At 43.5% G+C, this 72,089-nt stretch overlaps 1 protein-coding gene across 1 annotated transcript; it reads left to right on the top strand.

The window, feature by feature from the left end:
• Positions 1-28,436: 28,436 nt before the first annotated feature.
• On the top strand, positions 28,437-60,091 carry SOST (sclerostin). Its single transcript, XM_073683657.1, has 2 exons — positions 28,437-28,835; positions 54,259-60,091. Exons 1-2 carry the CDS (start codon positions 28,613-28,615, stop codon positions 54,675-54,677), a joined length of 642 nt encoding a protein of 213 aa, XP_073539758.1. The 5' UTR covers positions 28,437-28,612; the 3' UTR covers positions 54,678-60,091.
• The last annotated feature ends 11,998 nt before the right edge of the window (positions 60,092-72,089 follow it).

Below are 72,089 nucleotides of genomic sequence, written 5' to 3'. Positions count from 1 at the left end.
ATGGCAGGAATAATTTCTGCAAATTTACTTTTGTACCGGGGATCTAACAGTGTGGCAACCCAGTAGTCAGGATTATTTCTAATTCTCACAATTCGAGGGTCATGTTGCAGGTAGTGCAGCAAGAAGGCACTCATGTGTGTTGCGCATCCAGGAGCACCAAGTCCCTGTTGTGTTGGTGGCGAGGTAACAATCATGCTTCCTTCCTCTGTCCTCTCCCCCCAACCTCGCACAACAGAAATGTGATCAAGGTCTCCCTCATCTGATGAGTCTTCCATCAGTTCGTCCTCCACTTCTTCCTGGGCTCCTGCACCTTCCTCACTAGTTTGGCTGCTACCATGCGCCCTGGTAAAATCATCTCCCCCACCCTCACATGCCTGCCGCCTTGGTGCTGCCGACCGTCTGGACCTTGCAGATGTTAGCCCTTCCGCATACAACTCCTCCTCCTCTACTTCCTCCACCTCCTCTTGTGCCACCACCTGACTCCGAATTCTGTTTAACATGTGCTCCAGCATGTAAATCACCGGAATAGTCATGCTGATAATGGCATCGTCAGCACTAAACATCTTCGTCGCCATTTCAAAACTGTGCAGAAGGGTGCATAGGTCCCTGATCTGAGACCACTCCTCCAGCGTGATTTGCCCCACCTCTGAATCTCGTTGGCCCAGGCTATACGTCAGAACGTATTGCACCAGGGCTTGTCGGTGCTGCCACAGTCGCTGCAACATGTGCAGAGTTGAATTCCACCGGGTAGGCACATCGCATTTTAGCCGGTGAAGTGGCAGGCCCAACGACTTCTGTAGAGATGTAAGTCGCTGAGCTGCGGGATGCGAACGGCGGAAGTGAGCACACAGCGACCGTGCCCTCTGCAGAAGGCCATCTAGTCTGGGATAGTGGGCTAAAAATTGCTGGACAACCAGGTTCAACACGTGAGCCATACAAGGCACGTGTGTGACATTGCCCCGGCGAAGGGCCGCACCCAGGTTTGCAGCATTGTCGCACACGGCCTTCCCTGGTTTCAGGTCCAGTGGAGACAACCATTCATGAAATTGGTTCTCCAGAGCTGACCACAACTCCTCAGCTGTGTGACTCACATTTCCCAGACATTTCAATGTAAAAACCGCCTGATGACGTTGAGCCCTACTGCCAGCATAGTAAGGAGGTGTGCAGGATCCCTTCTGCGCAGTTAGAAAGCTTGTGGCATGACCAGACAGGCTTTGGGTGCAGGTGGAAGACCGAGAGGAGGTTGAGGAGGCAGAAGCAGTGGAGGAACTTTGACATAAAGAGGATTGACGCACAACTCGTGGGGACGGCAAGACTTGGACAGCAGCCCCTTGTCCTGCTGTCACCATAGTTACCCAGTGCCCAGTCAGCGACATGTAACGCCCCTGTCCATGCCTACTCGTCCAAGTGTCTGTGGTGAAATGCACCCTGTCACACACAGAGTTTCTCAAAGAAGCGGTGATGTTGTGTGCGACATGCTGGTGGAGCGCAGGCACACCTTTCTTTGAGAAGTAGTGCCGACTGGGCATCTGGTACTGGGGCACTGCGACGGACATAAGGTCTCGAAAATCCTCTGTGTCCACCAGGCGGAAAGGCAGCATTTCTGTAGCCAAGAGCTTGCAGATGGTGAAATTCAACCTCTTAGCTTTCTCATGGCTAGGAGGAAATGGTCTTTTACTTGTCCACATCTGAGGGACCGAGGGCTGGCTATTGTGCTTAGACGGGGTTGATAAGGGTGTCCCCGGCAAACTGCCGGTCTGTGAGGAAGATGCAGGCGGACATGTTAGGTTGCCTTGATCCAAAGGTGGTGCTATCGATGTCGGACAGCGCTCAAGACCAGCTGGTGTTACCACCTCCAAAGAAAATGATGACCTGCCAATCACGCTGGCTGTTGCGGGTAAAGAGGTGGCAGGTCTGCGCCCCAAAACAGGTGTGACTGCTGTCCCCCCAGTCACAGAGGATGAAGAGGCCGCGGATGCACAAGATATGGCAGACGGTGGCTGGCCCGGCCGGCTAGGCCGCATTGTAGCACACTGAGCTTCCCACTGCAACTTATGCTTCATGTCCATGTGCTGGTTCATGCATGAAGTACTCAAACTATGTATTTTTTGGCCTCTACTTAGCTTTTGCTGACAAATGTTACAGATAACACGAGTTGGGTCATCTTTATCGATCTGAAAAAATGCCCAGGCTATGCAAGGCTTAGCACCCATGCGACCTGAAGAGCCACCACGACTTGTGGTGAGAGGCAGAGTTGTGTTTGAGGATGCAGTTGTTGACGTGCTTCCAGTACTACGTCTCTGTCCAGGAAGGCGCAACCTGACCTCGTCGTCACTAGCATCTTCCTCCACCTCCTCTGCTGACCTCATCTCTTGGCTGACTGTGGGTTGACAGTAAGTGGGATCTCCGACCTCATCATCATCACCCTGTGCGTTATCACACCCGTCGTCCTCAGAGCCAACCTGTTCCTGCCCTGACAAAAAACTAAAGTTGTTGCTCCAATCAGGTATTTGAGTCTTATCATCGTCTTCCTCATTGTCTCCACCAACAGGAGTTACAGTTTGGGAATGAGGGTCTACATTATGGTCAGAACCTTCTGCGTCTGGTCCTGGATCCGACTCATAAAGATTCTGGGCATCAGTGCAGATCATTTCCTCGTCTGGATTCACAGAAGCGCTGGAGTCGACCTCTGATTCCCAGGCTATAGTATGAGTAAACAGCTCTGCAGACTCAACCATCTGTTCTACCTCATACTCAGACGGGCAGCTGGAGATTTGGGAGCTGTGAGGAAGCAAGTGCGATTTGGGTGACACCTTTGAGGACTGGAGTATTTGTGATGTTGAAGTTGATGTGGAGGAGAGCCCACTTAAAGGAGCACTTGATATCCGTTGAAGCACCTGCTGTTTTTGTGCCTCATCTGGAATTTGTAGCGATTGGCGTGGCCGTAAGAAAGGGATCTTATCACATTGTCCGCTAAAAGAAGTAGACATTTTAGTTTGGCTGGAAGATGGTCTTTCTTCTGCACCTACCCCACGGACACAACCTTTTTTCCCCTTCCCAACACGCCTATTCCCCTTTCCACCAGCAGCAGGCCTTTTTCCACTCATTTTGGTGGTTAACTAATTCACAACTCTGGAGTTGTTTGCACAAAAAAACAATGGATGGTAACCGAGCAGAGCTGAGTGGCCAAACTGTGGTATTAGGCCAAAACTATTGGCTGGGTTAGATGCAGAAAAAAATTATTTTTAATTTGCAACCTGATGGAGGTCAGTATAGATGGACTAATAGACCAAGTCCCACACACCGCTAGAAGCCCAAATATTTTTTCAGAGCTAGATGCAGAAATTTTTTTTATTCAATTTGCAACCTGATGGAGGTCAGTATAGATGGACTAATAGACCAAGTCCCACACACTGCTAGAAGCCCAAATATTTTTTCAGAGCTAGATGCAGAAAAAAATTATTTTTAATTTGCAACCTGATGGAGGTCAGTATAGATGGACTAATAGACCAAGCCCCACACACCGCTAGAAGCCCAAATATTTTTTCAGAGCTAGATGCAGAAAAAAATTATATTCAATTTTCTACCTGCTGGAGGTCAGTATAGAAGGACTAATAGAACAAGTCCCACACACTGCTAGAAGCCCAAATATTTTTTCAGAGCTAAATGAAGAAAAAAATTATTTTTAATTTGCAACCTGATGGAGGTCAGTATAGATGGACTAATAGACCAAGTCCCACACACTGCTAGAAGCCCAAATATTTTTTCAGAGCTAGATGCAGAAAAAAATTATTTTTAATTTGCAACCTGATGGAGGTCAGTATAGATGGACTAATAGAACAAGTCCCACACGCTGCTAGAAGCCCAAATATTTTTTCAGAGATAAATGAAGAAAAAAATTATTTTTAATTTGCAACCTGATGGAGGTCAGTATAGATGGACTAATAGACCAAGTCCCACACACTGCTAGAAGCCCAAATATTTTTTCAGAGCTAGATGCAGAAAAAAATTATTTTTAATTTGCAACCTGATGGAGGTCAGTATAGATGGACTAATAGAACAAGTCCCACACGCTGCTAGAAGCCCAAATATTTTTTCAGAGATAAATGAAGAAAAAAATTATTTTTAATTTGCAACCTGATGGAGGTCAGTATAGATGGACTAATAGACCAAGTCCCACACACTGCTAGAAGCCCAAATATTTTTTCAGAGCTAGATGCAGAAAAAAATTATTTTTAATTTGCAACCTGATGGAGGTCAGTATAGATGGACTAATAGACCAAGTCCCACACACTGCTAGAAGCCCAAATATTTTTTCAGAGCTAGATGCAGAAAAAAATTATTTTTAATTTGCAACCTGATGGAGGTCAGTATAGATGGACTAATAGACCAAGTCCCACACACCGCTAGAAGCCCAAATATTTTTTCAGAGCTAGATGCAGAAAATTTTTTTATTCAATTTGCAACCTGATGGAGGTCAGTATAGATGGACTAATAGACCAAGTCCCACACACTGCTAGAAGCCCAAATATTTTTTCAGAGCTAGATGCAGAAAAAAATTATTTTTAATTTGCAACCTGATGGAGGTCAGTATAGATGGACTAATAGACCAAGTCCCACACACTGCTAGAAGCCCAAATATTTTTTCAGAGCTAGATGCAGAAAAAAATTATTTTTAATTTGCAACCTGATGGAGGTCAGTATAGATGGACTAATAGAACAAGTCCCACACGCTGCTAGAAGCCCAAATATTTTTTCAGAGATAAATGAAGAAAAAAATTATTTTTAATTTGCAACCTGATGGAGGTCAGTATAGATGGACTAATAGACCAAGTCCCACACACTGCTAGAAGCCCAAATATTTTTTCAGAGCTAGATGCAGAAAAAAATTATTTTTAATTTGCAACCTGATGGAGGTCAGTATAGATGGACTAATAGAATGATGCTATGCCCAAAAGATTTTACTTCACTAGGTGCAGTAAAAAAATTGGTATTCTATACACAGGTGGTATATCTTGCAACACAGATAGGCTACTCCACTGACTAACACACTCTGCAATAGGCCAAAAAGGATTAGCTTTGCTAGATTCAGCCAAATGCTGTGAAAAATACTTGCACAGCACTGGCACAGACCTGCCTGGCAAAAACTGATAGGAACTGATGTAACCTAGTCCTGAAAAGGACTCCAATTACAATTAGTCTTTACTCCCACAATCTATCTATTGAAGAGCACAGACCTGCTTGATAAAAGTCGTAGGAAATGCTGTAACCTAGTCCTTAAAAGGACTGCAATCACAACTATTCCCTACTCCCAAGCTATCTGTATATTTGTGCGAAAATTGGCTTGAAATTAACAAGGTATAGCGCACACAGCAACAGCGGTGCCGTCTAACACGCAGCTGCAGCAGTGAGAAAATGGTGGCGACGGGGAAAATGGCTTGGTCTTATAGGGCAAGGACATGTGACATACACTGCCAATCACACATGCCCTTGCTTGTGTGAAAAAAAGCACTTCGCTCCGTGTGTGCGCTGCTGATAGGCTGACAGATTGCACCTCCCCACTGCAAATGCGGGAAAGAGAAAAAAAAATGGAGATCTTCATTGTTCCTGCAAAGATCCATCCCCTGCCCCGCTGTACACTCAAACTGCGTATTAACATTAATTTTCATCATTACTGAGAAAAAATCCAGTTATGATTTTGGTGCACGAACAGTTATCGAACATAACCTCGAACAGCCGAATTTTTCTCAAATTGTTCGTGTTCGCCGACCGGCTCGAACACCGCCCAAAACAGCTCGAATTTGAGATTGGCGAACAGTTCGAGTAGAACAACGCTCATCTCTACTGAAGACTTACTACTAGTATCAGTTGGTTTGGAATGTCTATATATTGCTTGAACCCAGATTTCAACATTCTGTGATCTTAGTGATGTGGAAATCCAGACAGATGTAAAAATTCATTTTGTATTTTTTTTCTATTAACATTATAAATATTTCATAATGGAGAATTCCTTAAATATTTATGGTAGACATGGTGGGTGTTGGGAATATACGGCATGTGATACATAGCTATGCGGTGAATTATCACGTCAATTAGGCTGTCAAGGCAAAAAAAACAAAGATTTCTCCTAGTTTTGGAACCCCAATTAAGAGCTTGATTTGATTAATTGACCATGGACTTATAGCTATTCATATTTTCTCTATCACCACAGTACAGATGACATACACCACACGGATGTCTATAAATTTCCATTATGACTTTCACAGTGCGGTTACATCATTTGGTACATTGAAACCTCATGTAAAGACAACCTTTTTTAAAAGACTGCCCAAGATTTAGACTAGATTTTTATGTGATATATTTTGAATTGGCGTATATTGTGTTGAGAAGACTACAAGGTCGAAGAAACATATATAGTGTAAAATGTAAAGACATTTCTTAGAAATGTATTTTTAACTTACTAGAGAACTTCCCAAGACATTATGAGAGGTCTTTGTTCATGGGCCATAGAAAGACACAGGAATATCCACTATAACTTGTGGAAGTGGAAGATTTTCTTGTACTTCATTTGTAGCATAACACAGCACTGCTGGGCCCCAACACTAACTTCACAACATGGTTCTCCATCTACCTTCCTATATGGCAAATGGTCCATTGTCCTTCTCCAGGCATCAGGGTAGGTTCCTCAGCAGCCTCTATAGTTATGTTCTTATATTGTGACACCCCAGGGGTCTGGTTGCCACAGTGATAGAGATATTACGTCTGAGAGCAGGTGGGAGGTCCCTTGGTCAGGGATCCTATGCATGCCACACCCCCTGCCTAGTCCTGGGAGGGGAAGAACTTCCCCTATATAAACCTAGGGCTGAGGCAGGGTTAGTGAGTAGAGAAGAAGTAGAGACAGAGAAGAGCAGCAGATATAGGAGAAGAACATCAGGAGCTCTGTGGGAGCAGTGCTACAAGGAGTCAGGGGCTGGCAGCTGCAGAGCTCGCCCTGACTGAGAAGTTATCACCGGACCCGGAGTCCGAGGCTGTGGGGACTAACTCCTATCCAGCAGCAGAAACCGACCGGCAGGGGATTGCAGGTCCTCTGGCCCAGAAACCCGAAGGCACGGTCACACGCGTGGGACCAGCACCGCCGTCGTGGAGCGGAAGCTACTAGAAGGCCCCGAGTCACCGGCCATACGGGTGAGCACCACACGGTACACTCAGGGACGTGGGCTACTTATACCCGCCTCTAGCAAGGTAGCCGGAAGAGTATCGTTAGTTTGGGAGGCCTACAACTCCGCCTGGCCAGGGGAGATCCCATCTGCTCAAGGACTGACCAGGCCCCAATCGCTAGCCAGTACTCCGGGAGGGTCTATCTTTGTCACCAGTAAAGACCCTGAACTACACCGTACCGTCTCCGAGTGGTTCCTGCTACCCCCATCATCCACGTCGGTTGCCCTGAGGCCATACCCCTCCCGTTGGGGGTTATACTATCACGCTGCACAATCCTACCACCGGCCTCAGCGGTCTGCCCTGCAGCAGCAGCTCCTTAGCTGTACTCAACGGGTGGCGTAGTCGTCCAACATCTACCGCTAATACAGCGCCACTTAGTCTGACTCCCTGGGCACGGACCGGATCACCGCCACAAGACTACAACCCTCAAGAGATCCGGCTCCGGGTAAGCTCCCGCGTGCGCAATGCAGCGCGACACCGGCCCAGGGGCGCGTCAACTTTTGGCGTAGTCGGCAGGATTTCGTGCCGCAACCACCGGGTACTGCGTGCCTGAAAAAGACTGTTCAAACTTACCTGTGGTGAAGATTCCCACCATCCGGCGCCATCTTCCGCTTCCTTCCCGCCATCGGTGGAGTTTTCCCGCCATCCGGCGCCATCTTCGGCCTTCTTCCCGCCATACGTGGAGTTTTCCCGCCATTGGACGCCATCTTGAGGACGCCGCGCGGGAAGAAGAGGGGCGTGGACTCCGAAAGCGCGCGAGAACTGAAGCCCCGCCTCACGTCCGGACGTTGCGTAAGGTCCTGGAAGGAGCCCAGCAGACGCCGACGTCACAGGAGCGCGACGGAAGGTCCTCAACCCTGACGATCCACTGCGGAGCCGCGGCCTACGGAAGAGGATCATCGCAAGGTAGGCCACGGTCCACTAGGGGGGAGAAGGATGTCGGATACGGAGGACAGCTTCACCGCTTCAACCCCCGCCAGCGCCACCGCTGTTGTGGTCATGCCTTTCACCATGCCCTATATCCCGGGGGCAGCCTGGCTACCCCAGTACTCAGGGGAGTCACATACCCTGCATGACTTTAGAGAAAAGCTGGATAGCCTCTTCCAGGTGTACCCCCTCACAGAGGAGCAAAAAGTGAGCATCCTGGTGGCCCAATTAACCGGGGCAGCCCAAAGGGAGGTAAAGTCCTGGCCACCTGGGGGGAGGACTGTCGCAGGGATACTAACCCGGCTGAGGGACACCTTTGATACCCGCACCTCAGCCGAGATCAAGCTTAGATTCTACGGGTGCAAACAGCGGGCACATGAGAGTATAAGGGACTATGCCCTGAACCTACAAGAGGCCCTGAGAGCCATTAAGCAGACCGACCCTGACGGCGTGGGAGACGAGGACAGGCTGTTGACTGAACAATTTATAGAGGGCTTATATTGCAATGCCCACCGAACCCAGTTGCGGGCAATGGCCTTACAGGACCCTCATCTGGGATTTGCACAGTTCAAGGACAGAGCCATCCGGGTGCTCCGAGAACCGGCACCAGGTGGCGTTGTGACCCACAGACGCCCCACTACCACTTACCACCAGGAGGCGGCACCCTTGTCGGCAGGGCCTGTGGGAGCTGATGCGCAGGCTTTGAACAATGACCCGGCTCCAGACCTGCACCATCAGGTCCAAGAGCTAGCTAAAAGCGTTGCCGCGCTAACCCGAACTGTGCAGTCTTTACAGGTTTCCACTCCAGGGAAGATCCAGCTGGCATCCGGACCGGAGGACATCCCGTGGCGTCGACCAAGGAGGACCCCAACGGCCAGAGGAAGACCCAGCGACCGATACAACGAGGACGGACGACCCATCTGCCGCCGCTGCAATCAACCCGGACATATGGCAAGGTACTGTCCTTTAAATTGGCACAACCTGGGGTAGAGGGCCAACCCCCAGGAAAAAGATCACCAGGCCCATCGAACTGGCGCGACAAATATGTGGGAGGACGTCCAGTCTTACCCGTGGTACTGGATGGCATTCCTATGAGTGCCCTACTGGACACCGGGTCACAGGTCACCACCATCCCGTACGTGCTCTTCAAGCAGTACTGGAATGACTCGGATATCACCCGCTACCCTGACGACGACTTGAGTATCATCGCCAGCAATGGTCAGCCCGTGCCACAGATTGGATTTAAAGAGGTGACCATTAAAATCGGTAGAGTCGAACTGGCAGCACAGGGACTGATCATTGTAGACATTGACAAACACGAGAGTCACCCAAAGATAACTCTAGGAACTAATGTAATTGAAAATTGTCTTGCAGAGGTGATTTTCCTTTTACAGCAGGTTGCCAAGAACGCCAGCTCCGGCCAGCAGCGAGTGCTCCAGAAAGAGATCCGGGCACTGATGCGACGGCAACAGCTAGAACTCTCCGGTGGTGAGATTGGTAGCGTGCGAATGTGTGACCCTTTCCCTATTGCCATGCCCCCGAAAAGTGAAATGATGATTTGGTGCCGGGCAGCTATTGGTCTGAGAGGTAGAGATTACCAGGCAATGGTAGAACCAGTTTACTCAGACAGTAGGCCCACCATTTTGACAGCACGGGGGGTGGTCAATGTACGCCATGGGAGGGTGCCCGTTCGCATAATAAATATCGGGAAGAGGGAAGTGTACCTGCCCCGGTATGCCACGCTAGCCAAATTGTATACCATCAATCAAGATTCCATACAGTCCGTAGAACCCTTGCCTCCATCTTCCCCGGAGGAAGGTAACGGCTCTCAGAAAACAATGGAGGACTGGTGTCAGCAACTACATTTGGGTACTGACTCCACTCCCTCACACCAGAAACAGGGAGTCTATCGGGTGGTTCAAGAGTACGAGAGAGTGTTTAGTAAACACCCGTTAGACTTCGGGCGAGTCAAGGGGGTAGAACACCACATCCCCACGGGAGACCATCCTCCCATAAAAGAGAGGTATCGACCCGTACCCCCTGCACACTACCAACACGCCAAGGGGATGCTTAGAGACATGAAGGAGGCTGGGGTGATCAGGGATAGCTGTAGCCCCTGGGCAGCTCCACTAGTCCTAGTCAAAAAGAAAGACAACACCATGAGGATGTGTGTAGATTACCGGAAAATCAACCGTATCACACACAAGGATGCGTACCCCTTACCAAGGATAGAGGAGTCTTTGGCTGCTTTAAGATCTGCTAACTTCTTCTCTACCTTGGATCTCACTAGTGGGTACTGGCAGGTTCCTGTAGCAGAGGCGGACCGGGAGAAGACCGCATTCACCACCCCGATGGGACTTAGCGAGTTTACCTGCATGCCGTTCGGACTCTGCAACGCACCAGGAACCTTCCAACGATTAATGGAGTGCTGTCTGGGCCACAGAAACTTCGAGACGGTCCTGCTGTACCTGGACGATGTCATCGTATATTCCAAGACGTATGAGGACCACCTGAAACACCTGGCGGAAGTGGTCGAAGCTCTGGCAAGCTACGGCCTAAAGGTGAAACCCTCCAAGTGTCACCTCCTGAAACCAAAGGTGCAGTACCTGGGACACGTGGTGAGCGCTGATGGAGTGGCTCCCGACCCTGATAAGATCACCGCAATTAAGGAATGGCCAAGTCCCTCCTGTGTAAAGGAAGTGCGGCAGTTCCTCAGGTTGGTAGGCTATTACCGCAGATTCATCCCCGGTTTCACCAAAAAGGCAGCTCCTATGCAGGACCTCCTGATAGGCCAGTCCCGGAAGGCCAAGAACCAGAAGCCACCCTTCAGATGGGAGAAGTTAGAAGAAGAGTCCTTCCGCCAGCTGAAGATGGCCCTCACGGGGGATGAAATCCTGGCGTACCCTGATTACAGCCAGCCCTTTATCCTCTACACCGACGCAAGTAACATCGGGCTAGGAGCCGTGCTGTCCCAGATCCAGCAGGGGAAAGAACGAGTAATCGCTTACGCCAGTCGAAAACTGCGACCCACCGAAAGAAACCCTGAGAATTACAGCTCATTTAAGCTAGAGTTCCTGGCAGTGGTGTGGGCAGTCACCGAACGCTTTAAGCACTACCTCGCTTCTTCCCGGTTCACCGTGTACACGGATAACAACCCGTTGACACACCTGGACACGGCAAGACTCGGTGCCCTAGAGCAGAGATGGATGGCCCGTCTGTCCAACTACGAGTTCACAATCAAATACCGGGCAGGACGCTCCAATACCAACGCGGACGCCCTGTCCAGGATGCCAAACCTACCGGACGTAGGAGAAGATCCAGAGGGACTGGAAGAAGTCGAACTCCCCGCGTTCCACCGTCATGGGACTATCCAGTATTCCCATCGGGTAAGGAGTAAGCAAGCCGCTACGTTTAACCCCTTGCCTCACTACAACTGGGAGGAAACGCAAGACAGTGACCCTGCCGTCCGACTGGTGAAGGAGATGCTGACTCGGCCAGAGGCTCGCCTTGACCCGGACGCTCCGGAGGAAGCCAAACAACTGTGGGCTGAGAAGAGTCGACTGTTCCTTTACAAGGGGAAGTTGTGCTGCCGAATGGTTAACTCCCGGACGCATGAACTAATCTGGCAAGTAGTGGTGCCACGAAGAGACGCAGCCGTGGTGATGGAGGCATACCACGACGGGGCTGGACACTTCGGATGGAAGAAGCTGGAGTTCCTGCTGCGCGGGCGGTTCCACTGGGTAGGCATGAGGGGAACCATCGAGAGGTGGTGCAGAGACTGTGGCCCGTGCAACCTAAGAAGGAAGGACCGTACCAGCCAGAAGACTCCCCTGCAGTCCATCGTCACCCGGCAGCCGTTGGAACTGGTAGCCTTGGATCATGTAAAACTGACCCCAAGCAGAAGTGGCTACGTCTACGCACTAACCATCGTGGATCACTACTCCCGGTTCTTGGTTGTCGTCCCCGTCAAGGACTTAACAGCTCGAACAGCAGCTAGAGCCTTCCAGCAGCATTTCTGCCGTCCACACGGGTACCCGGACCAAGTGTTGACAGACCAGGGACCTGCCTTTGAAGCGGAGGTCTTCCAAGAATTCTGCACTCTGTATGGCTGCCGGAAGATAAGGACGACACCCTATCATCCGCAAACTAATGGACTTTGTGAGAAAATGAACCAGGTGGTGATAGATCTTCTGAAAACATTGCCCCTGGAAGAACGCAGTCTGTGGCCTGAGAGGCTGCCCGACCTAGTGGACCTATACAACCACATCCCGGTAGGTTCCACCAACTGTACCCCGGCTTACCTGATGAGGGCAAGACCTGGTAAGCTACCTGTTGACCTGGAGATGGGAGTCCTGACACCCGAGGACACTTCACCAGAAGCAGACTGGGACACAGAGAGGCAGCAGCAGTACCGGAAAGTACAGGAGAGCGTGGAGCGAAGTCTCTGTCAAGCTAGGGAAAGACAAGAGAAAACTTACAACCAGTATGCTCCCGCTGTTCCCCTGGTACCCGGAGAGCAGGTCTTGAAGAGAAAAAGGCGGCTCCACAAATTGGACGACCAGTGGGAGAAGGACCCGTACATCGTACTGCCCTCAAGCCACGACAACCCGAAGGTCTGTACCATCAGTAAAGACAGAGGGGAAACCACAACCATTGTATCCCGGGATCACCTGAAGAAGTGTCCCGAACAGCTACGGAACCCTGAAGAGGACCAAGAAGACCCTCGACCCGTAGAGGAAAGGGAAGATATGGTTAGTACTGTGCTCGGAGACTTCCCTCGGTCTTGGACTCAAGTCAATGGCGCAGTTGTGGTACCCGTACTCACCTTCCTCCAACCAGCATCCCAAGCACCTACGGAGCAACAGGTAGAGCTGGAAGAACAGCCGGTCCAGGAGGCAGAAGACCCCACACCAGCAGACCAGGAGGATCAACCCTCTGCTTATAGTGAACCTGCCATGCCTCTAGTGAGCCAAAGGGCCCGTGGACAGCTGCCCAGTTTACCCTTGACAGCTCCTACACCCTGTAGTTCAGGGCCAGACAGTCAGCTCCGTAGGTCCACTAGGGCCACTAGAGGCCAGTTACCCGCACGTTGGAGGATTTGAAGTGTTTAAATTGTTTTATTTGTGGTCACCTGTCTGTTACTTGTAAATAATTATGTGTTTCTAGTTATTTTTAGGAGTCCTTGGTGGATTTACCGGGAATCCTTGTACAATTAGTTGGAGCGTAACCCAGGATGGACTAAAAGACTGTTAAGGACTCGGGGCAGGACAGACCCCTACCTGGTTACGTCTCCCTGTTTTGGTGAAATGGACACCTTTGTTTTCTTCAAAGACTGCACCCGGTTGCGGACACGCCGTAACCATCTTCATGTGTTTTTCTTATTGTATTATTATTGTTTATACCTTGTTATGTTTTTCTAAAAATATGTTTAGTCCCGGAGTACTAAATTTCACTAGGGGGGAATGTGACACCCCAGGGGTCTGGTTGCCACAGTGATAGAGATATTACGTCTGAGAGCAGGTGGGAGGTCCCTTGGTCAGGGATCCTATGCATGCCACACCTCCTGCCCAGTCCTGGGAGGGGAAGAACTTCCCCTATATAAACCTAGGGCTGAGGCAGGGTTAGTGAGTAGAGAAGAAGTAGAGACAGAGAAGAGCAGCAGATATAGGAGAAGAACATCAGGAGCTCTGTGGGAGCAGTGCTACAAGGAGTCAGGGGCTGGCAGCTGCAGAGCTCGCCCTGACTGAGAAGTTATCACCGGACCCGGAGTCCGAGGCTGTGGGGACTAACTCCTATCCAGCAGCAGAAACCGACCGGCAGGGGATTGCAGGTCCTCTGGCCCAGAAACCCGAAGGCACGGTCACACGCGTGGGACCAGCACCGCCGTCGTGGAGCGGAAGCTACTAGAAGGCCCCGAGTCACCGGCCATACGGGTGAGCACCACACGGTACACTCAGGGACGTGGGCTACTTATACCCGCCTCTAGCAAGGTAGCCGGAAGAGTATCGTTAGTTTGGGAGGCCTACAACTCCGCCTGGCCAGGGGAGATCCCATCTGCTCAAGGACTGACCAGGCCCCAATCGCTAGCCAGTACTCCGGGAGGGTCTATCTTTGTCACCAGTAAAGACCCTGAACTACACCGTACCGTCTCCGAGTGGTTCCTGCTACCCCCATCATCCACGTCGGTTGCCCTGAGGCCATACCCCTCCCGTTGGGGGTTATACTATCACGCTGCACAATCCTACCACCGGCCTCAGCGGTCTGCTCTGCAGCAGCAGCTCCTTAGCTGTACTCAACGGGTGGCGTAGTCGTCCAACATCTACCGCTAATACAGCACCACTTAGTCTGACTCCCTGGGCACGGACCGGATCACCGCCACAAGACTACAACCCTCAAGAGATCCGGCTCCGGGTAAGCTCCCGCGTGCGCAACGCAGCGCGACACCGGCCCAGGGGCGCGTCAATATCACTCTCTCATATCTATTTAGTTATTTTCCTTGCTTAGTTAAATCTAATTCCCCATCAGTATGCCTTTGGAGTGTGCGAGGAAACCCACGCAAACATGGGGAGAACATAAAAACTTTTGCAGATGTTGTCCTTGTTGAAATTTGAACCTAGGATTCCAGTGCTGTAAAGCAATAGTGCTAACCACTGAGCCACTGTGCTGCCTGCCTGCCTGTCCTTTCTTCCATCCATCCATCCATGCACATCCATCCATCCACCCACCCACCCACTAGCATATTGTTATGTGCTAGTGGCTACCTGGGCCCTACTGTACACCTGAACCAAGGTGTGACTGCAACCTTTCTAATATGTCTGTCTACCTATCTGTCTGTCTATTTATCTATCTATGAAAATAAATGAATTACCAGCATCTCTGAACAGAACAAGCTAAGTGTGAACAGGTGCAAGCTGCTATGATATGATATAATATAATATACAAGCAAAGGAATACAGCAGCACTCTGTGACATGCATGCACGCATTGAATATATGAAATTTGAACTGCATTACTTCTATATGGCACATACTTATATAATGAAAGTACTTAGTACTTAAATTGGGCAATCCATGTGAATCCACCAGTGACAAGGCGACCTTTCTTTGATGAGATCCAAACTGGCCAATCTGAGAGAGCCCAGGAGCCTGAGGCTGTTTTTAATTATTGCTAGATCCTATCTGCCTAAGTATCTTTATTTTTATAAGTATATTCTATATAGCAGCAGTGCAGTCCACATTTCATATATTCAGTGTTTGCATACATAAAGAAATATCCACTTTTGTTTCACTAGACTTGCTGTTTGGAGTGCTGCCTTCTTTGGTGAACTACATCTTTTTTCATCTAAATGCTCAAAGATCTCCAATATGGATCTGGCTCACGTAAGCAAGGTTACTTGGATACGACACAATTTGTGTGTACCTTAGATTTACATTTTCTGTAATATTTTTGTACAGTTAGCCAATATGGTGGATTCTTTGGGAACCAGTGAGTGCATTTATATTGAGAGCTGGCTTGATTTCTTTTAGACAGCATTTATTAGTATTTGTTGTCTGGTTGGCACTGGTGATTGATGTCTTCACCAGGCAGGTTGAAATGGTCATATGTGCATTAGGATATTTTTGTGACTGTTAATGGGTTCACGTATAAGGCCACGGCCCCACTATCAGTATTTGGTCAGTATTTTTTCTCAGGACTGGGAGCCAAAACCAGGTGAGGAACAATCAGAGAAAAGGTATAATAGAAACAAGTCACCAATTCTACATTTATCACCCACTCCTGGTTTTGGCTCCCACTCCTGAGAAAAAATACTGACCAAATACTGATAGTGGTTCCGTGGCCTAATACTGTCTTACATTTAATCTTATTGGCCCCTCATATAGTTTTATTATCCTGCATATTAAGATGTAACAGTATTACTATTTATCCAGGATTCTGACAATATTCAGGGTCAATGACCCTATTTAATTTAATATATGTGTCACTGTGGTCATTTCTATTAGAGGATTGTAAACAGCTACAGTTTGTTTTTTTTCTTCGCCTACAGAAATCTTGTTAAGGGCTACAGCTTGTATGAGGTTCAGCCTAGCATGTAGAAAATATCTCTTTTTTTAGCCAGGCTTCCAGCCAAACCAGAACTCCATGATTGGATTCTAAAATAAAGTTGTAGGGCGGTGTACAATGTCTACTGCTTACAGCCCGTATGGTTATTGTTATTAATAGTGTTTTGCTACACATGCCACTCTACCAACTGTGGGGTGTATTTGTTTATTATCTTGGCATTATAATTGTTGTTCTTGTTTTTGTGCTTTTCAGTAATATGGTCCTGTGCCAGCATTATAGACAGACATCTTGGCTCCGTATACTGAACTTATTGACTTTTCTGCTCCTTTAGTTTATTTTGTTTTCATTTTGTGTGTAGGAAACATATTCATTATTTTTATTTTATTAATATACTCTTCGTTACAATTGTCTATTTTGGAAATATATAACACTTTGTATTTATGATCTAGTTATTTTGTTTTTGTATGGCAAAGTGCTTGTTTTTTTTTAGCTGTGACCTTATATTTCGTTTTATATGGGTTAGCGGTGTTTTTGTGCAAAAATTGTGAAAATGTGTGGATTTAAACACATCTCTCCCATCTCTAGGTTTAAATGCCCTTAGTTCTTTTACCTGTGCCAGCCATTGAACACCTTTGGATACTGCCATGATACGCTTCTGTGCTATTTCTCTGCCCTCTGACCAATCTAATTTATTGACCATTCTACTGATTAACATCTGCATATCCACTCTGGTTCAACCTAGGACTGGTTGACCACTCTCTGCCCTTTTAATCTGCCTGACCTCCTGAACTCAGACCCTGATTACTTTTTTAAATCCAAGTCTATCCTTGTCCCTACCTTTGTGGTGCGGACACAGCTTGTTTAGTATTTTCCCCCATCACACTCCACTGGTAAGTGGCCACTTCACAGATGGAACTCGGATGCCCCTGTGCTGCACTATGGACCACACATAGATATAAACCTGTATTGGGGTTTAAGGGTGAATACCAGGGAGTTTCTAGAACCTGTTAAGTGGAGTGGTTATTGCCAAGCCTAGCCATGGAAGCTTACATTAGATTTATTGCTTCTGGAAAAGAATTCCTCCCTAGTATGGCATCATAGGGATTTCAAATCGGTTTTTATTAATACAAATGCGTTTCTGCGCCGGACTGGTGCCTTTATCAAGGTATACGAACCAAGTGTTTTTATACTTTAAGAAAGGCGCCGATCCAATGCAGAAACACGTTGGTGTTAATAAAAAAAACTATTTGGAATCCCAAGGCTCTTCTTTCCCACCCACCTAAACCTACCAGTTTCCATTTTTGCTATTATACATCTGGAAGAACCCTCCTCCCACCATGGGGCAGCAGTGGCTTTCCACACTTTTATAGGTGAGCGCTACCATCGCTTTCACTTCTTCTTCACCAGATGGCATTGCCATATTTTGCATGCGCTTCTGTCCCTTTCCAGAGCTTCTCAATCATATGTTACTAGTAGATAGCCCATCCCAGGATGGCAATTGTAATAGAAAATGCTTCCATTTAATAGCAGATTTCTTGTCCCAGAACAATGACTTCCAACTATATATGTAAATATCCATGCTCACAAAAATCACTTTGTGGAATTAGGAATAATAGCTGTAATGCAAAGTCATCAGCTATTTCGAACACAAAAAATACCCAGGAAAAACCAATGTGGAGCTCCCTTTGCATGTTGCCCCACTGGCCTACTCAGTCAAAGTGCAGTTCAGTATAGCTGGAACCGCTCTCTGCTACACCGCTGAGTACAGGGCAGAGTGCAGTACAATGGAATGACGCAGCCTTTGTCTTCACCCTTTCCCCCCCTAGCGCTCTGATGTATAACCTGAATGAAAAAAGATCTGCTGAGCACAGGACAATTTTCGAGAGATAAACATCCTCCAACCCTGACCCTAAATAACCGCTTGGCATAGGAGTTAATAAGCATGGACCCCCTGGCGATTGCTAGCGCCCACATAATGCTTCACTTTCCTGTACAGCGCTTCAATGTGGGCACTGAATGCAGCAGGAATCAGACAGCACAGAATCCGGCAAGCACTGCCCCCCTTCCCAGCTTGGTAAATGTAGGAGGAACAGCCGGCTGCAGGTTGGTGAAGCAGGAGCAGTTGAGCCAAATGCACAAGTTAGTGTAGTATGAGCCGCTTTCCGCTACACTGCCAAGTGCAGGGTGCAGTGGAATGAATTAGGATGAGACGGCTTCCTTCTTTCCCTCTCTGCTTGGTACTGTCCATGTTACGATGAACTTCCTGTACAGCATTTCGATGTAGGTGCTGAAGGTGAGTGTAACACAAATTGACACAGGAAGCAGTAAAGCATATATATTAAATATGAGAGGTTCGCTACGTGCAACACTGATCCACAGTCCAGGTCAGGATGGAATTTCCTGACTTTCTGGGATCAGAGACTCATCCTATGATTTGCTGTGCTGGTGTGTCATCACCTGTGGCGTGTCGATACCAGACCAGCAAATAAAACACCACAATGAGAGACCCCGAAGGTCAGGAAATTTGCGCAGCTTCTGTCCACGGCCAGAGAGCGCTGACCTGGACCGTGGACTTGCACTGCTCAAAGCGATCTGCTCATTTCTAAATATGTATATTAAACAATATGATGACACATGGAATGTATATTTTTTTATTTTATTCACACATATAGCGCCATTAATTCCACAGCGCTTTACAGACATTATCAGCACTGTTCCTGCTCACAATCTACATTGCCTATCAGTATGTCTTTGGAGTGTGGGAGTAAAGCGGAGATCCCCGAGGAACCCCACGCAAATATGAGGAGCACATACAAACTCCTTGCAGATGTTGTCCTTGGTGGGATTTGAACCCAGGACCCCAGTACAGCAAGGCAGCAGTGCTAACTACTGTCCTTAATGGGATTTGGACCCAGGACCCCAGCACTGCAAGGCAATAGTGCTAACCACTGTGCCACTATGCTGCCCCCCTATGACCCTCCATATACAGTACAGACCAAAAGTTTGGACACACCTTCTCATTTAAAGATTTTTCTGTATTTTCAGGACTATGAAAATTGTACATTCACACTGAAGGCATCAAAACTATGAATTAACACATGTGGAATTATATACTTAACAAAAAAGTGTGAAACAACTGAAAATATGTCTTATATTCTAGGTTCTTCAAAGGAGCCACCTTTTGCTTTGATGACTGCTTTGCATACTCTTGGCTTTCTCTTGATGAGCTTCAAGAGGTAGTCACCGGAAATGGTTTTCACTTCACAGGTGTGCCCTGTCAGGTTGAATAAGTGGGATTTCTTGCCTTATAAATGGGGTTGGGACCATCAGTTGTGTTGTGCAGAAGTCTGGTGGATACACAGCTGATAGTCCTACTGAATAGACTGTTAGCTGCTTTTTTCTTGACATAATACAAATTCTAAGTAAAGAAAAACGAGTGGCCATCATTACTTTAAGAAATGAAGGTCAGTCAGTCTGAAAAATTGGGAAAACTTTGAAAGTGTCCCCAAGTGCAGTTGCAAAAACCATCAAGCGCTACAAAGAAACTGGCTCACATGAGGACCGCCCCAGGAAAGGAAGACTAAGAGTCACCTCTGCTTCTGAGGATAAGTTTATCCGAGTCACCAGCCTCAGAAATCACAGGTTAACAGCAGCTCAGATTAGAGACCAGGTCAATGCCACACAGAGTTCTAGCAGCAGACACATCTCTTCAGCAACTGTTAAGAGGAGACTTTGTGCAGCAGGCCTTCATGGTAAAATAGCTGCTAGGAAACCACTGCTAAGGACAGGTAACAAGCAGAAAAGACTTGTTTGGGCTAAAGAACACAAGGAATGGACATTAGACCAGTGGAAATCTGTGCTTTGGTCTGATGAGTCCAAATTTGAGATCTTTGGTTCCAACCACCGTGTCTTTGTGCGACGCAGAAAAGGTGAACGGATGGACTCTACATGCCTGGTTCCCACCATGAAGCATGGAAGAGGAAGTGTGATGGTGTGGGGGTGATTTGCTGGTGACACTGTTGGGGATTTATTCAAAATTGAAGGCATACTGAACCAGCATGGCTACCACAGCATCTTGCAGCGGCATGCTATTCCATCCGGTTTGCGTTTAGTTGGACCATCATTTATTTTTCAACAGGACAATGACCCCAAACACACCTCCAGGCTGTGTAAGGGCTAATTGACCAAGAAGGAGAGTGATGCGGTGCTACGCCAGATGTCCTGGCCTCCACAGTCACCAGACCTGAACCCAATCGAGATGGTTTGGGGTGAGCTGGACTGCAGAGTGAAGGCAAAAGGGCCAACAAGTGCTAAGCATCTCTGGGAACTCCTTCAAGATTGTTGGAAGACCATTTCCGGTGACTACCTCTTGAAGCTCATCAAGAGAATGCCAAGAGTGTGCAAAGCAGTCATCAAAGCAAAACGTGGCTACTTTGAAGAACCTAGAATATAAGACATATTTTCAGTTGTTTCACACTTTTTTGGTAAGTATATAATTCCACATGTATTAATTCATAGTTTTGATACCTTCAGTGTGAATGTACAATTTTCATAGTCATGAAAATACAGAAAAATCTTTAAATGAGAAGGTGTGTCCAAACTTTTGGTCTGTACTGTAGGTTTTACATAACTTTGCTTTAAGGACATCTTAAGATCGTGTTAAAGAGCAGTGTCAAGTTAATTATCCTATGAGAGATTTGTATGGAGCAGATCTTAGCTTTGGGAGACAAAAACAAAATCACGCTTTGTAAAGAACAGACATAGATGTTCAATTTGTTCTTTGGTTCTCATCCAACAAATGTAACATTTGATAACCATCATTAAAGACCCAAACTCTAAGATTCAGAGAACAGCAGGGCTTGATTAACATGAACAAAAATATCTAAATACAACGGGGCTCCTGTGACATAGAGGAATGTGTGATGGCAATGAACTACCTGTACCTCAATCACTGCAAGGGAAATAGTGGCTGAGGCCGGTTCCTAGTCTTCAATGTATTATTTCTAGAAAAAATGTCAGAGTATTAACCGGCTTGGATAGAATAAATTGTTCCAAATTATAGTGTATCTAGTGAAATCTCTCTTGAAATTACCACATCTTGGCCAGATTGTTCATGACAGTTTTTCTCCACTATATATTTATGCATGTGGGTATCTTCTTTTTGAAGTGCATCCTTAGACTACTTCCCAATGCAATTTTGGGTGGTCTTCACAAAGAAGTTTCTTTGTATATTTTACAGCAGTCAGTTCATCGACTGATTGGTGGCAAGTTTGTATGAGCCAAAGATCAGGAACCAGTGTTCTTATGAAAGCTTGTTTGCCGATTATCAACCTGGGTAAATTGTCCTTTATAGGTCCTGAAATAGAGACCCCTTATTATTCACTAGTCAGAAATCACAAATAAGGTACTTTCAACATAGATTTCTAAACTACATAACCCATTTAACCTATAGAAAAAAAAGAGGTTCTCTATCAATGAGAATGACCATATATACAGATTGATAGACAAATTCTAAGAACCCTGTTATTGTCACCTAGTTAGGTGATTTCACAAAGCTGCAGGTCAGGATGTACTGGTGGACCCAGGGTGGAGCAGGCTGGAAGGTACGTGGAACAGCGAGAACCTGGACACACTGGAAGCGAAAGAACCTGGAAGAAAGATGAAGATGGAAATGGCAAGTCAGAGGCAGCAGATGAAGGCAGAAAAAACACAGGAGTTTTGCAAAGATAAATACATAATCTAACTAACAGTTCGTGGGTGGTTCTTACTGCAACCAATGGATTACCCGGGAGATAGAAACGAGAGCGTTAGCCAGTAGGTCTGAGGATATGCAGGAATCACAGGAGTTTTAAAAAGATTAATACACAACATGAACGGAAAGTGGAGTACTCCAAAGAGCAACTGAACACATAAGTCTCCATCCCAAGACACAGTCGCGTGTCTAATTGGGCCTTAAGAGACTTAGGGAAATGACATGTCAAGTGACCTGTAAGACCTGACATGGAGCACATAGGAGAGGAAGTAGGAGCCTGGCTTAACCGGGACAGGTGCGTAACAGTTCTGAAGTCATCATTACCTTTTTACCTTTTTTTCTGGTGTATAAATGTTTTTTATATTGACTTATAAGTTTGTGAATTATTAATTATTTCAATTGTCTCCTTTTACAGTTAACTTTATTTGGTTGTGTCTGTTATCTTTGTTCGACAATGTGGGTATGGTTTTCCTTATCCAGACAATTTAACCTAAATACATCATAATTTACCCTAGTGGAGTATGAAGTACAAAATCTCTCTAATTTTATTTTTGCACAGATGAAGACCAATGTATGTCAGTTTATACAATTGTGAAGACAAGAAATTAAATCATATATGATTTTGTGGAAAATGTATTTACCTGCATGCATCATTTGAAGAATTTGGCTTAAAAACTGGCTACGAATACTACAAGACTAAAAAGAATTCTCTTAAAAACAGAATTCCTTACCAACCTTTTTTTTTTAACAAAATCCAGCAAATGTTTGCATTGTGATGTATTTGGACAAGATTAGGAACTTTCTTTCGGTGTTTACCCAACACTTAAACTCTTACTTATTTGGGATGCGCAGATCAGCTGTGTTTACCAGCTTTATGAGATTGCCTCTGCTACTTTTTCCACTATCTACATACAGGGTGATATGCTCTTGTTGCATTTTATAATAGGCCCCAGGTGGATGCACACCTTTTATATATTGACTATTGAGATGTCACCAGATAATCTAGATTAAGCAGCTATCATTTAACCTCACCTCTAAGAAAAAATTAACTTTGCATATTATACAAAATCCCATTCCCTGGAAATGAAGGTACTAAGAACCAAACAAGAAAAGAGGTCTCAGGTGCTGCCAACAATCGCTGACAAGGAATGGTGTTACTATAACCTATTGTTCATACAACGCATTTCGGGGTCGGATCTACTCCTTCTTAAGGCATAATCCATCTATTATACCTGAAGAAGGAGTCAATTCAACTCCAAAACCCGTTGTATGAAGAAAAGGTTGTAGTAACTCAATTCCTTGTCAGCGATTCTTGGCAGAACCTGGGACCACTGCTGTCTTTTCTTTTTTGATTCCTAGCACATCTCTTGCCACCTGGGTGTGGGTCAGCGGCCGGAGCAGCAGCCTCTCATCGGTTTATGAGTTACGGAGTTGTGCCTAGTCCCATCCCATTCAGATGAGCCATTTTCTGCATATAATTACGTTGTATTCCTGCCTGAGATAACACACTCTGAGCACCTCTTTTTCTTTCTTTTACTGGAAATGGAGGTGTCATCACCAGGGATTTTTAAGATAAAGGGAATGTTGAGAGAGAGTAGAAATATTGCAGTGGTCCCCTGAATTGAATGTGGTGAGAACATTACTTCTAAAACTTCCAAATAATGACCATAAATGCAGCTCACATTAAGAAATGGTGGGCATGAAGATTAAAGGGAAAGTCAGTAGGTTCAACAATGGGGCTCGTTATAGGCTGATCACATTTACCAAGCAGAGTGCTCAGACTTTTTTTTTTATTATTTTGGTCTCCTTTCTGTGCCATTAATTTTTTATTGAATCGCATGAATAATCCATGCAGTGATGTCAGACTACTGGTATAATAATATACAATATACTGTTTTCAATTTTGCAATAAGTCCCTTTTATCTGCATTGGGTACTGAGAATCGTTTGTCACCTCTCAGGTCATTATTCAGGTCATTGCTGCTTATCCCTCACCTCCAGCCACTGTCTGCATGCCTTGGATTAGATAGGCGGCCTCAATTACTTAAGCCTGTCTGTTCTTTCTGCAGTCTGGTGACTCAGGTGCATCAAGGAAAGACGAAGGAGTGGAATGTCAATGTAAGGAAACCTGGTTACAAACATCTATCCAGCCATTGTGGTCACATAGTAACATCTGCTCCAAATAAGAGGAATCAAGATTATATTAATTATAAGTTTTATATATGATTCTATATTGTATTTATTGCTGAGGATTTCTTTACAAATGGTTCATTTTACAGTACATAGTATAATGGATGCTCTTGGGATTTCTGTGGCCCACAAATATAAAATATGCTCATTATCCCCTCATTGCCCTGTGAATCCCTTGAGAACTCCAGTACCTGGCGAAACATATTGCTGGGTATATGGGGGGGTGGGAGGAATGGGGCTCTTTAGTGTTTTAATGGCAAATGGTTTCCTCTGTTATGTAATAGTGCTGTGAACTGCAGCCATGGCTAATATTCATACAAGACGTTCTGCATCTACCTGTAAATAACAAGCAGTCCTCTCGCCAATTGCAATTTTAATTATATTGAGTGTTTTAAGGTTCAAATAGAGAAACCATGGGCGAAAGGGTGGGGGGCTGTCTATCCTATTTGTGTGGTCTGTGTTATACTTTATTAATAACTTAGAATTAATTAATAGAGGTTTAGTTTGTATAATGCAAATAGTTTATAGACATTGAATTGAGACAAATTAGGTCATTTGTTGCCTTAGTGACAATTTGAAATAAAAAGTATCATAATATATACCCTTTCTCATAAGTGGGTTATTTATCAGATATTTAACCCTTCATTTGACCTCTTTTGTGGGCCAATAGGTGACATTAATGTCAACATTACAGAGGCTATAGTTTAAAGGTGGCCACCCACATTGGAGCAATCATGTTAGCTTTTGGTAGTGGTCATGCAGGAGATTCTGTAGCTCTTCCATGCCCCTACCTTGCCCAGTTTCCTGCCCACTTATTATGTGTCTGATTTCCAAGTTTCCATCTCAAGATCATGCACACACTTGCTTTATGAAGGGTTTCAGAAGGCTTTATTTCAGGAATCTAAGAGGTCTCCCCTTTTTCTGGGTGCATCTCTGTTGTCAAGGTTACATTGGAGTGATTTAGGCAGGACCAGTCTACTATCATATGTGTGTGGGGTACTTCTTCCTACACCTCAACAGTGGGAAAGAAGGATTGAGAATGTTCAATTTTTATGCCCTTCCAGTAAATGCACATGCTAGATATTTCTACTAATTTCCAAGGTAATATTTAAATCAACCTAATACTTCTAGGACAGATATATATAGAAAAAAAGTCAGCTCACCCATCTCAGAAGTTCTGCGCACGGAAACCAGCACTGCTGCACAAGGAATATGAGAAGAATAATTACAGAACTTCTTTAAAAATACTTTTAATGAAAATTCATTTAAAAAGTGAAAGTAGACAACTTTCCAGAGATAAAAATTTCAATGGACTAAGAGGAGGGGTGCTATAAGCAAACGTGTTTCGAAAAGAGTTCCTTTTTCATTGCATGAATGTGCCATTCTTCCCTTTTGTTCTGCTGATGTACTGCATTTGCCATTGGCTAAACACAAATCCATATATACCCTAGCCTGAATATTATAATCCTGGATCGGAAAGCGGCATACACAAATTATTAAATCTACCCCCATAGGTACATGTGGAAAATAGGTACATAAGGAAAATTTACTAATACTCATGCTTAGGAATAGAGGAATACTTGACAATATCAACCAATCAGATTCCAGCTCTTGTTTTTGAAAGACCTTTTGACTATAAAATAAGCATCTAATTGGCTGCTATGTAACATACTTTGTACCACTTTTGATAAATCTCCATAGTAAATTAATATAATAGGGCCTAAATTATTATATGTTGTTGAGTGCATACAGCGCTCCTTCTCGTCTAGCATGATCCTTTGAGCTGCATGCCTGTGCCTAATATTTCCCATCTATAGAGGAAGCGCATTTATCTCTAGTATTTATTGTCATTCTTTGAGCATGACTGCATGCACGTTATAGACATAGACACAACACAAGTTTATTTTTGCATCAAGGATGTAATATATTTTAAGCTGAATATTCAGCGGTTCAACTTTGACAACCTTTCATTCTGCAGAGTTTGCTCCTAGGTGGCCACCGAACGACATGCGAACATTAAAGGGCATCAAAAACACATTTACCTTCATTTCACTAAATATAAGTGGGAAATGTTAAAATTGTCAGTTTTTCACCACTATTCGTAGACTCTATACTGCTTCCTAAGTAAAATATAGTTATTACCCTTCTTGGCTGCAACTGCAAACAAGTTTATATCCTGTGCTTAAAGGGGAGTTCACCTTCATACTTTCCATCTGAGAGACGGCAGCATCTTGTCAGTGAGTAGATACAGGAGCAGCAGAGACAAGTTTGTCACACATTTCTAATTCACTACTAATTATCTATTAGTCTATCTATCTATTCTATCTATCTATCCATATCTATCTATCTATCCATCACATATCTATCTATCTATCTATCTATCACATATGTATCTATTCTTCTATCTATCACATATCTATCACATATGTATCTATTCTTCTATCTATCACATATCTATCACATATCTATCTATCTATCTATCTATCTATCTATCAGTATCCCTATCCATCTCTTTATCTATCTATCTACAGTATTTATCTATTTATATTTATCTCTATCTATCTATTATCTATTTATCTATTATCTATCTTATCTATCTATTATCTATCTATCCATCACATATCTATCTATCTATCTATCTATCTATCTATCTATCACATATGTATCTATTCTTCTATCTATCACATATCTATCACATATGTATCTATTCTTCTATCTATCACATATCTATCACATATCTATCTATCTATCTATCTATCTATCTATCTATCTATCTATCTATCTATCAGTATCCCTATCCATCTCTTTATCTATCTATCTACAGTATTTATCTATTTATATTTATCTCTATCTATCTATTATCTATTTATCTATTATCTATCTTATCTATCTATTATCTATCACATATCTATCTATCATATATCTGTCTGTTATCTATCTCTGTGTCTACTATCTATCTATTATTTATTTATTTTACTCACTTATATAGCGACATTAATTCCAGAGCACTTTACAAACATTATCTATCAATTATCTATCTATCTACAGTATCTATCTATTTATATTTATCTCTATTATCTTTTTATATATCTGTCTATCGTATCTATCTATTATCTATCTATCTATTATCTATGTATCTCATTATCTATCTATTATCTATTTCATTATCTATCTATTATCTATCTATTATCTATCTAGTATCTATCTAAAGTATCTATCTATCTCAATATCTATTATCTATCTATGTATCTCATTATCTATCTATTTATCTATCTATATCTATCATCTATCTATCTATCTATCTATCTATCTATCTATCTATCTATCTTGTATCTTTGCATAGAATAGTGAATAATATTTAGTTTTTAGCACACACTTTTTGAAACAAGAGAAGTAGAGAAGTATTCTGCCATAATGCTGCCTAAAATGGAGCAAGGCAAAGAATATTACTAAACAATGTGAAGTATTAATATACAATGTCCAAATAATACTGGTGTATAGTGGCATCATTATATTGTCCTGCACTGAACACATATATCACCACATTGATTATTTTAACTGTTATATTTTTTACCAAATTTGTTCGTTTTTTTCACGTGCACCATATTTATCATCATTATAAGTAAGTTTTTCTTTAATTTGCTCCTTCTACTCTGATTTTGTATAGTTTCAATGGCCATGGGTTAGATGGAGAACATTTTTTGTCTTGTTAATAGTTTTGTTTGCAAAAAATTAGCTTAAAGTTACTTCGGCTAAAGGTTGGCTAAAAATGACTTTAGTCCAATTCATTTAGTCCAATCTCGATTCATGCCAAGGGATGTGTTAGATTTTGGTAAATAAAAGCAAGACAAAAACTATCCAAAAATTCATTAGAAAGAACAAAAATTCAGAATTATTGAGAAATGCGGGCCACAGTAACCGAATAATAATGCACAGCCGGAATTAATACTATAGCTGGCACCATGGCCAAGTTTGCGACATGGCGCGGATAAATTGTCTGAATGTTCGTCTGTGCTGCAATCCCTCCGATTAGTTCACCTTCTATGTTGGATCAATAATTTGGGACAGAATAGGTTTACATTAAATTTAGTCTTCCCCTCCATTATTAGTCTTCCCCTCCACTATCTTTTTGATCACTCTACAATGAAAAAGATTAGGCACAAGTGGATTTGTGAATGTGACAATGTCCTAGGCTGCTATGAAAGCTGATACTTTGTCTACCTAAACTGTGAGAGGGGAGGGGGGACAAAAAGGGATAAAGTAGTTAGTGCAGAGGGATAAACTGACCACACCTCCCTTGTAAAACACTTCTTTAGCATGAATGAAGCCGGGATTAAGTCCTTCCTATGCCTCATGTCATTGGATGAGCCGGCTCAGGAAAAAGATTTAAAAAAGGAGAATAATTTGTGTCTGAGTAACATCTTAAGCTGTGACTGAGCTGGAAGAAGCATCAGAGAAGCAGCACCATGTACTCTGCTCTGGCTGTACACTGCACCCTTCTGCTGATCCACACTGTCCTTGATCCTGTGCTGGGATGGCCATCACTCAAAAATGATGCCACCGAAATGATTCCGGGCAACACCGAAAATACAGAGGTTGTCGTAGAAGCCACCGTCACCAGCGACAATTACACGCTGAACCAAGCGAAACATGGGGGAAGATACTTGCACCAATCCACAGACCCAACAGGTAACTACACAAGTTACAAACTTTTCAAATACTAATTCCTGTTCGCATGTAGCAGAGCTGAGATTGTTCGTTGTAGCAAAACTGAGTTTGTGAGTTGTACCGGAGCTCGTCATTTACCATATTTCATGGAAAATATCTTTATTTCAAAGATTTACACAATGCAACCCCAAAAAGAAAAATTAACAAATTTAGCTCTGCTACATCCGTCCTGCAGATTAGAAAACACAGCAATGTTTTTGCGCCGCTATATGAATATTTATAAGAATAATGATTAAAAGATTAAAGACGGTTAATTATAAATTACTAGTAAATTAATTACTAACAACTTTGGGCTGGAATAACCTGTAGTTACAACAAGTAATATTATGAGTCTGGTTGTAAAATTTTGGCACTTGGACCCCAGGTGATAAACATGTTGTCTATAGGGGGTACTCATTTAGTAGTTGTTCTTTGCTTTTACTATTCAGAACAGTGGATCGTCATAGACTTGGCGTACACTGATTTAATTTAAGAGGGAAGTAGTACATGATTTATCCAGCAGAAACACTAAGATAGAATTCCCCTTTTACCTGCTTTCATTATTCTCATTCTAGAATTATTATTTTCATTTTATTATTAAGGCCAGGAGGTGACATAAGATTAAATTGCAGTCTGCTGACTATATTATTATGCAATGTGTAAAATCAATATTGTAAAGTATATGATATAATATAGTGTAGGCTAATTTTTACAGAATATGTACAGATGTACTTCATAGTTGCTGAATTCTTCATTAAATAGGATTTTTTTGCATGTCTACACCACAGTATATTGACATAATATAATGAATAGTCCTTTGTAAAACAACGAACAGCCAAACATAAAATCACAGAACCACTTTTGCGATTTTACAAAACATAGCAAGAAATGAATCTTACATATTAATAGAGACTTCGTGATATTAAGACTTTTTTCTCTATAGCTGACCTCAAGACGTATCATCTATTCATCAATGTGACGTCACTTTCAGCTATGTCTGGTATAACATTCTTCTTTCACCAAAATTATGGAATTGCCTACATAATATTGATGAAGAAGCAAAAAAATAAAATCCAAGTCCATGTCTAGTAAATAGGTAATTTTTTAAACGGTGCTTCATATATATGGCGTTACTAATTGGAAAGCTGAACAAAGTTGCTTTTGACGGGACACTGTATAACTTGGGTCCGATTCACATGATAACAATATGGATACATTTTAAAATAGTTCTCATAAAAAAAAATTATCATTTACTGTATGCACATGATAGGCATTAATTTCACAGTATGTACCATTTGTAATGTGGTCCCAAAGTCCTCTATCTGAATGGAACAGTAGCATATATGAGTTACAAACTCCCCATTCATTTCTACTGGACTGATGGAACAACTGTCTATGCCAGTCCCATAGAAATAAAGAATGCAGAGGCCATACATACTACTGCTCTATAAACCTGGGGACCCCCCTACCTCTCAGGAACGGTTGGTTTTCAATGATCAGACCCCTAGCAGTAATACAGTTATCACTTGTCCTGTAAATAAGTGATATATATTGTTTATGGGGCAACCTGTATTCTAGCTGTATCACTGTATCATTTATGAGGTTCTACAGAACCAGATTTAGGGTTCTATAAAAAACATTCATTCTCTAGCACCATGAACATTGCAGGTACAACCCATATAACCAACACACCTGTGTTCTCCATGAGGTTCTACTACATCAGACTTAGATCACCATGTTAGATCTGTAGTACCTTTAAAGATGAAGAGTTTGTTACCAAAACTATGACTCAGTAATGTGGCCATATTTTGGCTGTGTGAAATTAGGGATTTTCCACTCGACATTGCTTACCTGAAAGGTAAGTTGTTTTTTCTTTCTCTATCATTTTTCATATAGAATGATCTTCATGGTCCTCCTGATCATCACATGTATATACATTGGAGGTTGTTGTATGACCAGCTTAATATGTGAGATCTGCTAATCCTCATAAACATTGGCAGGTGGAATCTGATCGACTGACACTAAAACGCCTCCATCCGAGCTGTCAACTAATCATCACAGCATGTCATTATATAAAGTGACCACAGTTTACATGTGGCAGTAAAAGGTAGAGTGGCATATCCAGTGGTAGTGTAGCGTAGTTTTCCATCATACGAAGGTGACCTTGTCGTGGTTGATGGGCACACATAAATTGGCCAAATTATGCGCAAAAAAACCTTCATTTTTCAAAGTGACATTAGTCCAGATACAATATTTCTTATATTTTCATGTATGGAGTGCCGAAGTTCTTTTTGCAATTGAGATTACTTTTTTCTTCAGAGCACCCGAATAGACCAGTGAGCGACCCCTCTCTTTTTTTCTATTAATCATTTTTGGGATCCCGCTCCTGGAGCATTGCAGCAGGTACGTGTTCACACTATTAGAAGTTTGACAGCCTTTTTTTCTGACCATGTGTCCCTCCCATTCAGTCACAGGTGGTTTTAACTAGCTCTACCAGCCCATACATTGTAGGTTAAAAGCCCAAGCAGAGACATATTGTCCATACAGGCTTACAGCCCAAGAGTGGCATATCCAGTGGTAGTGTAGCGTAGTTTCCCATCATACGAAGGTGACCTTGTCGTGGTTGATGGGCACACATAAATTGGCCAAATTATGCGCAAAAAAACCTTCATTTTTCAAGGTGACATTAGTCCAGATACAATATTTCTTATATTTTCATGTATGGAGTGCCGAAGTTCTTTTTGCAATTGAGATTACTTTTTTCTTCAGAGCACCCGAATAGACCAGTGAGCGACCCCTCTCTTTTTTTCTATTAATCATTTTTGGGATCCCGCTCCTGGAGCATTGCAGCAGGTACGTGTTCACACTATTAGAAGTTTGACAGCCTTTTTTCTGACCATGTGTCCCTCCCATTCAGTCACAGGTGGTTTTAACTAGCTCTACCAGCCCATACATTGTAGGTTAAAAGCCCAAGCAGAGACATATTGTCCATACAGGCTTACAGCCCAAGAGTGGCATATCCAGTGGTAGTGTAGCGTAGTTTCCCATCATACGAAGGTGACCTTGTCGTGGTTGATGGGCACACATAAATTGGCCAAATTATGCGCAAGAAAACCTTCATTTTTCAAAGTGACATTAGTCCAGATACAATATTTCTTATATTTTCATGTATGGAGTGCCGAAGTTCTTTTTGCAATTGAGATTACTTTTTTCTTCAGAGCACCCGAATAGACCAGTGAGCGACCCCTCTCTTTTTTTCTATTAATCATTTTTGGGATCCCGCTCCTGGAGCATTGCAGCAGGTACGTGTTCACACTATTAGAAGTTTGACAGCCTTTTTTCTGACCATGTGTCCCTCCCATTCAGTCACAGGTGGTTTTAACTAGCTCTACCAGCCCATACATTGTAGGTTAAAAGCCCAAGCAGAGACATATTGTCCATACAGGCTTACAGCCCAAGAGTGGCATATCCAGTGGTAGTGTAGCGTAGTTTCCCATCATACGAAGGTGACCTTGTCATGGTTGATGGGCACACATAAATTGGCCAAATTATGCGCAAAAAAACCTTCATTTTTCAAAGTGACATTAGTCCAGATACAATATTTCTTATATTTTCATGTATGGAGTGCCGAAGTTCTTTTTGCAATTGAGATTACTTTTTTCTTCAGAGCACCCGAATAGACCAGTGAGCGACCCCTCTCTTTTTTTCTGTCAGTCATTACTGTCATGGCCAAAAGTTTTGAGAATGACACCAAAATTATATTTTCACATGATCTGCTGGCCTCTGGTTTTTATTAGTGTTTGTCTGATGTTTATATCACATACAGAAATATAATTGCAATCATATTATGAGTACCAATAGGTTATATTGACAGTTAGAATGAGTTAATGCAGCAAGTCAATATTTGCAGTGTTGCCCCTTCTTCTTCAAGACCTCTGTAATTCTCCCTGGCATGCTCTCAATCAACTTTTGGACCAAATCCTGACTGATAGCAGTCCATTCTTGCATAATCAATGCTTGCATTTTGCCAGAATTTGTTGGTTTTTGTTTGTCCACCCATCTCTTGATGATTGACCACAAGTTCTCAATGGGATTAAGATCTGGGGAGTTTCCAGGCCATGGACCCAAAATCTCTATTTTTTGTTCCATGAGCCATTTCGTTATCACCTTTGCTTTATGGCAAGGTGCTCCATCATGCTGGAAAAGGCATTGTTGGGCGCCAAACTGCTCTTGGACGGTTGGGAGAAGTTGCTCTTGGAGGACATTCTGGTACCATTCTTTATTCATGGCTGTGTTTTTAGGCAAGACTGTGAGTGAGCCGATTCCCTTGGCTGAGAAGCAACCCCACACATGAATGGTTTCAGGATGCTTTACAGTTGGCATGAGACAAGACTGGTAGTAGGGCTCACCTCTTCTTCTCCGAATAAGCTGTTTTCCAGATGTCCCAAACAATCGAAAAGGGGATTCATCAGAGAAAATGACTTTGCACCAGTCCTCAGCAGTCCACTCCCTGTACCTTTTGCAGAATATCAGTCGGTCCCTGATGTTTTTTCTGGAGAGAAGTGGCTTCTTTGCTGCCCTCCTTGAAACCAGCCCTTGCTCAAAGAGTCTCCGCCTCACAGTGCGTGCAGAAGCACTCACACCAAGCATGCTGCCATTCCTGAGCAAGCTTGGCACTGCTGGTAGTCCAATCCCGCAGCTGAAACAGTTTTAAGATACGGTCATGGCGCTTGCTGGTCTTTCTTGGGCGCCCTGGAGCCTTTTTGACAACAATCGAAGCTCTCTCCTTGAAGTTCTTGATGATGCGATAGATTGTTGACTGAGGTGCAATCTTTGTAGCTGCGATACTCTTCCCTGTTAGGCCATTTTTGTGCAGTGCAATGATGGCTGCACGTATTTCTTTAGAGATAACCATGGTTAACTGAAGAGAAACAATGATACCAAGAACCAGCCTCCTTTTAAAGTGTCCAGTGATGTCATTCTTACTTAATCATGACTGATTGATCGCCAGCCCTGTCCTCATCAACACCCACACCTGTGTTAACGGATCAATCACTAAAACAATGTTAGCTGCTCCTTTTAAGGCAGGACTGCAATGATGTTGAAATGTGTTTTGGGGGTTAAAGTTCATTTTCTGGGCAAATATTGACTTTGCAAGTACAGTAATTGCTGTTAAGCTGATCACTCTTTGACATTCAGGAGTATATGCAAATTGCCATTACAAAAAATGAAGCAGTAAACTTTGGAAAAATTACTATTTGTCTCATTCTCAATACTTTTGGCCATGACTGTACATGTGTCTCACACTGGTAACACAACCATTCATTTAAAACAACCTCTGGAGGCAGATTCTTAGAGAGATCTATGTCCGGCCTAAAAAGCTTAACATATAATTTACATATTATGTTAAATGTGGATTACTGTGCAATAAAACATCATATCACAAATATCAAGGTATCATTGTATTCAGCTACCTATGACCTACATGTCCATATAGACGGCTTAGGAGGGTTGATCCTACTGACAGATTCCTTTAAATGTGAACTTGGTCTGGCTACTTCATCTATGGCACAACTTAAGAGAAACACTTTGACATTTGTGACCCTTAATTAAATACATATTCTGCTTTCATTAGTGGCCATGATGAAGCCAGTTTATCTTAATAATTGCATTTTTTAATTTACACTTTCTATATGTTATTCTAAGAAGTTTATACAATTGTTTCTAGGATTGGGTTGACTCTTTTGACTTGTCATGACTCATGACATAATCTACAATAAAGCTGTGGTCCTCGGCACGTACCCAGATTACCTTGTGGCTAGTCTGATTCTACAAAAAGATCATGACTTGTAGTATATGAATGCACTGGTAACATTAAAGGGACATTCCGGCCAAAACAGATTCACCATGTTATGCGTAGATAGAGTTTGAGTAGGTGTTATATAGGCATTCACACGCCACCAAAGAGAATTAGTCATACTCTGCTTCACCAAATACTGTATTAGGTACAACACATTGTATCAGTTTAAACAGGAGTGTCCCTTTTAGGAGTTTACCACAATCAAAAATTGTGTAATGTATGTATATATTTCGTAATAAACTCCTCTGTGCACGTCTGTGGCAATACAATAATAGATTATACAACCTCCCTGTGTAAGTCTTCAGTGCAGCCAAAAAGGTTACTTTTATCTATATGATGGCATCTGATGGAGGCCAGATATGAAACACAACCTCCTCCATTGAAACACTCATCACCTGCTCTATATTCCTAGTGGCACAAGCACATTGGGAATACGCTGTCTTCTTCAATAAAGTAGGAAGAGTGACATATCTGCTTCCATGCCCTTTCATCTGCTGTCATCTTATGGATGGGAGTACCACGCAGATGACATAGGAGGATTGCTGAGTGAAGGGTATGGCTTAAAAGCAGATCAGACATACACGCAGGAGAAGATTAGAAAGGACCCACTGTACACATTGCTATATAAACACAATTTTTAATATTAGGCTTAAAGGGGTGAATCCATGTTGGTTACATTTATTTACTTCCATTAGTTACTTTTCAATACTGTTTTACATATCTTTATATATCTACATTTTCTAAACCAAAATGTGCTCTATCCCAGGTATAGAGTACATCAGTGATAAATATTAGATTGGTTAGGGGTATGACTGCGGGGAACCAAAGTGACAGACTGACCAGGAGAACCAAACTCCTCCTTATCAGGACCTCCATAATGGGTGATCATTTATGATAGTCCTTACTTTGTTTGTAGGCTTCATTACCTCAAATATTATCACTATGCCTTGTAGGATGGATGTCTCCCATTGTATGAAGGTAATAGGTGTCCTCTGGTCTATATATTCACACAGAGGAGAGGGCAGGAATAACCCAGGCCTAATTATCATAGAGCATCTTCTGACCTAGATATGACTGATAGAAGGTCTTTTAGAAGTTTACACAACAGCTAGTAAGACTACATCCTTGCTGGGTAATAAAGGTGTTTCACCAGGTGACAAATGAAAATGTCCTAATCTCTTCAATTATTCCTAAGCAAACATTTGTCATGCCCCTGAATGCCACTGTTTGTCTGTGATCATAGATTATTATGTCACACCGGGCAACAAAGGGGTTAATGCCCCTTTAAATGCATCATAAATACCAAGTTAGTGTAACGACTTTTGGCTATTTGGATTGTATCTATCTCTGAGGATGTGAGAACTTTGTGTAATAATATAGATAATGAAGGCCCATCACTTGAGTCTGTTGTGTACCTAAACATTAACACTTATCTGGAGGGTCTCCAGCCTTCAGTAGTGACAAGGACCAGCAGAGCACTAGTTTTATTGGCACATACAAATTACATTGTGTAGGTATTACATTGTAAAAAGGCAACCAAGAACATTACATAGGAGAAAACTCAGATCTGACCTCAAATGACATTGTCAGAGTGTAGGCTCTGAGGACCAGTACATTCTATATATGATATGGTGACTTGGTCCTTTCCTATTGATGGCATTGATGCAGTTTGGATTGATGACATAAAGTAGTCGCTTATTCTCAGAAGTAAAACAAGCAGATGAGCAAAAGACCCCTTCCATAGTTTTGATCCTAAAACCATATTGCACATGTGGTGACAATAAGGTGTATGGAATGGCAGACCTCTATTGTGAGCATACTATGGGTGTTCTGTTCCTTTTTTATGGTTAGAAAAAGTCCATAGCATTGGAGTTTCAAAAACTTACAGTAATATGTTGACCTCACAGAGTTTTTTACAAGCCATGACAAACACAAGACAGCTTCTTTCCTATGATTGACCTCTGAATCAGAAGGTCAGTAGCTGAAAGGTAGGATATATGAACCTTATTGTATAGGAAACTTTGCATACACCTGATGAAGGAGTTAGTATGACTCTGCGCTGAAGCATGTAAGCACTCTCTCAAGAATCACGCAATAATCCTTACTATTCTCTAAGGGACAGTGCCTCCTCATTTTTAACTACATTGCAATTAAATGGCTATGACCTACTGTACAAATTTATATACACTTTTACATCAACCTACAGTAGTTAGTCTGTAAAGTTTCTCATTGTGATGTACACAGGGCAAAAACATCACTTGATCAAATCAATGTCATCTAGGTATGCAAATGGCGTCAAAGTTCACCAACTCAAGCATGTAGCATATAAGGATAAAAACCTTATATTACACTGGATTATTAAAATTCATATAGTAGAAGACCAAAAACTTAGGCCAAAAGTTCGACAATGGCCCCTTTGGGGTCACATAGTACATTACTCTTGAGTTATGTCAACTGAATGAGGGTTATTCTCCATAAGCAGTGAACATTTGTATCCAAAGATGGAGTAAGGGAAATAACCATAGGTCATGCAGACCTTTTTCTCCTATGAAAAATGGTAAAGACTTCTGTTTCATCTGTTTCAGCGGTGTCAGGATCAAGAATTTACCTATAGGGGGTGAAAAGCATGTGGTACCATGAGGTCCCTTGCGCTTGAGGAAAATTAATTAGCTCTTATAAGAGTAAACCAATACTGTGACTATCATGCCAAAATTGAGGCTCCAATTCAGATTGCCTCCAATTTCAGGATACCCTGGAGCTTCAAGTTATGTCACTGAGGAGGACTAATTTTGATCTATCAGCCCCAATCCCCCGGAAAAGTTAAAGAAACACTCCCATCAAAGTTTTTATCCTCTTAATATATCATATTATTTAGAAAAAAAAGAGGAAATTGATAATGAGTGCACTGCTGAATTCCAAAGAAAGATCCAAAACAATCAATAAAATGAATGTGGTTTATTGTCAACGCATTTCAAAGTCAAACTGACTTCTTCCTCAGGACACCCATGTATAATCATATTATATAGCTCTTTGTACTTACAATTGCTCATTTTGCCTTTCTACTCAGTTAATTCTTCTCTTTTCTCTGCTCTATGTAGAAACAGGAAGTCTCTTCTCCCTGCATGAGTCATCTCCCTTTTCAACTCCTGACCCAGCTGCTCCGCTCCTCCACCTGCCAGGGACGTTTGCGGTGATGACTCATACAATGAAAAAAGACTTTCTATTTCTACATAGAGCTTAGATTCAGCTAGTCTGATTAAATCATGTGATGTCATAGACCTATTGGAAAAGAGAAGAAGTTACTGGGTAAAAAGGTAAAATGAGCAATTGTAAGTACACAGTGCTATATAATATGATGACTGCAATATATTAAGAGGATAACAATTTTCTTGGGAGGAGTGCTTCTTTAATATCATAATTATCAATTTATATAAATATATTCTTGATTTTCACATATACAAATAGACTTTGTATATAATGTAAGTATATCAGTGTAACCCCAATACCCTTCACTGGTCATCGTAAATAATGATGGGTCCATCACCAGTGTTTTTTTGGGGATAAATCAAATAGAAAATATAAATATTTGCAGTTGATTCATGAATGAAGCGTTATCCTGCTCGTCTGAGAAATCGGTGTTTACACATCAGGACAGCGATATGGTGGTATTATGGTTTGTGAGTCTGTAGACAGAATCTGGATGCACATAATCTAACTCTCAGAGTTTACTCTGGTTGTATGATTACTGTGTTCCAGCGGAGAATACAAGTTCTTTTATACCATCACTGATATCATTCTCATAAGAATGCTTTCAACACCCACACAGGAAATCATTGAATGGATTTTTCACATACTGCAGTGCAGTTTGCATTCTGCTTTTAATTGATTTCAACCAAGGCAATCCATTTAAAGGCTGCCAATTAAATGGCACAGCTCTTTCATGTCCATTGGTGGTATATAGAAGTACAATGAGAGTGCGGGGCCATGCTGTGAAGCATTTACATTGACAAACTACTGACAGCTACCAAAGAGAAGAAAGAACCCAGGGGTTATCATAACTGGTGACCTCAAAGAGGGCAAACATTGTGACAAAGCGGCAGGGGTTGTGGGTACAACATTGGCGTTCATGCTTTGCATCCTACGTTGCTTCTCAAGAGCCAGAGTGCACTAATGCGTTCACTTGTTAAAAGTGGATTTACCCTGGGAAAAATATGTTTTGCATAAAATAGTCTTTCAATTCTGTAATTTTTGTGACACATAAATCTACATACCGTGCATGTTCTATTCACCACCGATTGTTTAAGGAAATGTTATCATAAAATAACCAACTGTTTTAAATCAAGTTTTTATGTTAAATGTATTCTTAACATTTTTTGGGATAAAGTTTTTGTTTTTCATTTCAAGATCTGTATTAAAAAATAGCAATCTTGACATTTTCACACTTGCTACCAGGCCTAATTCTAGACTGATGCTTCTTGTTCTTTTCAGAATTCTACATGCATATTAGCATCAATAGACTGACTCAGACCATATCTTTTGTATACAAGCACTGTCCTTGTAGTCCTGACTGTTATAATACTGAGACTGTTGAAAAGTTTTCTGTAAAAAAACAAGAACTATGAGTCCAAAATTAGCTCCAATGGCCAGTGTGAAAATTGTTAGATTTATATATATATATTTTTTTAAATTACTGTACATGAAAAATAAAATAATAATTGAATATATTTAATGTAAGAATCTGATTTAATCAATAGGTAATTTTCTGATGACACATTCCCTTTAAAGCAGGAATTTCAAACTCAAATACAGAGAGGGCCAACATAAAAAACTTGGACAAAGTCACGGGCCAAACTTGATATCTATTAAAGCGCACCTGTCAACAGGATTGTGCTCAGTAAATTACATACACTGTCAGGTGGTTGATATTACACTGAACAAAATGATACCTTGGTTGATAAAATCCGTTCTGTGGTTGTTGTGTAATCTTTACTTTCAGTTTGGAGATAATGATATGCTCGTGTTTTGGGGTGGCTTTTATCTGGTGCTCTGCTTACATAGTCATCTGTATGCTTTTATGACAGCTCACTGTGCCTTCACTGATCTGCTTCCTATTTTACCTAGCTCCGCACTACTAGATGCATTATGTAAAATAGGAGGCAGGTCAGTAAAGGCACAGAGACCTATCATAAGAACATACAGATGAATATGTAAGCAGAGCACCAGGTAGAGTGCCCCCACAGGCCACCACGAAGCACGAGCATATCATTATCTCCAAGCTGAAAGTAAAAATTACACAAGAACCACAGGATGGATTTCATCAACCAAGGTATCATTTTAATCAGTGTAATGTCGCCCACCTGACAGTGGATGTAGTTTATTGAGCACAATCCTGCTTACAGGTGCGCTTTAAAAAAAATGTCTACAATTGAGGAAGTTTTTCCTTCTTGTCAAATATAACAATTAACTTTTTCATATAGAAATAAACTTAAAAGGGCTGTCCCACAAACAAAGTATATTTTAATTAATAGATCTTAGAATAAAATAAACACATAATCACAAATGGGGCGTGCTGGAAAAATATTATATGTTATGTAAGAGCAGTAAAAAGCATATGGCCCAATGGCCTAATTTAAATATGTAATAACAAAGGATGAAAAACCTTGAATTAATAAATAATACAGATAATAAAGTATAATGACAACAAAAGTGCTCCCCAAACAGTATGATACCACCACATGCATGGTATGATGACCCTACTGTACCCGCCCAGCAAAGTATGGTGACCTAACACAGTATGATGCCCCAATTGTGATCCCCACACAGCCCTCCACAAGGTATAATGGACCCCACATAGTCCTCCATACAGTATAATGGGCATAGACTATATAGTACAAGGGACCCCACAGTATAATGGGACTCACATAGTACTGCATACAGTATAATTTCCCCACATAGTCCTCCATACAGTATAATGGGCCCCACATAGTCCTCCATACAAAATAATGGGCCCCACATAGTGCCTCATACACTATAATGGGCCCCACATAGTCCTCCATACAGTATTATGGGCCCCACATAGTACTCCGTACAGTATTATGGGCCCCACATAGTCCTTCTAACAATATAATGGCCACCACATATTTCTCCAGACAGTATAATGACCCCGACATAGTTCTCCATACCGAATAAGGGGCTCAACATAGTCCTCCATACTGTATAATGGCTCCATATAGTCCTCCGTATAGTTTAATGGGGGGCCAGTGCTGGCATCGCAGGCCAAATATAATCACCCTGGGGGCCAGATTTGTCCCACGGGCCAGAATTTGACACATGTGCTTTAAAGGAACCGTTCCAAGTCTGATATTTGATAATTGTCAATATATTATTATACGTTGTGGGCAAAGCTAGCTTTAATGGATCTTCGGTAGCGAATGTAGGGATTGGGATTGTTTATTTGTAGAGTCACCCATGATATAAGTTATAAAAAAGTCTGCCATTTCCATTAAAACCTGTTTGTATCCTTCTTTGTTTAGACACGTGTAATTGTTTAAGCTTGTGTCCTCATGATCATAATTTTGCTAAGGAAATCTGCAATCAGTCCAAACATTGAAGAAATATAAATAAATTGAGGCTTTGTTCTCCCTGGAGAACAACATGATAATTTTTACAGCCTTTACAATTTATCACATTCTTGAAGGATGGCCACATTAAAATCAGAAAGGCACACCTCCTATTAGTATTGTGTACAAGAGTCTACCAGTAGTCCTTGACCCCAACAGCAGATGTAGAGGTACAGCAGCATTGAGTTCCTTATGTCCCACAGGTTAGGGCAAGAGCAATTGTTTATGTTTAAATCAGGGTAGATACTGGAGGCCGAGACCTATCTCATTTATACAAAAAGATTCATGTATGTTTGATAACATATAATTTGACCTCTTGGTTGTCCCAGAAAAAGAAAATCTGTAATGTAGGACGTAGGGCTCCTTTGTTCTCCTCTGGACTCATGAAGCTGTTTGAGTGCTGGTTAAGGAGACTGAACTGGAGTCAAAACGAAAGTCTTTCACACTAAGCAAAAAGAATGAGCTTTCCTTCAGAGGACAGAAAACTGTCTCTAAGAGAAGGTTTTCTTTCTGGAGGTGTACTGGAGAGAAAATTAAAGCATTGGCAACATTTACACTGAATTTCTTAAAAATGCTCTTTTCACTATAATCTTTCATCGAAAACTGATTGCTGATCTCCCGATGAATGAAAAAAATGCTTGTTCATAGGGTATAATGATCTTTTGTGCAGTGGAAAAGATCATCATTGTTAGCAGCACAATGTCCTGTGTAGACAGGGTTCACACTGCCGAGACCAATGTCAGACTATGAGCACTGAATGATCTATTCCAGATTGCTCAGTTCGCATCATTTACTGAGGTCTGCCTATGAAAACATGCTATTAAATGACCACCAATAACTAAATGTTAACCGAACGGCGTCATTTAGTGCCACGGGTCGGTCCATGTAAATGGACCCTAATAATCTCAAATAACTTTTTTCTACAGACAGATGTAATGCTAAATGGAGGTGGGGGGCTATGTCAATGTTAAAACAGACTGTTAGCAAAATGAGGAAAGATGGTCTGTGCAATGCCTCATGATGCTGGGGAGCGTTCCGGATTTATGACGGGTAACTTATAAGGTCTTTAACTTCCTAATGGTGAAATGCTCGGTTTTGACATAAGCATATCTGGACAACAAAACTTCAGGTTCCCTTTACCTAAATGTATAAATATGTCCACAAAGACCTTGCTGTAGTGATAGCTGTCACGAGTCTTGCAATATGACTTAGGATAATAGCCAAATCAGAATCTCAATTTTCGGACACAATTTTGGGGTATTGCCCCTCATCAGTGCAAAGTATGAGATCTGATTTGGTTGGGTGAGAGGCTCTGGACAGAGGTCTTAGGGGGTAACGTTTCTCCTTTTTCTCCTTGTGGAGAGTGACATACCGGTCCTGGCATGCCAAGATGAGAAAATAGGGAGGTTGATGTGTGACACCCCAGGGGTCTGGTTGCCACAGTGATAGAGATATTACATCTGAGAGCAGGTGGGAGGTCCTTTGGTCAGGGATCCTGTGCATGCCACACCTCCTGCCCAGTCTTGGGAGGGGAAGGACTTCCCCTATATAAACCCGGGGCTGAGGCAGAGTGAGTGAGAAAGAAGACAGAACAAGAGTAGAGAAGAGAAGCAGCATAGCAAGAAACATCAGGAGCTCTGTGGGGAGCAGTGTTACAACGAGTCAGGGGCTGGCAGCTACAGAGCTCGCCCTGACTGAGAAGATTTCTAACCGGACCCGGAGTCCGAGGCTGTGGGGACTAACTCCTACCCAGCAGCAGAAACCGTCCGGCAGAGGATTTCAGGTCCTCTGGCCCAGAAGCCCGAAGGCACGGTCACACGCGTGGGACCAGCACCGCCATCGTGGAGCGGAAGCCATTAGAAGGCCCCGAGTCACCGGCCATACGGGTAAGCACCACACGGTACACTCAGGGACGTGGGCTACTTATTCCCGCCTCTAGCAAGGTAGCCAGAAGAGTACAGTTAGTTGGGAAGGCCTACAACTCCGCCTGGCCAGGGGAAATCCCATCTGCTCAAGGACTGACCAGGCCCCTATCACTAGCAAGTACTCCGGGAGGGTCTTTCTTTGTCACCAGTAAAGACCCTGAACTACACCGCACCGTCTCTGAGTGGTTCCTGCTACCCCCATCATCCACGTCGGCTGCCCTGAGGCCATACCCCTCCCGTTGGGGGTTATACCATCCACGCTGCACCATCCTTCCACCGGCCTCAGCGGTCTGCCCTGCAGCGGCAGCTCCATAGCTGCATTCAACGGGTGGCGTAGTCACCAACCATCTACTGCTAGTACATCGCCGCTCAGTTTGACTCCCTGGGCACGGACCGGGTCGCCGCCACGAGACTACAACCCTCAAGAGATCCGGCTCCGGGTAAGCTCCCGCGTGCGCATCGCAGCGCGACACAGGCCCAGGGGCGCGTCAACTTTGGCGTAGTCGGCAGGATCTCGTGCCCGCAACCACCGGGTACTGCGTGCCTGAAAAGCAAAGACTGTTCAAACTTACCAGTGGTGAAGATTCCCGCTATCCGTGGAGGTTTCCCGCCATCCGGCGCCATCTTCGACCTTCTTCCCGCCATCCGTGGAGTTTTCCCGCCATTGGACGCCATCTTGAGGACGCCGCGCGGGAAGAAGAGGGGCGTGGACTCCGAAAGCGCGCGAGAACTGAAGCCCCGCCTCACGTCCGGACGTTGCGTAAGGTCCTGGAAGGAGCCCAGCAGACGCCGACGTCACCTGAGCGCGACGGAAGGTCCTCAACCCTGACGATCCACTGCGGAGCCGCGGCCTACGGAACAGGATCATCGCAAGGTAGGCCACGGTCCACTAGGGGGGAGGAAGATGTCGGATACGGAGGAGAGCTTCACTGCCTCAACCCCTGCCAGCGCCACCGCTGCTGCAGTTATGCCCTTCACCATGCCCTATATCCCGGGAGCAGCTTGGCTACCCCAGTACTCAGGGGAGTCACATACCCTGCATGACTTTAGAGAAAAGCTGGATAGCCTCTTCCAGGTGTACCCCCTCACAGAAGAGCAAAAAGTGAGCATCCTGGTGGCCCAACTAACCGGGGCAGCCAAAAGGGAAGTAAAATCCTGGCCACCTGGGAGGAAGACTGTCGCAGGGATACTAACCCGGCTGAAGGACACCTTTGATACCCGCACCTCAGCCGAGATTAAGCTTAGATTCTACGGGTGCAAGCAGCGAGCGCATGAGAGTATAAGGGACTATGCACTAAACCTACAAGAGGCCCTGAGGGCCATAAAGCAGACCGACCCTGATGGGGTGGGAAACGAGGACAGGCTGTTGACTGAACAATTTATAGAGGGTTTATATTGCAATGCCCACCGAACCCAGTTGCGGGCAATGGCCTTACAGGATCCCCATCTGGACTTTGCACAGTTCAAGGACAGAGCCATCCGGGTGCTCCGAGAACCGGCACCGGGTGGCGTTGTGACCCACAGGCGCCCAGCTATCACTTACCACCAGGAGGCGGCGCCCTTGTCGGCAGGGCCTGTGGGAGCTGATGCGCAGGCTTTGGACAATGACCCGGCTCCAGACCTACGCCATCAGGTCCAAGAGCTAGCTAAGAGCGTTGCTGCACTAACCCGAACTGTGCAGTCTTTACAGGTTTCCACCCCAGGGAAGATCCAGCTGGCATCCGGACCGGAGGACATCCTGTGGCGTCGACCAAGGAGGACCCCACCGGCCAGAGGAAGACCCAGTGACCGATACAGCGAGGACGGACGACCCATCTGCCGCCGCTGCAATCAACCCGGACATATGGAAAGGTACTGTTCTTTAAACGGGCACAACCTGGGGTAGAGGGCCAACCCCCAGGAAAAAGATCACCAGGCCCATCGAACTGGCGCGACAGATATGTGGGAGGACGTCCAGTCTTGCCTGTGGTACTGGATGGCATTCCCATGAGTGCCCTACTGGACACCGGGTCACAGGTCACCACTATCCCGTACGTGCTCTTTAAGCAGTACTGGAATGACTCGGATATTACCCGCTACCCTGACGACGACTTGAGTATCATCGCCAGCAATGGCCAGCCCGTGCCACAAATCGGATTTAAAGAGGTGACCATCAAAATCGGTAGAGTCGAACTGGCAGCACAGGGACTGATCATTGTAGATATTGACAAACATGAGAGTCACCCAAAAATAACTCTAGGAACTAATGTAATTGAAAATTGTCTTGCAGAGGTGATTTTCCTTTTACAGCAGGTTGCCAAGAACGCCAGCTCCGGCGAGCAGCGGGTGCTCCAGAAAGAGATCCGGGCACTGATGCGACGGCAACAGGTGGAACTCTCCGGCGGTGAGATTGGTAGCGTAAGAATGTGTGACCCTTTTCCTATTGCCATGCCCCCAAAAAGTGAAATGATGATTTGGTGCCGGGCAGCTATTGGTCTGAGAGGTAGAGATTACCAGGCAATGGTAGAACCAGTTTACTCAGACAGTAGGCCCACCATCTTGACAGCACGGGGGGTGGTTAATGTACGCCATGGGAGGGTGCCCGTTCGCATAATCAATATCGGGAAGAGGGAAGTGTACCTGCCCCGGTATGCCACGCTAGCCAAATTATATACCATTAACCAAAATGCTATACAATCTGTGGAACCCTTGCCTCCATCTCACCCGGAGGAAGGTAACGGCTCTAAGAAAACAAAGGAGGACTGGTGTCAGCAACTACATTTGGGTACTGACTCCACTCCCTCACATCAGAAACAGGGAGTCTATCGGGTGGTTCAAGAGTACGAGAGAGTGTTTAGTAAACACCCGTTAGACTTCGGGCGAGTCAAGGGGGTAGAACACCACATCCCCACGGGAGACCATCCTCCCATAAAAGAGAGGTATCGACCCGTACCCCCTGCACAATACCAACACGCCAAGGGGATGCTTAGAGACATGAAGGAGGCTGGGGTGATCAGGGATAGCTGTAGCCCCTGGGCAGCTCCACTAGTCTTAGTCAGAAAAAAAGACAACACCATGAGGATGTGTGTAGATTACCGGAAAATCAACCGTATCACACACAAGGATGCGTACCCCTTACCAAGGATAGAGGAGTCATTGGCTGCTTTAAGATCTGCTAACTTCTTCTCTACCTTGGATCTCACTAGCGGGTACTGGCAGGTTCCTGTAGCAGAGGCGGACCGGGAGAAGACCGCATTCACCACCCCGATGGGACTTAGCGAGTTCACCTGCATGCCGTTCGGACTCTGCAACGCACCGGGAACCTTCCAACGACTAATGGAGTGTTGTCTGGGCCACAGAAACTTCGAGACGGTCCTGTTGTACCTGGACGATGTCATCGTATATTCCAAGACGTATGAGGACCACCTGAAACACCTGGCGGAAGTGTTCGAAGCTCTGGCAAGTTACGGCCTAAAGGTGAAACCCTCCAAGTGTCACCTCCTGAAACCAAAGGTGCAGTACCTGGGACATGTGGTGAGCGCTGACGGAGTGGCTCCCGACCCTGATAAGATCACCGCAATTAAGGAATGGCCAAGCCCCTCCAGCGTAAAAGAAGTGCTGCAGTTCCTCGGGTTGGTAGGCTACTACCGAAGGTTTATTCCCGGTTTCACCAAAAAGGCAGCACCTATGCAGGACCTCCTGATAGGCCAGTCCCGGAAGGCCAAGAACCAGAAGCCGCCCTTCAAATGGGAGGAGCTGGAAGAAGAGTCCTTCCGCCAGCTGAAGATGGCCCTCACGGGGGACGAAATCCTGGCGTACCCGGATTATAGCCAGCCCTTTATCCTCTACACCGACGCCAGTAACATCGGGCTAGGAGCCGTACTGTCCCAGATCCAGCAGGGGAAGGAACGAGTAATCGCCTACGCCAGCCGAAAACTGCGACCCACCGAAAGGAACCCCGAGAATTACAGCTCATTTAAGCTAGAGTTCCTGGCCGTGGTATGGGCAGTCACTGAGCGCTTTAAGCATTACCTTGCTTCTTCCCGGTTCACCGTATACACGGATAACAACCCGTTGACACACCTGGACACGGCAAGACTCGGTGCCCTGGAGCAGAGGTGGATGGCCCGTCTGTCCAACTACGAGTTCATAATCAAATACCGGGCAGGGCGCTCCAATACTAACGCGGACGCCCTGTCCAGGATGCCCAACCTGCCGGACGAAGGAGAAGATCCGGAGGGACTGGAAGAAATTGAACTCCCTGCGTTCCACCGTCATGGGACTATCCAGTATTCCCACCGGGTAAGGAGTGAGCAGGCTGCTACGTTGAACCCCTTACCTCACTACAACTGGGCGGAAACGCAAGACAGCGACCCTGCCGTCCGACTAGTGAAGGAGATGCTGACTCGGCCGGAGGCTCGCCTTGAACCAGACGCTCCGGAGGAAGCCAAACAACTATGGGCAGAGAAGAGTCGACTGTTCCTTTACAAAGGGAAGTTGTGCCGCAGAATGGTTAACTCCCGGACGCATGAATTACTCTGGCAAGTAGTGGTGCCACGAAGAGACGCAGCCATGGTGATGGAGGCATACCACGACGGAGCTGGACACTTCGGGTGGAAGAAGCTGGAGTTCTTGCTGCGCGAGCGATTCCACTGGGTAGGCATGAGGGGAACCATTGAGAAGTGGTGCAGAGACTGTGGCCCGTGCAACCTGAGAAGGAAGGACCGCGCCAGCCAGAAGACTCCCCTGCAGTCCATCGTCACCCGGCAACCGTTGGAACTGGTAGCCTTGGATCATGTAAAACTGACCCCAAGCAGAAGTGGCTACGTCTACGCGTTAACCATCGTGGATCATTACTCCCGGTTTCTGGTTGTCGTCCCCGTCAAGGACTTAACGGCTCAAACAGCAGCTAGAGCCTTCCAGCAGCACTTTTGCCGTCCACACGGGTACCCGGACCAAGTGCTGACGGACCAGGGACCTGCCTTTGAAGCGGAGGTCTTCCAGGAATTCTGCAATCTGTATGGCTGCCGGAAGATAAGGACGACACCCTACCATCCGCAGACTAATGGACTTTGTGAAAAAATGAACCAGGTGGTAATGGATCTTCTAAAAACATTGCCCCTGGAAGAACGCAGTCTGTGGCCTGAAAAGTTGCCCGATCTGGTGGACCTATACAACCACATCCCGGTAGGTTCCACCAACTGTACCCCGGCTTACCTAATGAGGGCAAGACCTGGTAAGTTACCTGTTGACCTGGAAATGGGAGTCCTGACACCCGAGGACACTTCACCAGAAACAGACTGGGACACAGAGAGGCAGCAGCAGTACCGGAGAGTACAGGAGAGCGTGGAGCGAAGTCTCTGTCAGGCTAGGGAAAGACAAGAGAAAACTTACAACCAGTATGCTCCCGCTGTTCCCCTGGTACCCGGAGAGCAGGTCTTGAAGAGGAAGAGACGGCTCCACAAGTTGGACGACCAGTGGGAGAAGGACCCGTACACCGTACTGCCCTCAAGCCACGAAAACCCGAAGGTCTGTACCATCAGTAAAGACGGAGGGGAAACCACAGCCATTGTATCCCGGGACCACCTGAAGAAGTGTCCCGAACAACTGAGGAACCCTGAAGAGGAACAAGAAGACCATCGACCCGTAGAGGAAAGGGAAGATATGGTTAGTACCGTGCTCGGGGACTTCCCTCGGTCTTGGACTCAAGTCAATGGTGCAGTTGTGGTACCCGTACTCACCTTCCTCCAACCATCATCCCAAGAACCTACGGAGCAATCGGTAGAGCTGGAAGAACAGCCGGTCCAGGAGGCAGAAGACTCTACACAAGCAGACCCGGAAAATCAACCCTCTGCTTATAGTGAGCCTGCCATACCCCTAGTGAGCCAGAGGGCCCATAGACAGCTGCCCAGTTTACCCTTGACAGCTCCTACACCCTGTAGTTCAGGGCCAGACAGTCAGCTCCGTAGGTCCACTAGGGCCACTAGAGGCCAGCTACCCACACGTTGGAGGATCTAAATGTTTAAGCTATCTTATAATGTTTACTTGTTTATAGTTGCTTGTGTATAATTTTGTGTTTCTAGTTCTTTTTAGGAGTCCTTGGTGGATTTACCGGGAATCCTTGTATATAGTTGGAGCGTAACCCAGGATGGACTAAAGACTGTTAAGGACTCGGGGCAGGACAGGCCCCTACCTGGTTACGTCTCCCTGTTTTGGTGAAATGGACACCTTGCTTTTCAAAACTGCACCCGGTTGCGGACACGCCGTAACCATCTTATGTGTTTTTCTTATTGTATTGTCATTGTTATACCTTGTTATGTTTTTCTAAAAAAAAAAAAAAAAAAAATATGTTTAGTCCCGGAGTACTAAATTTCACTAGGGGGGAATGTGACACCCCAGGGGTCTGGTTGCCACAGTGATAGAGATATTACGTCTGAGAGCAGGTGGGAGGTCCTTTGGTCAGGGATCCTGTGCATGCCACACCTCCTGCCCAGTCTTGGGAGGGGAAGGACTTCCCCTATATAAACCCGGGGCTGAGGCAGAGTGAGTGAGAAAGAAGACAGAACAAGAGTAGAGAAGAGAAGCAGCATAGCAAGAAACATCAGGAGCTCTGTGGGGAGCAGTGTTACAATGAGTCAGGGGCTGGCAGCTACAGAGCTCGCCCTGACTGAGAAGATTTCTAACCGGACCCGGAGTCCGAGGCTGTGGGGACTAACTCCTACCCAGCAGCAGAAACCGTCCGGCAGAGGATTTCAGGTCCTCTGGCCCAGAAGCCCGAAGGCACGGTCACACGCGTGGGACCAGCACCGCCATCGTGGAGCGGAAGCCATTAGAAGGCCCCGAGTCACCGGCCATACGGGTGAGCACCACACGGTACACTCAGGGACGTGGGCTACTTATTCCCGCCTCTAGCAAGGTAGCCAGAAGAGTACAGTTAGTTGGGAAGGCCTACAACTCCGCCTGGCCAGGGGAAATCCCATCTGCTCAAGGACTGACCAGGCCCCTATCACTAGCAAGTACTCCGGGAGGGTCTTTCTTTGTCACCAGTAAAGACCCTGAACTACACCGCACCGTCTCTGAGTGGTTCCTGCTACCCCCATCATCCACGTCGGCTGCCCTGAGGCCATACCCCTCCCGTTGGGGGTTATACCATCCACGCTGCACCATCCTTCCACCGGCCTCAGCGGTCTGCCCTGCAGCGGCAGCTCCATAGCTGCATTCAACGGGTGGCGTAGTCACCAACCATCTACTGCTAGTACATCGCCGCTCAGTTTGACTCCCTGGGCACGGACCGGGTCGCCGCCACGAGACTACAACCCTCAAGAGATCAGGCTCCGGGTAAGCTCCCGCGTGCGCATCGCAGCGCGACACAGGCCCAGGGGCGCGTCAACTGTTCTATATGTGGTGAAGTTTCTAGTCGGAGGGTTGTGGAACACCTCAATTCTCTAGGCACTTATGCAGTGCCCAATTGTCTGACCTCTCAGTCCAACCCTTCCACCTTATGTATACATTTACATAATAACACATGTGATGGCTACATATACCATACGTCCATATAAATGCAGTTCACCATAATAACTAAGCATTCTGTAGGAAGCCATTGTAGAATCCATAGGGTTGACTTCTTGTAAACATCAGTTCTACATCTAGATGGAGCATTTGGTAGTATTTACTCCAGGACACGTAATAAACCATTTATAAAGTAAAGCCTGTGTTAATGGCCACAAGGCACATTTAAAATGTGCTTTGAAGCATTAGACCATGTAACTCAAGAATTCTGGAAAGCCTGATAAGTTGAATTTGCAAACCCATTAATCTGATGAAGCGTTTGGATTGGATGTGATGTCCGTAGGGTGAAAAATATATACTTTAAGAAATGAAACACATTTTTCCAGCTTTCTTTATTAAAATTGGCTTCTTTTCATGTGTGTTCATCAGACAAACGACGACTCAAAAAATTGAGTAAAATTCTATTTTCTCCAGGCACTAAAATGTTATTGAAAATGTATTATAGATCTGTACAGTATCAGCATTTGTTTTTCTGCTTTTTTACTCTAGCATTGGCTAAATAAATGATGCCATTACAGTGGATATATATTTTACTAGATTGTAGTGCATTTAGAGTAACAAATGAAGTGTCTGCACATCCCTTATTATTTAATCAGAGGGAAACTGTGCTGAGATTATTTAGAAGAACTCCTTTTCTCAGTCAGAGATAGACCGAAACTACTCTGCGGTGCTGGGGAACAGATTTTATTTAGCTTAATGTAAATAGCTGAATCATCACTAGTGTATGGAATTTTCATTTTTATATATTATTCTCAAAAGAAACACTCCAGGCACAACAAATGGGGTCTGGGGGGGTGCAGAATGATACCGAGACTCTATCTTTTCTAGTCTATGAATCACTGCCATGTACTGCTCCCTTTGCAGTATTGCTCTTTTATATAGAACATTTCACTTTTATTTTGTATCATATTGGGTTTACTTCTTGAATGCTATTAGGCACCAGGACATCACATCCCCTAATACTGATATCAAATTGAGATCATACGTCCCGATTTTTCCAGCTGTCTTCCCAAAAAGCATCAACTTGCAAGGCACTTTGGTGAAACTTTTCATCCATAGTCATGCCCCATTTTGTAGGCCAAGTCGCTCCATGCCTGATTATGACACTTTGAATGGATGATTCACACCAGAGTTTTGCCTAATGAAGGAGCATCCTGATGTCATGAACTAGATACCTTCTGGAAATTCTTGTTGCCTTGAAGTTTCTGGTGGTTTTCGTGATACCTGGGAGCTTAACCTAGCCATTCAGGAGGTCTCCCCTAGTTCTGGTAGCCTCTCAGATGTTCTTGGGCAGTTGTAACGTATGCTGAAATGGGGTTAGGGTTGTCATTCATTCTCTAATAGTCTTTAATGTTGTATAAAAGAATACAAATTGCTCCAACAATAAAAAATGTCTGCTATTTTTCTATACAAAAGGAACTGCATTACAACCAATGGGGGTGGGGGGTGGAAATCTGATCTGCCAAAGGATCATAGAGAGGGGAAACAAACGCTATTCCCTCTCGGTTGGTAGCGAAATCATGTTGGAGAGAACCCATTTTGAACTTTGCTATTAGACCCTCTATTTGTTTTGTAGATCACCAATAAACATATCTGTGACACTGACTAGCATTAGTTCTTGATCTTCAGTATCTCTTAATAAAAGACTTGGCAAATAGTATATGGGTGAATTACAAAGTTGTGATTATTTAGGCATCCAGAGTCCTCAACCTGCTAAGTACTTTCATTGCTACATTTTTTTACTTCCACAGTGTTAACACTATGGACATTTTCTGAAGAAGTTCTGAAGAAGCAGGGAAGCTATTGCTTGTGAAGTTGGAAATATGCAGTTCCCCTCATAAATAGTAATCAATCACAGTTTTTATGAAAAAGTTGAGAATTTCTGTGGACAGGAATCTCATTGTGTTACAACCAATGGTATCATTGCTCCTAGCTGCAGTACTGACTACTGAGCTACTTTGAAATAAGGGAGTGATATGTTAATTGGGAAAGTAACAATTTGGCTGAAATTCATAAATTATTGTAAAATAATCTTTTGCATTAAGATTTGCTCTGGGATCATGTACACTTGAACTGTAGAAGGTTTTTTTTCAAATGCCAACTCCATAAGCAAAATAGGAAATTAAGCATTGATTTGACTTGAGAACATATTAGCTTTGGATGTTGATGTAAGTAATTTACGGTCAGGCCAGACATTGTTTGTGTGACTTAAGTTTTATTGTTTTTCTTCTCTTATATGTTGAGTTACTTTAAGATGAATGATCCTTCTGAACTTTGCATTTGATAGTTCTTAGACACATTACTGAACTTTACATTTGCCTGAAGTCTTTTGCCAAAGTTCATCCATTCATATGATCAAACTAAATTTTGAGCCTTCAGGAGTTACCAAGTCAAAATAACACATTGATATACTTGTTGGAAGAAATGGATTTAAGGCTTTATACTGTGTCTGGTTATAAATGCATCATTATGCCACAGTTATGACATTAGAATTGTATTGGCTAAACATTAACTCTTAAATTCTATCCAATTTGTATTGAGGTCACAAGTTAGATTTTAGCATTTTTAAATTGAAAAGAATTTGAAAGAGTTAAAATAGAAGTAAACATAAAGGCAAAGAGGTTTCATGGGAAACATCAAAGTGGACAACTTTGTTCTAGAGAAGTGTAACTTGCACTTTAGCCCTTTTGTTACTCCATAATTTGCTAATCTTTGAGTAAAGGGCATCATTAGAGAGAGGTGAGATCAACCTGAGATGATCTCTTTCTGCTCAGTCAATAGAAGCCTCCAGATCTATCTCTATGAAATAGACACCATTGTGTAAAAGTGGAGATGTAGCTAAGAAGGGGTGGAGAGATAAGAGTTGCTCACAGAAGGACAAAAAAACTTAAAAAACAAAGTAAAAGAAACCGCCTTACCAACAGCAGGACTGACTACTAGTGTACTGCAATCAGGATGCAGTAGACCCTCATGATAAAAGTGAGGGCTGCACAGGTGCAAAATACTGATGAAGAAACCACTCACTTGATGGAGCAACTAACTCGCAATTGGTAGGTTTGTGAGTGGTTGCTCCATCAGTATTTTGCACCTGTGCAGAGATAAGAGTTGCCAACAGGCCCAATGGCCCTTCTAGCCCATAAGAAGATACAAGTATTATAGATGGCTTATGAAAGTTGGAGGACCCTGTTTTGCATTGTGGAGATTCAAATTACTGCCCTGTGTATATTTGATTTATTCATTTGATTAATGTTTTATTAAAAGTAATACAGTCATTTTAGGACATTTTGGGTTACAGGTGTCTGACATTATGCTATAGTAGGAGGTCTAAAGTATATTTGCTATATTCCATACAAAAATAATACCACTTTATATAATGTTCATTATTGTGTCACATAAAATCTCATACTAAACAATCCATACTAAGTATATTTATTTTTCTCATTTTTCTTCAGATGCCTCAGAATTTAGCTGCAGAGAATTACGTTCTACTCAGCATATCACAGATGGTCCATGTCGCAGTCTGAAACCAGTGAAAGAGCTGGTTTGTTCAGGCCAATGCTTGCCATCTCATCTCCTTCCAAATGCTATTGGTCGAGGAAAATGGTGGCGCCAGAGCTCTTTGGATTACCGCTGTGTGCCAGCTCACAGTCATACCCAACGTATTCAACTCATGTGCCCTGACAATGAAGTGCGAACATACAAAATTCGAGTGGTGACTTCATGCCGATGCAAGAGATATACTCGCTTCCACAATCAATCAGAACTAAAAGATTTTGGAAAAGATATAGTGAGGCCTGCAAAGAACAAGAAGCCTCGGCTTGCAAGGCTGAGGAGCAAAACAAACCAGCATGAGTTGGAAAATGCGTATTAATCACCCAGTGCTAAGGCTGAGGCTATTTATACGTTTTGTAAGGATGAGGTGACTGTATGTGTCTTATGTGTGACTCACATGCAGATTCAGTCTGAGGAGTTACTTAAGGAGTTTAAGATTAAGGCTGACCTATTATCTACAGATTAAGATGAACAGGCCGCTTAGCAGCCTTAAAAAAGAATGACTGGACTGGAGCAGAGAAGAGAAAATAGTCAGTATGTTATTTCTAATATTACATATTATATTCCAGAGCATTCAGTTACTTACGTATATAATGGCAGCCCACTTGTACGGACGGCTACTATGCAAAAATGGAGGAAAGAGGTTGAGAGACTACTGTAAAGTTCTATCATAGGAAATGATGTACAGTTTGGAAATTGTATGAAGTGAAATGGACTTTGAAACTAACTGCTTGTATATGCTTTGTACCATAGCCCAAAGACAAGCGTCCGATTTGCCATGAATTAAAGTGTAAATAGGCTTTCTGACGCTCTTTATAAAAAATACATTTTCCCATAAATGATACCTATACTGTATGAAAATGTAATTCATGTCTTCTTTTATATAGAATCAAAAATACAACCCCCCCTCCCCCAATTTCAGTCATCCCTATTCTTTCTATAAAGATACAGATAGAGACATTTAAGGGATGAGAAAAGTATAAGGGTCTTTTGTGCACTAATTGCAACTCTTACATCTCCCCCATCTGACTCATTAACGCTCTACCAATGATTGTGATCTACAAATTCCAGAAAAAATTGAACCACGTGCCCCACGTGTATAGGGGCCATTGGATATGGACACCCCTGAGTGAGACCCACTTTATGGAAAGTCATCCTGCTGGGATGCTGGTGGCTGCTGGGAAGAAATAATTTCATTTTCTCCCGATAGCTGCCCTTTCCATATGGCGTTTGTGCAGCATTGCAACACTATTTATCTGCAGATTAACTCTATATCTGCAGGTCACTATTGTTTTCCAAAATGGTCGGTTCCCTTTTTTAGGACACCTTCAATGATGAAGAAAATAATTTTATAAAAAAAGCACCTCATTGTATTGCCTTTAAAATTCTCAGATTACAAACTATTGGTTCATTAATATTTAATGTACTGGAAAAGTAACAGTTTGCTGTCTGTTGCCAAGGAGTTTTTAATAACTTTCAAATATCATGTGGCCATTTAAAAAACTTTTTTTGGTCTAGATAACCCTAATGGTTGGGACTCTGCTTTATTGATCACAGCAGAGATCCACCCTCTAACGGATCCATCTAACCTGCACTGCACATGGATTGTTGTATTGATTACTATGTTGCTGAAATTAGCATGAATATGTCCTCTGATCGATGATCTGCACATGGTCAGAGGGACCGTGCACAAACTGGACAATATCTTTCCCAAATCTAAAAAAAAAACACAAAAGAAAATCAAACATTATAAATGTGAAATTTTGGATGCTAAGTTTGTAAAGTTCAGTTGTCCTACTTTAAGATCATTGTAAACTAAGTCCCAATCAGTCTTATGGAATGTCTTCCCCCTGTGTTACCATTGGTTTAAGAGATGAACTATATTTATTTCTGTTATTTATTAATGTATACATGTTGTACTGTAAAGAAAGAAAACTGAATATTGCCTTAACATATTTTAATATTGCAGATATTTTGATTTATTGTTAATAAACCGTTGATTATGTTCATGTGTATAACCTTGAATCACCTTCAAACTATTTGTAATAATTTCACATTTATTTGAGTGCAACAGTATTATACTGTATATCATGCACTTTATAGAATCCCCTAACTAAATCTATATATCTTCTTCACCTGCTGTACAGTCAAATGTGTAATCTCTGCCTGTTTCTACTAGTAGAGACACCTTACTGAGATGCCAACTCAGGAAAGAACATTTACATTTATGTAGGTTATTACAGTTTCATAGAAGCTCGCAATCAACAGATTCATCTAAAACTTATTTTTACATTTCATCCTTTACTTTTCTAAAAAAAATCATCCTTGCTTACGTCTTGATCAAAGAATTAACAAAATAGTGAAAAGTAGGTTGATAAATGAGCAGTGATGATTGTGGGATACCCTAAAGCAGTGTTTCCCCAACTCTGGTCCTCAAGAACCACCAACAGTTCATGTTTTCAGGATTTCATTAATATTGCACAGGTGATGGAATTCTTACCTGTCCAGGTGATGCAATTATCACCAAGGTCATACTAAGGAAATCCTGAAAACCTGGCCTGTTGGTGGCTCTTGAGGACCGGAGTTGGGGAACACTGCCCCAGAGTCTGATTGACCACAAGTGACGAAAAGGAACACAAAGTTGACCCATTCTCCACCACTGATGTATATTCATAGTGTAGGAAATTTGAAAACCTCCATTTCTTTTAAAGGGGTTGTACAGGCTTGTGATGAAAGTCTGCAGTCACTCTATGTTACTACAGACTTTTGAATCCTCAAAGCATGAGCACCTCATGCTGTCACGATTATCCAGTGCCGATGGTAAGTGAGGGCTGTCACTTGACTGCAATTATGTGATTTGCATACTTCCGGCCACATTCCAACTAGATGTCTGCAACCTCAATCAGTACAAGTGAATTAAGTGAGGCCACACACATCTAGTTGGCATGGGACCGCATGTATGCAAATTGCATACTTGCGGTCATGTGATCATTGGCCCTCGCCGCTGGCATCAGGGAATCCTGACAGCAAGCGACGCGCAAGCTGTGAGAATTCAAAAGTCTGCAGTGACACATAGGGACTGCAAACTTACATCACAAGCCTGGGCAACGCCTGAACGTACTTGTTTGCAAGGTATAAATAAAACTAAAGCACTAAAATACTGCAAACTATAAGAACAAACAAAGACATAATGGCACACAAAATACATATGAACTATGAAATAAGCTTCCACCAATCATTTTGCTACCTTTGAAACACTGATCATGGTTTTGAGTACTTTTAACTAGTCAGATTGGCTGAGATTTTACTATTTCTATTATTATGTTTTAGTAGTCAGCAACCAACTTAAGAGTGATTGCTAGACTTGAAATTACTTTTAAAGGGCTACCTCTGAAGTACTTTTGAGTCGTACGGTTGGACCATTGATTTTAATAGAACCATCATGTCCAAATGTTTTAAGACTGACACAAATTTTGTTTTTTATAATGTTTGATGCTTTAGTGTTTTTAGTTCTTAGTCAGGTCAGGTTCTATGGTAACTGAAATACAATTATCAGCATTTCATAAGATTTTATACTTTTATTGACAAATATATAAAATTTATGCAAAGACTCAATATTTAAAGTGTTGACTCTTATATTTCAAGACTTCTGCAACTTGTTCTGGCAGCTGGATATCAGCTTCTTGGCCAAATCCTGACTGATGGCAACCCATTCTTACCTAATCAGTGCTTGGAGTTTTTTTTTTTTACAATTTTTGTTTGTTCCTTCACTTTTTGTTGATTTGCGGAGTTTCCTGTTCATGGACCCCAAATGTAATGTTTTGTCCATAGGGCCACTTAGTTATCACTTTTGCCTTCTGACATGGTCTCCATCATGCACTCACAATTTTGCCTAATAGCATGGCCATGAATAAAGAATGGCATCTAAACATCCTCCAAGAGCGACTTCTCCCAACAATGCAAACAAAGAGAAGGATGTCGGCACCACGCCATATGTAATGATTTACTCACTTTAGTTGGTCTCAGACAGAATCCTTGAAGGTTAACCCGGCGGTGCAGCAGCCAAGTAAATGTGCAATGTCCAGAAAAGAAAGCATAAAGGCAGCACTCCTCTGATCTTCTTAAAATGTGTCATTTATTGTGATACACGGGACATGTTGGACCCGTTGAAGCGCCAGAAGGCAGCGAAACGGCCGTTGTCCTTTGCACCCATCTCCCCTGCACGCCCTTTGGGGCTCCTGCCACAAGCTGATATTTGACATGTCCTGTATATCACAATAAAGGACATATTTTAAGAAGATCAGAGGAGTGCTGCCTCCATGCTTTCTTTCTTTCTTTTCTGGACATCTCCCAACAATGCAGGAGCAGTTTGGTGCTGAAAAATGCCTTTTCCAGAAGTTGCCCTTGGGGAATGTTTAAATGTCATTCTTTATTCATGGCCATGATCTTAGGCAAAATTGTGAGTGCATGATGGAGACCATGTCACAAGGCAAAGGTAATAGCTAAGTGGCTCTGTGAACAAAACATTGAAATTTTGGGTCTATGACCAGGAATCTCCCCAGTTATCAATCCCATTGAGAATCTGTGGTCAATCCTCAAAAAAAAGAGTGAACAAACAAAAACACAGAAATTGTGATCAACTCCAAGCACTGATTAGACAAGAATGGGTTGCCATGAGTCGGGATTTCACCCAGAAACTGATATTCAGTATGCCAGAGAGAAACGCAGAAGTCTTGAAAAATAAGAGCAAACATTGTACTTCAGTAACCATATAAACATCTGACCATTGGCGGACACAGACAGAAGACGGCCCTTATGCAAGAGCAGTATATAGGTCCTTTGCAGTCCAATAGCTCATCATAATGCACAATTTCACCTCCTGCTTTGGAGGTTGAAATTGGCATCCTGAACCCTTGGGCCACTGTGCAACTGCCCAGGTTGTGCCAATGATATGTCCGCTCCTGGATCTGACTAAAAGATGTAAAAACACTTAAGGAGCAAAGTTTGTGAGAAACAAAAATTTGTGTGAGTCTAAAAACATTTTTCCACAACTGTACCGAGTAATCAAATCATTCGGAGATCTGTGCAGAGGAAAGTGTTCATCCATCCAAGATACCTATTTTGCTAGAGTCACAAAAAATATTGGTTGACTTTCAGAACTTAAAAGGAACCTTTCACCAGGTTTTCCCAATTTAAAGTATGGCCACCACCTTTAATGCCTCTTTTACAGCATTCTAGTAACCTGTACATAAGTCCCCAATCCCCTCTGCATAGTTCAAAAATTAACTTTTATTATATCCCCAAATGGTGTGGTCCGGTCCGTTAGGTGTCTCTGTTCTATCTGCACTGTCCTCCTTCCCTGCTTCATGTTGATGTGTCCTACGTCGTGCACTCAGTGTCTCCAATCGCACTCCTGCACAGGCACACGTCCCTCTTCCATGCTGATGGCAGAGCAAAGTGCAGTAATTCCCATGCGTCGGGCGCTAATTCAAAATTGAAAATATGGCTGTTCTTCCCTCTTGCTAAAATAGCCATCACAATTGAAAAGGAAAGATGCCAACATCTCTATATGTAAATCAAACATTTTGGTCAAACTTTGGCTTCTTCCTCAATAGTTTATTTCCTTAAATATTACATTTTGACCAGAAATTCTGTTTTATTATTGACTGAGCTTACTGTCTTGTGGGAAGCTGAATACAAATGACTCTTGAAAAATCAACTCCTATAAATAAAAAGCAAATTGTAAAGAAGCGTCCTTTCAGTGTAAACTTGTTTCTTCAGTAAGTAAACCATACCAGTGTCGGCCCACACCTGATGCATTCCTTTCCAATGAGCAAGCTGGTGATTGCTTATAGTCAATTGCTATAACATGAATGGGTGGATCAATTTCTAAGCACCTGCAAAGCTCAATAGCTTAAGCCAGAGATTAGGTGTATTTTGTCAGCTTCATTGTAAAGCAGGAAGAACAGATTTACTTAATGGTCTCTACTCAATGATGTCTGGCTTCTGCGACAATACAATTGAAAGTGACACAGGAAATTGGCTCCTCGTGTTGGTATGAAAAACATTTCTGTAGATGATTGCTGCCCATGAGCCATTAAGGAGATGGTAGTGAGGAGAGTCTATTGAGCATTTTTCACATATTTTCTCTTGCAATTCACCATAATCAACTGTACAATAATTGTTTCAGTGTTGGCAACCGGATCTAATAGAAATGAATCACTGGTTAATCTATAGTCTTTAAAGAAAAATAAGGCAATGCAACATAAATTAGCCGCCCACTCCATATCCTCTGGAATTTTGTGGGATAACAGGGATACTGTAGTATGGAGGACATTAACGTAGGCTGTAATGACGATTATCCGCCATCATTTCTTTCCGTACATTTCATGAAGCTTTTTTTCTTTGTACTCATGAAAGGTCATTTAGGAAAGATACAGAATACCCTATTTATTAAAATGAATGCTTAATTCAGCTTTTTAAAGTTGAAATTTGTGAAATAATTCTTGTCTCAAAAAACCTTTTAAGCCAAGCTAATAAATTACCCATTGACACAGACATACATTTATGTAATGACAGGTAAATCATGAATTCTGAGACCTATGCATACACCAGAAAAAAAATCAAAAATAATTGACACAATTGGGATTTTAAAACTATGATCCAAGCCATTTAAAGGGGTTGTCTGACGTCCAAAGTAATTTTCCTCCTTAATCCCTATCTATTTAGTGCCATAAACTAAACTATTTTCAAATATATTTGACTTTAAAATGTCTTGTCCTTCCCTAACTACACAATTTAACTGCTTTTCTTGTTGTTTTTTACTACTTCCTTTTTTGATGGCGCTTCGTTTGAGAATTCCAGTGCATTCTGGAATCCTCAAACAAATTGTCATCAAGGGGCAGAGGCTGCAGTCACTGCGCAGTGTGCACTGTGCGATGTTCACAATGACAGCACGCTTTCTGTGGCCGGCTCATATCCTCAATAAGGATCTGGCACCAGAGCGCACAGTCAGAATACCAGTGCTGGCCCTGCAAGTGATGTCACTGAGCGGACAGTCAGAATACCAGTGCTGGCCCTGCAAGTGATGTCACTGAGCGGACAGTCAGAATACCAGTGCTGGCCCTGCAAGTGATGTCACTGGTCTCTGCATGCTGGATATTCTGACACCACTTTGTTGCCATCTCATTACTAGTGACCTGAGCCAGTAACAAAGTGCGCGCTGTCATTGTGCACATCGCGCAGGGACTAGCCAAGCCCCTGAAACGGGTGTCCTTAATGATGTTTCATTTCAGGAAGGATGCAGAAAAAAAAGAAAAGCTGTTTGATAGTGTAGTTAGGGAAGGATAGAGGATTTTTAATTCAAGTACTGTATTTGAGAAAATAGTTTAGATTATGGCACTGAATAGATATAACATAGGGATTTAGAATGAAAATAACTTTGGGCTTCGTACCACTCCTTTAAGCTATGTAACACAATAACATGTTTGTCATGTATGGGGTTAGAAAAGCATAGAAGCTGTCTTCCAAACTCAGTGGCATAGCCATCCACAGGTTGTGTAATTGGAGCCTAACACTATTCACTTCAATGAAGCTGAGCTGCCATATCAACCACCATACAAGCATAGCTGGGCCAGTATGTCTAAGTAAACAAGCCATGTATTTCTAATCACGTACAATCCCTTAATGCTGACAGTCCTTGACCTAGTCAAGGCCTAAAGCATGTCTATTCAAGCACATCCCCAAAAATGCAATTAAAATTAATCCAATCTTTGTAGCTACCTTAAAATAGTAGCAATAAAACTACAGCTCACTACGTGAGATACAAGCCCTCATACAGCTCAATCAATATTAACCCCTTTACCCCCGAGGGCTTTGCACATTAATGACCAGGCCAATTTTTACAATTCTGACCACTGTCACTTTATGAGGTAATATCTCTGGAACGCTTCAATGGATCCCACTGATTCTGAGAATGATTTTTTGTGACATATCGTACTTCATGAAAGTGGTAACATTTCTTCGATATCACTTACTTTTGTTTGTGAAAAAAATGGAAATTTGGCGAAAATTTTGAAATTTTGCAATCTTCAAACTTTGAATTTTCATGCCCATAAGTCAGAGAGATAGGTCACACAAAATAGTTAATAAATGACCTTTCCCTTATGTCTACTTTACATCAGCACAATTTTGAAATCTAATTTTTTTTTTGTTAGGAAGTTATTAGGGTTAAAAGTTTACCAGCGAATTCTCATTTTTCCAACGAAATTTACAAAACCATTTTTTTAGGGACCACATCACATCTGAATTGACTTTGAGGGGCCTTTATGACAGAAAATACCCAAAACTCAAATACCCATTCTAAAAACTACACTCCTCAAGGTGCTCAAAACCACATTCAAGAAGTTTATTAACCCTTCAGCTGCTTCACAAGAATTTTTGGAATGTGGAAGAAAAAAATGAACATTTAACTTTTTCACAAAAATGTTACTTTAGACTCCAATTTTTTTATTTTTCCAAGGGTCACAGGAAAAGATAGACCCCCAAATTTGTTGTGCAATTTCTCCTGAGAACGCTGATACCCAATATGTGGGGAGAAAACACTGTTTGGCAGGGTTCGGAAGGGAGGAGTGCCATTTGACTTTTTGAATGTAAAATTTGCTTGAATAATTAGGGATGCCATGTTGTGCTTGGAGAGCCTCTGATGTACCTAAACAGTGGAAACCCCCCACAAGTGACACCATTGTGGAAACTAGACCCCTCAGAGAACTTATCTAGATGTGTGGTGAGCACTTTGAACCCCCAGGTGCTTCACAGAAGTTTATAACATTGAGCCGTAAAAATAAAATTTTCACATTTTTCCCACAAAAATGTTTTTCAGCCCCCAATTTTTTATCTTCATAAGGGTAAGAGGAGAAATTGCACCATATCATTTGTTGTGCAATTTCTCCGAAGTAAGCTGATACCCAATACGTGGGAGAAAACCACTGTTTGGGCGCACAGCAGGGTTTGGAAGAGAAGGAGCGCCATTTGACTTTTTGAATGTAAAATTTGCTTGAATAATTAGCAGATGCCATGTTGCATTTGGAGAGTCCCTGATGTCCCTAAACAGTGGAAACTCCCCACAAGTGACACCATTTTGGAAACTAGACCCCTCAAGGGACTTATCTAGATGTGTGGTAAGCACCCTGAACTCCCAGGTGCTTCACAGAAGTTTATAACATGAAGTCGTGAAAATAAAAAAAATCAAACTTTTTACACAAAAATTATGTTTTAGCCCCAAATTTTTTATTTTCACAACGGTAAGAGGAGAAAATGGACCCCAAAAACTGTTTTGCAAATTTTCCTGAGTATGCTGATACCCCATATGTGTGGAAAATACACTGTTTGGGCGCACGGCAGGGTTCAGAAGGGAAGGAAATTGGCTGGAATTGAGAGCTGATGCCATGTCGCGTTTGGAGAGCCCCTGATGCACCTAAATAGTGGAAACCCCCCACAAGTGACCCCATTTTGGAAACTAGACCCCTCAATGATTTTATTAAGGGGTATATTGAATATTTTGAACCCAGATGTACAACACAGAATTTGATAACATTAGGTCATCATATTGAAAAAGTTGTCATTAGTCTTGAGCGCAAGTGCTCGCTACTTCAGTTTGCATTGGGTACTCGGGTATGCACCAAGTATTGTGGGTGCTCAAGTGACCCCGCATGTTTCACGGTTATCAGACACCCCCAAAAAAAACATGCTGGGATCTCTCGTGCATGGCAGGCAATCTATGCAACTTTTTTTGGCCGCGAAGCATATAGGGCTAGAGACTCGAGCATGTCACTTGAGCACCCGCGATACTCGGTGCATACCCGAGCCCCCGATGCAAATTCAAGTAACGAGCACATGCGCTCAACATTGGTTGCCATATCGTCATCATTTTTTTTCTTTACTTTTGAAAAAATCCCAATCCCAACCCTAACACAACCCTAACTCTAACACAACTCTAACCCTAACACAACCCTAACCCTAGCACAACCCTAACCCTAGCACAACCCTAACCCTAGCACAACCCTAACCCTAGCACAACCCTAACCCTAACATAACCCTAACGCTAGCACAACCCTAACTCTAACACTAGAACAATCCTAACCCCAGCACAAACCTAACCCTGGAGTTTATTTTTTACTCCATTCCTCGTGCGGTATAAGTGATTAGACAACTTTATTTTTCAGGTTCGTTGCGATTACAGCGATACCAGATTCATATCGGGTTTTATGATTGACAGCTGTCATACACTAAAAGACGCTTTTTTAGCAAAGATTATTTTTTGCATCGCCATATTTTGAGAGCTATAATTTTTCCATATTTCGACCAACAGAATCATGTGATGGCTTGTTTTTTGAGGGACAGGTTGACATTTATATTGGTACAATTTTTGGGCATGTGACATTTTCTGATCGCTTTCTATTCCTATTTTTGGGAGGCAGAATAAACAAAAACCAACAATTCAGGAATTGTTTTTTTGTTTTTTTGTTTTTATGCTGTTCTGCATGTGGTAAAATTGATAAGGCAGCTTTATTCTTAGGGTCAGTACGTTTACAGCGGTACCACATTTATATTTTTTTTTATGTTTTGGCACTTTTACAAAATAAAAACTATTTTATAGAAAAAATAATTTTTTTGTATTGCTTTTTTCTGAGAGCTATAACTTTTTTATTTTTCGGATGATGGAGCTGTATGGTGGCTTGTTTTTTGCAGCACCATTTTTATCTACAATCGTCGTTTTGATCGCCTGTTATTCTATTTTTTGTTTGGCGGTATGATGATAAAGCATTGTTTTTTGCCTGTTTTTTTTTAAATTTTTTTATCGTGTTCACTAAAGGGGTGAACTAGTGGGACAGTTTTATAGGCCAGGTTGTTCCGGACGCGGCGATACCAAATATGTGTACTTTTATTGGTTTATTTTTTTTTTCATAATAAATAAATATTATGGGTACAATATATTTTTATTTTTTGGGGATTTTTTTTTCATTTTTTTCATATTTTTTCAATTTTTTTTTCGTTTTTTTTTACCTTCTGGCATTTTTTTTTTATTTTTAAACTTTGTCCCACTATGGGACTTTCACTTTTTGCAGTCTGATCGACTGTATAGCATAGAGAGCAGCAGCTCCCTATGCTATGCAGCCTGTCAGCACTGCACAGGGAGAAGTTACTTTGGTCATGTGCTGCACATGACCAAAGTAACTTCCTGCTGTCTGGTGACCCGGATGTTGTCATGATGACATCGGGTCACCATGACAACATCCGGATGCCGCCGCATACAGCGTGGGACACCGGCAGAGGAAGTAAGTATCGGAGCTTACCCCCCGTTGCCCCCAGAATGCTGCGATTGACTTCAATCGCAGCATTTCGGGGGTTAATGTGCCAGCAGCGGTGCAGGACCACTCCTGGCACATAGCACCGGGTGTTAGCTGTGACAATCAGCTGACACCCGGCGGTGATCGTCCCGCATGGTTTGTGTGCGGGCGTGATCGCAGTGCGCATAATAGTATGTAGCTGGTCCATAAAATGACACCAACTAATTTTTTTTTTTTTACAAATTTACATTTTTTTTAATTCTATAAATAAAAAATACTTTTCAAGTTTGGTGTTGGCATAATCATATTCACCTACAGAATCATGCTGCTAGGCTATTTTTACTGAATAATATACAAAGTAAAAACAAAACACCAAAATAATGCCAAAATTTAGTTTTTTCCAATAGTTCACTACGCTTGGATTTTTTTCCTGTTTTTCAGTACATTATTTAGTAAAATGGATGGTGTCACTGAAAACCACAACTCGTCCTGAAAAAAACAAGCCTTCATATGGCTATGTCGATGGAAAATAAAAAAGTTATGTCTTTTGGGAGAAAAGGAGGAAAAAACAAAAAAGAACAAAAAAACTCCAAACAAGTGAAAATCAACTGTAGTGGGAAGGGCTTTGTACACAATACCATGAATAAAATAACACTATTTTTTAGTTATTACATTGTAATTCAAAAATTCAAAACAGCTAAAATTTCATCCATTTTTAGTATTGATATACTGGTAAAAATCCATAAAATGAAGTTATCATGTACTTTTAGATTTACAGAATAACAGTTTATTGAGCATACTCATCCTCATACTCACCGGCCACTCCGAAGATCAGACCGGTATGGAAGCGGTGTCTACCCTGTTCAGCAGTCAAAGGAATTCAGTAGCCTCTAATGGGCTGCAGTGGTCGGGTATCTAGAATATCACATCACTGGAGAAACATATAGTCACCTGACCGCTTTCAAAGCTGTCAGTGACCTTCAGAACACCTGTGCTGAATCTGGGGGGGGGGAGCTGGATGGTCAGTATTCCTCCATTTATTATTTTTAATTAATCTATGTATAAAAATTTAATTATTTTACTGTCGAACAATCCTTTAATTAGATTTTTGGGGTGCTATTCATCAATCCTGACATCATTTTTTTTAATGAAAATATTAAAAAAATATTTGTAACCCTCATGAAATAATTCTGTAGTATCTCAATTTTTAGAATGACATTTTGCACCATTCTTCCTTGAAATGTGTGAATTATATCCTTCCCAAACTTGTAACACCCAGCTTTAAATTTTTTCATACATTTTCCAGAGAAAAAATAGAACAATGGTAAAACATAAAGTTCAAAGAAAAAAATTGGTATATTATGGCAAAATGCAAGTATTTGCTAAAACAGGCACGAAAAAAAAAAAATTGAGAGGTTGCCTTTTAATTTTCAGATGGGCGTATTTGGTACATGTGCTTCCCAAAATCAACCTGAGTTGTAAAGAATGTAAGTAATATTGACTGCTATTTATTTGAACAATCCAATAAAAAGTGCTGATTAAGAAATGGTGCAGCGGCAAAGGGATCATCCTTCCTTTTCTACTGAATGATAATTCTTGATATAATTACTAGTGTTGAGCGAGCACTAAAATGCTCGGGTGCTCGAAGCTCGGGCCGAGCTCGCCGTGATACTCGGGTGCTCGACCCGAGCAACGAGCCCAATGTTAGTCTATGGGAGACTCGAGCATTTTTGCGGCGGCTCCCCCGGCAGTCTTTTAAAAGCCTAACAAGTGCCCAAAACGATAGTGATAGTGCTCAAAAGACATGGGTACAGCATGGGGATCGCCCCAGGAAGCATTTCTGACCCCCTTGTCACTGCTGTCAGCAACGTGGTCAGAGGTATTAAGCCACTTTTACTGGCTCACAATAAAACGTTCAAAAACGAAAGTGAAACTTTTTTCCTGTGAAATATGTTAAGGAACATCCTTTCCAGGGTAAAGACTTGTGTATAAGTTAAAATAAATGACCAAAAACAAAAATACTCCTCCACACCTTCGGCTATGTTCACAAGTAGCATTTTTTATGCGTTTTTGCACTTTTGTATTGCTTTCAACTATGACAAATGCATTCACCGTGAAATGTCATTTTAACATTTTACAACCTTATCTGGCCATGTGCTGTGTGACACATGCATAAAGTGCTGAAAAGACAAGGGAACAGCATGGGGAAGACCCCTGGAAGCATCTCTGACTCCCAGGTCACTGTCTAAAAGTGTGCCCATCATAAGTGATCCTTACCGCATCAGAAGATGCAGACTTGCAACTATCCCCATGCAAGTTCTAGTCCCAGGGCAGTGTTCAATTGTACCTCCCCCATTCCTTGCAATACAAGCTCAAGTATGCAGCCTGCCACCCACCCACCCCCAGGCTGCAATACCATACTGCTTGCTTGCTTGAACTTGAAATTGGGCCTTTTAGGCATGTGGAGGCGGAATCTGGCCACCACGTCATGGCTGTGTTGGCGGCCTGGAATCCATACTCAGTCCCCAGCCGCCCGGCGGCCGGGTGTCCATACTCGGTCCCCAGCCGTCCCGCGGCCGGGTGTCCACACACGGTCCCCAGCCGCCTGGGGGCAGCCGGGTGTCCATAAATGGTCCCCAGCTGCCCCTATTTCTCCTTGGAACATCCCACCACACACTTTTCTTAGCCCGGCCTGCTTTAGGCAGCATTGGACGAGCCCACCAGAGAACCAGACTCCTCCGGTGGGCCCTGACTTCTCCATCGGTGGAGTTGAGAGTGCCAAGGTGAGGAGCATGATGATGATGACAGAAGTTAGCATCTGCTATGTTTTCTTTTAATGCAAGTGTAAGTGTGCACCTGCCACCCACCCACCCCCAGACTGCAATTCCATACTGCTAGCTTGCACTTGAAATGGGGCCTTTTAGTTTGGAGGAGGTCGAAGCTGGCCACTACCTCATGGCTGCTTCGGCAGCGAGGTATCCATACTCAGTCCCCAGCCGCCCATATTTGTCCTGGTGTGCCTTATACATAAGATTAAGCGTGTATACCAAAACATTACCTGTGCCCTCCCCAGTGCATTTAGTGGGAAGGAGAGCCTATTCCGCTGTAGTGTGTGCATGCCAAACCCCTGTTCATGGTACATGCGAAGATGCCTCCCACCTTGCACCTGTCGTTGCAGACTTGCAACTATCCCCATTCAAGTCCTTGTCCCAGGGCAGTGTTCAATTGTACCTCTCCCATTCCTTGCAATGCAAGCGCAAGTATGCAGCCTGCCACCCACCCACCCCCAGGCTGCAATACCATACTGCTTGCTTGCTTGCACTTTAAATTGGGCCTTTTAGGCATGTGGAGGCGGAATCTGGCCACCACGCCATGGCTGTGTCGGCGGCCTGGTATCCATACTCAGTCCACAGCCGCCTGGTGGCCGGGTGTCCCCGCTTGCTCCCCAGCCTCCAGGGGGTGGCCGGGTGTCCATACTCGGTCCCCAGCCACCCCTATTTGTCCCGGTAACCTTTCCCACACTTTTCTTAGCCTGGCCTGCTTTAGGGCAGCATTGGCCGAGCCCACCGGACTATCAGACTCCTCCGGTGGGCCCTGGCTTTTCCATCAGGGGAGTTGAGAGTGCCAAGGTGAGGAGCATGATGAGGATGATAGAAGTTAGCATCTGCTTTGTTTTGTTGTAATGCAAGCGCATGTATGTAGTAGCGGCTAGGCCTGAGGTGGTCAGAGTTTTGGCACATATCCTACCTCCTCCGAGGATTGCTGGATGTTTTCCTGCTACTATCCAAGTTCTATGACTCCCGTTAAAACAAAGCTTCAGATGATAAATGATGGATGAGGTAGTGGCAAAGGAGAAAGAGCAGGAGGAACAGGGACCATTCACATCAATATCAGGCCAGTCAACCAGATATGTCTTGTAGGATATGTTTCTGTAACAAAAGGAGCGGTTCGGCTACACAGTTATAGGGCATACAGTGAGTGCAATGCCTACCAAAAATTTCGAGCCACTCCAATGCCCCTTGGAAATGACATGGAGGTCAGAGGGCGTTAACTAAACCTTTTTTTCCATTTATAGCAACTGGGTGTCCCGTGCACTGTTGGCCTAAGCAGTGAATGGAAGGCTTTCCAAAAATTATGAGGAACTGCAATGCCCCTTACAAGAGCCATGTGTGGCACCCCAGGGGTCTGGTCACCACAGTAATAGAGATATTACGTCGGAGAGCAAGTTTCCTGGTCAGGATCCCTTAAACATGCAACATCCTCCTGCCCCAATCCTGGGAGGGGAGAATTCTGCCCTTATAAACTGGATCTGAGGCGGGGTTGAGTGAGTCAGAGAACAGTCAGAGTCAGAATGAGAGCAAGGGAAAGTAACAGCAAGGAGCTCCGTAGGAGCTAGGAGCTAAAGACCAGGGGCTGGAAGTTGAACAGAGCTCGCCCTGGCAGAAGACAATAGGAACCGGACACAGGAGTCCGAAGCTGTGAGGACTTATATATCCAGCAGCAGAAACCAGCCGGCAGGGGATTTCAGGTCCTCTGGCCATAGAAGCCCGGAGGCTCGGTCACAAGCAAGGGACCAGCACCGCCGTCGTGGAGCGGAGGCTAACAGAAGGCCCCAAGTCACCAGCCATACGGGTGAGCACTACACGGTACACTCAGGGACGTGGGCTACTTCTACCCGCTTACAGCAAGGTAGCCAGAAAGAGTGCAGACAGACGGGGAGGCCTACAACTCCACCTGGCCAGGGGAACTCCTGCTTGCTCACAGACTGACCAGGCCTCTTATGCTAGCCAGTACTCCGGGGAGGGTCTACCTTATAATCATCAGTAAAGACCCTGAACTGCACTGCAAATACTCTGAGTCGTTCCTGCTGCACTCGTGCACCATCACCCCCATCATCCACACTCACTGCCCTGAGGCTATACTCCTCCCGAGGGGAGTTATCCCATTCTATGCTGCGCACACAACACCAGCCTCAGCGGTCTGCCTCGCAGCGGTGGTACTCCCTGACCGCAATCCACGGGTGGCGCAGTCGGACAATTAACCTCAAAACCTAAGAAAGACTGCCACTGGTTTGACCAGCCTGAGCCACGGGACCGGGTCACCGCCACGGAGACTACAGACCCCAGAGACCCGGCACCGGGTATCCCACACACGTGTACACAAGGCCCAGGGGGCGCGTCACATGCAGTACAGCATATTACAAACATAAGTCCCATTATTGGGGAGTGGGTGTCCCATGGTATTTGCTTATGCTTTCCAAGCAAAAGCTGCCAAAAATTAGGACGGAGCAACTTGCAATGCCCCTTACAAGAGCCATGCAGTACAGCATATTACAAACATAAGTCCCATTATTGGGGAGTGGGTGTCACATAGTATTTGCTTATGCTTTCCCAGCAAAAGCTGCCAAAAATTAGGACGGAGCAACTTGCAATGCCCCTTACAAGAGCCATGCAGTACAGCATATTACAAACATAGGTCCCATTATTGGGGAGTGAGTGTCCCATAGTATTTGCTTATGCTTTCCCAGCAAAAGCTCCCAAAAATTAGGACGGAGCAACTTGCAATGCCCCTTACAAGAGCCATGCAGTACAGCATATTACAATCATAAGTCCCATTATTGGGGAGTGGGTGTCCCATAGTATTTTCTTATGCTTTCCAAGCAAAAGCTGCCAAAAATTAGGACGGAGCAACTTGCAATGCCCCTTACAAGAGCCATGCAGTACAGCATATTACAATCATAAGTCCCATTAATGGGGAGTGGGTGTCCCATAGTATTTGCTTATGCCTTGCAAGCAAAAGCTGCCAAAAATAAGGACGGAGGAACTTGCAATGCTGGCACCCTGGTGGTATAGTGGTGCTGGAGGCTGAGGATAAGGAGAAGACGATTAAACAGCCGAAACGAGGAAGCGTATACCCATGTGTGGGTGTGAAGCGGTGCATGTGAATACACCTCCCGAAATAACACAGTGGATTTGACTTTATGTTACTCTGCTGTCATTTGGTGGTGATGAGAAGTCTGGCCCAATCCAGCCCTTGTTCATTTTGATAAGGGTCAGCTTGTCAGCATTGTCAGTTGACAGACGAGTGCACTTATCAGTTATAATTCCCCCAGCGGCACTAAAAACACGCTTCGATAACACGCTAGCGGCAGGGCAGGCCAGGACCTCCAAGGCGTACAGAGCGAGTTCATTCCAAGTGTCCAGCTTGGATACCCAATAATTAAAAGGCACAGAGGAATCACGGAGGACGCTGGTACGATCGGCAAGGTACTCCCTCACCATCTTTTGAAACTTTCCACTCCTTGTGAGAGTACCCCGCGCCTCAGGGCCTGTAAGCTGGGCGGGTGTCAGAAAACTGTCCCAGAACGTTGACAGTGTTCCCCT

This window comes from Phyllobates terribilis, unplaced genomic scaffold (assembly GCF_046119375.1).
Source record: "Phyllobates terribilis strain yellow unplaced genomic scaffold, ASM4611937v1 Scaffold_5__5_contigs__length_657084704, whole genome shotgun sequence".
Classification (NCBI taxonomy): domain Eukaryota; kingdom Metazoa; phylum Chordata; class Amphibia; order Anura; family Dendrobatidae; genus Phyllobates; species Phyllobates terribilis.
The sequence above is the reverse complement of the archived record's forward strand: the minus strand, read 5'-3'. Positions and strand labels throughout refer to the sequence as shown.

What these genes read in the sequence shown, in the direction of transcription:
- SOST (XM_073683657.1), top strand. Translation starts at nt 28,613, where the DNA reads ATGTACTCTGCTCTGGCTGTACACTGCACCCTTCTGCTGATCCACACT. An exon ending in CCAATCCACAGACCCAACAG is followed by an intron (nt 28,836 to 54,258) that starts GTAACTACACAA and finishes ATTTTTCTTCAG; the next exon opens with ATGCCTCAGAATTTAGCTGC.